The sequence below is a fragment of the Sturnira hondurensis genome, unplaced genomic scaffold (genome assembly GCF_014824575.4).
Source record: "Sturnira hondurensis isolate 20B ecotype Veracruz unplaced genomic scaffold, ASM1482457v3 Scaffold0003787, whole genome shotgun sequence".
NCBI lineage: Eukaryota > Metazoa > Chordata > Mammalia > Chiroptera > Phyllostomidae > Sturnira > Sturnira hondurensis.
The window spans coordinates 55,898-127,986 of NW_028076418.1; the positions used below are offsets into that span (position 1 = coordinate 55,898).

Sequence of the window (72,089 nt, forward strand, 5' to 3'; positions counted from 1 at the left end):
AAGACCTCCTGTGTTGAGAGTACTCTGGCTGTGGCAGGAAGGATCTGGCAACAACGAGATCTTAGAGATCTGATTCCCAATGGAGGCCTGAACTCTAGTGTCTTCTAAACCAAGAGGACCGAATTAAGAGAAGAGTGGATGGGGCCCCTGCCCTCATGTCATGAGAAAGAGGCTGTGTTTTTCCCTAGGGTCCCAAACAAACCACAGTCCACTCCACCAAACCTACCCTTTCCCAGTGTCAACACTTCTCACCACCATCCTCCAGAATCAAACAGGACATGTGGTTAGGGCCTGCTCAGCCACCTATGTCTTACTTCAGTGTAGATGAGCAGGCAATGAACAGTTGGGGTAGGCAGTGTATAGATCTTCAGGAGAAATGTCACTAGAAAGAATAGACTCACAGGATGGCCATGCTAAACCTGTTGCATTGCCAAGACTGCTCCTCCCAGGACAGCCATACAAGTTTCAGGGTTGGCATTGGACTGTCCCCTAGTTGGCCACAGGCATTCACAAAGGCCATGCCCCCTCCCAAAGTTGCCCTGAGATGGTGCGTGGAAGTTGGATTCTTGACTCTGACACTGATGCCCAGCTTTCACTCCCCAAAGTCATGGCTTCTACATTAGGGACCTGGCCAGCTCAAGTGTAAGGGTTTGTGAAGCCCCTATATTTGTCCTTGGTCTGACTGAGGCAGGCATTCGCGTAGGTCAATGTCTCTACTTCACAGCATTTGTGCCAAGCCCACCTTCTTTCTGTGGATCTGTGGTGTAGAGTGCCATAGGATGTAACACCAGTAGGTGAGGGTACTGCAGCCAAGAAAAATTGTCTTGAAAGGGGTTATTCATGTGTAGGAATTCCCTAAAAGGTACAGCCTACATTTCTGTGTCTGGAAAGGCAAGTGGAAATCAGGTATGTGTTTAAATCTGTTTCTTTCTGATACCCCAGATCCACCTGCAGAGCTAGGACACGCTGCACAATTACAGGAAGTACCTGCTGAAGGGCCAGTCCCCCCTTTTTTTTACCTGAAGTCTTCATCCTGGGTAGCCATACCATAACACGCTACCAGAAGTCTGGATGCAGGCGTCTTTGCAAGGAGCAAGTCCTCAGGGAGCTGTTAAAAGAGTTTAATTACTCTACCTCCTTGGACAAGTGGAAGATGCAAGAGGCCAGTGACCTCAGACAATGCTGTGCTGAGGTGTGAGCTATCCCAGATGGATTTCAGTACCTGTGATCTTGAGATTATATTTCAGTGCCCAAGAACAGACGCATTCTGGGGCCTCCCCTAGGGATTGTTAATTCTTTTCCCTATAGTGTCCTACAGGTGGAAGTTAAAAAGTCACTGGACCTGTCAGATAGGCGTGGGCTTGCCCACTCAGGTTTTTAGGTAACTTTTGGAGGAAAATTTAGACCCTGCTACCTTTATGTATTCTGTGAGTTGGCTCACTGGGTGGCTCCAGGGGCAGTGCTTGTGAAATGTTAGCCCAAGCTACCTGGATTCAAGTGTTGGCCATCTCAGCTGGGTTCCCCTAGGCATTGAGTGAGGGCAACAAGGCCCAGTTGCCCAGATGTCCTTGGAGGGTTGGCTTACCTGTGCTTCAGCAGAATTTTTCAGGGAAAGACTTGACCATATCCTGGGATTTCATTTGTGAGCTGGCTCACCTGAGTTTCCAGAGATATTTTGTGGGAATTTAATCTACTCTACTGGAGATTCCTGTAGAAGGTGTCAAGGGGGAAACTGTTGAGAGCTATCCATTCTGATTTTGTGAAATATAGGCTTGTGTGCCATGTTCTGAGCTGATTTAGAAGTTCTTGGGGACGTGAGGGCCTAAGAAGTTAGAACTTTTTCTTCTGGCAGTGGAGGAGCCCCTACCTTCCTCCTTTCACCTTGCTTGCCCCACATAGATGACAGGTTAGCCAATGATGGGTAAAATCCCTCAAAGCTCTGAAGGAACAACCTAAGACAGGCCCTGTGTCATTGGACCATCAGGGAAGGACTTAAGCGTCTTCAGAGCAGGAGTAGAAAGACCCTAACCCCTTAGCTTTGTCATAGCCTAAGTCCTCAGGCTTTCTGCAAAAGTTTCCTAGTCTCTTGGCTGCTTTTCTCTCCCTGCCTGACTCAACCAGGGAGCTATGCCAACAGGGTTGTACTGGATCAGGTGGCTCAGGGGGCAAATCTGGCCAGAGAAAGAATATAGTGTTTCCGTTGAGAACTGCTCTGACCTGTTGCTAGGAAAGAAATATTTGAGATAAAGACAAAAGTGGCTACAGTAAAGGCCTGTGTTTTTTCCAACTCTCAACTGTAAATGCTGTCATTAGCATATTGAGCACTGGTTGAGGCTATTTATGATCGCATGATATGTCTCTGAGCTGAACACCATAAAGATTCATAAAAGAAGGTACTGAGGATCTTTCTCCTTTGATGGATGGGTCACCTATCCTCCTCCCCAAAAATCACATGTTGGGCACTTTTTTTCCTCATCTGCCACTAGCAATGGACTTCCTGGTGCGAAGAACAAGTAGATGGGCCTCAGAAGCCCAAAAACGATGGTATAGTACTCCAACCACATCAACACAGGCATAACACTGGGAAACTTGAGAAAAAGAGAACTTCACTTGGAATCCAAAACGCAATTGGATGGAACACAGAAATTCCTGAACAAAGGGATGCAGTTCAATACTCCAGTAATAAAGGTGTGAAACTCAAAACCCTAAGAGTGAAAGGATGGAAATTGGAAACTTCAGGAAAAGGTGGTGGAACACAAAACCCACAAAAAAGGCTTAGATGGAACTGAGAAGAACAAGAGCAAAGGGGTGAATTTTGAATCTCCAACAACAAAAAAAAAGGATTACTCTTGAAATCCCAAGAACAAGACAATGTAATTCAGAAACCTCAGACCATGGACATGGAAATTGAAATCAGAAGATCAATGTGATGTTATTTCAACACAAGAACAAGAAATGGATATCGGAGTACCCAAACAAGGTAACGAACACACATGGACACACACACACACACACACACACACACACACACACATGTGGCTAGAACTTAGAACCTAAGGAAAATAAGATTCTATTTCAATGCCTGAAAACTATGACAATGTAGTCCAACCCCAAGAATAAATAAATAAAATTGGAAATTTTGAGAAAAAAGGGATTGAACTAGGAATCCAAAACAAAATTGGATGGAACTCAGAAGGCCGAGAACAAGGGGATAAAACACAAAACCCGATTAAAAGTGGGATGGAACTCAGAACCCTGAGAAAAAGCCAAGTCCCATTCAGAGTCCCAAGAAGAGTGTGAAGGAACTCAGAACACCAAGAACACAGAGATGAAATTGGAAACCTCAACATGGGGATTAATGTGTGAATCCCAAGAACAAAGCAAAGGAATTAAGAAACCTGAGAAACAGGAGATAAAAATCAGAATATCTAGAAGTAGGTGATGAACTGAAAAACCTCGAAAACAAGGTGATAGAGCTCACAGCTTGTGAATAAGGAGATGGGGCTCAGAAGCCCCCAGACAAGGGTATTGGACTCCAACCACAAAAACAAGGGCATTAAATTGGGAACCCTGAGAACAAGGGATTGAACGACGAATCTGAAACACAATTGGCTGGATCTAAGAAAATCCACAGCAAGGGGATGGAACTAAGAATGCCAAGAGAAATAGATTGGAATGAAGAATTCCCAGGAAGAGGCAAGGGATCTTGAATTCCAAGTACAAGAGAATGAAATTCAGAACACCAAGAACATGGGGTTGGAATTTGAAAGCTAACAACAGTCAGGGAATCCCAGGAACAAGGCATTGGACTCAGATATCCGAGAACAAGGGGATGGAAATCAGAATTCCTAGAACAAGGGGATTAGCTGAACAACAGAAAAGGAGGGGAATGGAGCTCAGAACGCCAAGAACAAGGGGAAAGAACTACAAAACTGAAGAACAAGGTGATGGAACTTGACACCCCAGCAACAAGGAAGTGGAAATAAGTATGTCGAGAACAAGGGAATGAAATCAAAGCAAAGAGAATACGTGAAGAAAATTGGAACCCTCAAAGGAGGGGATGGAACTACAGATCGCACAATGCTGGATGGAAATCAAATGCAGAGAATCAAGGGACGGAGCTTAAAACCCAGTAAAAAGGGTCTAGCACTCTGTAACTTGATTAAGAGGGAAGGAATTTACAATCTCTAATACAGGAAAAAGAAAGTCTGAAAACTAAAGAAAAGGATATGGAATTTAAAACCCAAACGAAGGGATGAAACTCAGGACCTGAGAACAACTTGCTGGAACTCAGAAGCCCCCCCAAAAGGATACATTACTTTAACACCAAGAACAAGGGCATTAAACCAGAAGTCCGAAACACTATTGAGTTTAACACAAAGAACCAAAAACAAGGGGATTAAATTCTGCACCTGAATCACAATTGGATGGATCCCCAAAACCTGAGAGCAAGGGCACGGCATTAAGAATCTCGAGAAAAATATAACTGAATACAGAACCCCACAAAAGAGGCAAGGGATTCTTAATTTTAAGTACAGGTGGATGGAACTCAGAACATCGAGAACATGGGGGTGGAATTCAAAACCCCCCAAACAAGAGGATAACCTCAGAATACAAATATCAAGGTGATGGAATTCAAGCCTGAGAACGAGGGGATGGAAACAAAATACCAAGAACAATGTGGTGTTATTTGAAAGCACAAGAACAAGTGGAGGATCTTGGAAGACCAAGATGAACTCAAAAACACCAAAACAAGGGGATGGAACTCAGGATGCCAGGAATAAGAGAATGGAACTCCAAAATGCAAAGCAAATGTGAGGAACAGGAAACCATAAGAAGGTGAAAAAACTTGTTATGGCAAGAATAAAGTGATGGAACATGAAACCGTGGCAACAAAGAGATGGAAATAAATCCTCAAGAGCAAGGAGATGGAACTTGAAACATGAAAAGCAAGTGAAGGAAAACAGAATCCACAGAACAAGAGGGTGGAACTACAAATACCCTCCAAATTGGATGGAACTTAGAATCCTGAGAAAAGGGTATCAAACTCCACACCTGAGAAGAAGCATGTAGAACTCAGATCCCAGATTAAAAGGAAAGGAGTTTAGAGTCCCTAGTACAGAGAAATTAAACTCTGAAATCCAATAACAAGGGAAAGGAATTCAAAACACCAGCCATGCCCATCAGTAAATGAATGGATCAAAAAACTACGGTGCATTTACACAATGAAATTCTATGCAGCAGATAGAAAGAAGGAACTCCTACCCTTTGCAACAACATGGGTGAAACTGGAAAGCAGTATGCTGAGTGAAATGAGCCAGACAGTGAAAGACAAATACCACATGATCTCACCTTAACAGGAACCTAAACAACAAAATAAACAAGCAAGCAAAATACAACCAAAGACACTGCAGTAGAGAATGGGCTAACAGGGACCAGAGGGGAGAGGGAAGGGAATTTCAGGGGAAAAGGGGGAGGATCCATGGGAACAAGTACAAAGAACACATAGACAACAACTTAGGGAGGGTGGAAATGAAAGTGAGGTGGAAAACATTGGGGGGGGGGTTGGGCTGGGATGAGAGTAAAAGATAAAAAACTGTACTCGAACAACAATTAAATACATTTTAAAAATGCATTTATTGAAAAAAAAAGCCCACCAGCCACAGGTGATGAAACTCAGAGTTCCAAAAACAAGAAGATGGAGCTCAGAAACCCAAGAATCAGGTAATGAAAAGTAGAATTTCAAGAGCCATGTGATCTTATTCAAACCCCAGGAACAAGGGCAGAAATGTGTATTTCCAAGAACAAGGGTGTGGACCTCAAAACCCTAAACCAAGCTGATGGAACAGGGTAATCTGAGAAGAAGGGGATGAATCTCAGAACACCAAGAAATAGGGAATTGAACTTGAAAACCCAAAACCTTTTGGAAATAACCTGAAAAAAAACAAAAAGGAATGGAACTCAGTACCGCAGGAGCAAGGGTAAGGAACACACAATCTAAAGATCAAGGGGAAAGAATTTACAGTCTCACAAATTAGGAGATAGTACTTGCAAACCAAACAACAAGGGGATGGAAATAAGAAACAAGAGAACAAGGGGATGAAACTCAAAAATACCAAAAACCAGGGTGTTGAGTTCAAAACCAGCCACATTCAAAATACATGAAGGATCCCAGAATCCAAAGAACAGGGATATAAGGACAATTCTCCAAAAATAGTGCAATAAACTCAGAACCCTGAAAAAGAATATGGGGAACTCAAAAGAGCAACATAAAGAGGATAGAACTTGGAACCTAAAGATCAAGGGTTAAGAACATGAAATGCCAAAAAAAGAGGGGGGCAGGAAATCAAAACAGACAAAATAGGATGGAAATTAACAATACCCCCCAAAGAAGAGGGTGTAATCAGAATAGTGATAACAAGGGTATAAAACTCCATCCTAAACCACAAAGGAATAAGAATGAGAAACCAGAAAATAAGAGCAAGGAACTCGAAATCTGAAGAACAAGAACAAAAGACACAGAATCTCAAGAACAAAGTGGATGGAACCTGAAACCACATCAAGAGATATCCTATGGGAAACTGAAACCACTCAGAAACCGATGACCAGAGGATTTACTTAGAAATGCCAAAAAAAAAAAAAAAAGAGGAAAAAGTGAAAGCAACTGAAACACCGAGACCACCCAGAAGGAACACAGAACCCTAGAACAAGGAAAAAGAACTCAGAATCTCAAGAACAAAGGTTTGAATGGATAAACTCCAAAACAAGCGGATGCATCATAGACTCCCAAGCAAGGTAAAGGGACTTGACAACACACGAGGAAGGGTAAGGAACTCTGAATCCCAAGAACAAGAGGATGGAATTCAGAACACTGAGAACAAAAGGATGGAACTTAATTCTCCAAGAACAAGTGGAATGTCCTCGAAATCACAACAAAGGGATTGAACTCAAATCTCCAACAACAAGAGATGGAACTTGATCCCTGAAAATGGGATGGACCTAATCACCCCAAGAACAAGACAATTGAACTCAAAAGCAAACCAAAAATGGGGTGAAGTTAGAAAACTTGAGGTGGAGGGGATGGAACAGAGAAACCTGAGAACAAGGGGAAAGAACTCGGTGTCCCAAGTAAGGGGGGTATAACTCAGAATCCTAAAGACAAGCAATGGGCCTGCGGACACTTAGGACAAGTTGATGAAATGTTAAACCCAAAGAACAAGGTGAAGGACCTGAAATCCTCTTAACTAGGAGATGGAATTCAAAACTCTCAGAACGAGAAGAGAGAAACCAGAACACCAACGACAAAAGAAGGAAATTGACACCACAACGACAATGGGATCGAATTGACAAACCCAAGAACACAGAGATGAAACTCAATGCCCCAGACTATGGGGGAGCAATTAAGAATCCCCAAAAGAAGGAGACAGAGCTGGAAACCCAGAAAACAAGCAGATGGAACAGCACTACAAAATGACCCAGCCGGCCAGGCTCCACAGCCTGAATTAAAAACCAGCCCTCCAGATTTCTTCCACCCACGTGCTGGCTTCTATAGGAATTTCCAGAAGAGTAGGCTAACCTTCCCAGGAGCAGTGTCTCTGGAACCACAGGTGAGCCAGCCCACAGTTCAAATCCCTGGAGCTTGAGCTGCTATAGTCTAAAAAAAAAAAAAAAAAAATGCTGCTGGAAATGTGGAAGAGCCAGCTAACAGAGGATATCCATGTATCTGGGGCTAAACCCCATCTCCAAAAGAGCACCTCGGGAATCCCTGGTGAGCAAGTTGACAGAGGATATCGCAGTAGCTGTGGATAACCTCTCCGTCAACAATACCGATGGGAATGCAGGTGAGCCAGCCCAGAGAGAACATTATGGCACCTGGAGCTAATTTTTCTTAAACACTGCCTCTGGAGAACTGGTTGAACCAGCCCATAGAGGATATGCAGGTATCTGGGGAAAGCCTTTTCCCAAACAATTCCTCAGGTCACTCGCCTCAGGTAGCTCACATTTGGAAGTCCACGTAGCTGGGATTCAACTATCACCAAATGAAATCTCTGGAATCTCAAGCACAGGACACTATTTACAGGACACAGAGAACATCCCAGTAGGTCTGCATATCCTTTTCCAATGCAATACCTCTGAATACTGCATAGGTCAGCTTACAGAGGACATCCTGTAAGTGTGCTCAGTGCTATTTTGCAGTATCAAGCTTGAGATGGGAACCCACCAGCCACACTTCTGGCATCCAAACACCATGAACAAGAGGATAGAAAACTATACCCAAGAACAAGGGAATGGAACACTACTTCCAAACAGCACTCCTTGCCAGCCTCAGAGGGCTGAATTTACAGTCAGCCCTTCAGTGGTCATCTAATAGGGGCTCTTTGCCAGAAACTCACTAGTAATTGCAGATGAGAAACAAAAGTGCCCACCATGTGATTTGTTTGGGGAGGAAATGTGACCGCCCATCAGAGAAGAAAGCTCCTCAGTACCTTCCTTAATGCGTTTTTATGGTGTTCAGCTCAGTGACACGTCAGGTGCACATAAATCTCCTCAACCAGTTCTCAAAAGGCTAATGACACTATTTACAGAACTGAAGAACCACAGGCATTGTCTGTGGTCAGGATAAGCTTTAACTCAAGAGTCTGTTTCCTAGCAAGGAGGCAGAGCCTCCTTTTCTCAAAGGAAACAATGCATATTCATTCTGTAGCCAGGTTTGCACTCTCAGCCATCTGCTCCAGTACATAGTTCCCAGGCTGAGTCAAGCAGGGAGAGCAAAGCACCCAAGAGACTAGGAGACTTGTACAGAAAGCCAGAGTACACAGGCTATGACAAAGCCAAGGAGTGAGGGTATTTCTGTCTCTTCTCTCGGGACCCCTAAATCCTTCTTTGATGGCCTATGGCAAAAATGCCTGTCTTAAGTTGTTCTCTCCTATTTTGAGAAATCTTACTCATCATTGGCTAAATGATTATCTTCTCAAGCCATGCAGGGTGAAGAAGGGGAGGTAGGGGCTCTGCTCCTGCCAGACGCCAATGTCCTGTCTCTTAAGTGGCTCATGTCCTGAAAGTCTTTTCACTTAGTTCTAGCTGTGACAGAAGCCTACATTACCTGAAATCAGTAGGGACAACTCCCAACAATCCTCCACTTGCCATCTTCTCCAGGAATCTCCAGGAGAGTAGACTAATATGCACACAAAATCATCATCGGAAATTCTGGTGAGCTGGCTCACAGATGATATCTCTGGAGTGGAGCTAGTTTTTCCACAAACAAGGCTGTTGCCGACTCAGTTTAGCCAGCCCACCAGGGACATCAGAGCATCTGGGGTAATTATTCTCAAACAATGCCCATGAAAACCCAGCTGGGCCGGCCAATATTTGCCATCCAGGTAACTTGGGCTAGTTTTGTTTTGTTTTGTTTTGTTTTTTTGCAAACACTGAGCCTGGATCGACCCAGCAATCCGATTCACAGAGGCTAAATTCTCCCCCAAATTCGGTAAACACCAGGGTGAGCTAGCCAACATGAAGCATCTCTGTAGCTGCAGCTAACCATTCCCCAAGCGATGCCTCTGGAAATCCTCATGTGATAGCCCACAGGGCACATGGAGTTAACGTTTCCCCAAATGTTGCCTCTGGACAGCCGCCTGAACCACCTTATAGAGGATTTCTTGTAACTGGGACCAAAGCTCTTAACCAGGAGCACGCTCAACAGTGGATTGCTCCAGACACACATTTGATATTATGGGAACCAAGAATAAGTGATGGAAGACAAAGCCCCCAAATCTGGGCAATGAAACTCAATAATGAAAAAAACAGTAAGGAACTCAGAATCCTAAGAACAAGAAGATGAAGCTCCCTACCTTGAAACAATGGGATGGAACTGAGAACCCAAGGAAAAAGGGAAGGAAATCTGAATCCCAAGAATTAGTGGATGAAATTCTGAACCACAAGAACAAGAGGATGTAACATGAAACATCATTAAACAAGGGGATGGACCTAAGAACCCTTAGAAAATGTCGATGGAGCTGGATACCCCAAGTAGAAGGCGAGGGCACCTATAATCCCAAGAAAATGCAGATAGAACTCACATGCTCAAGAAGAGGGGCTTGGAACTCAGAACCTTGACAATAAGGGGGTGGAGGTCAGTATCCTATGATAAAGAGGACTGACCTGGAAACTCCCCAAATGTGATGGAATTATAACTCTGAGAATATGCAGATGGAAGGGAGATCCCTGGAAGAAAGGAAAATAAAGAATTGAAGTCACAACCTGAAACAGAAGTGGCTGCATCTCAGAAAATAAAAAACAAGGTAATGGAATTTGGATTCAGAAGAAAAAGGCATGGAACTCAGACTCCAGAAAAACGCTAGGATTTGAAATCCCAAACAGGGGGAGTGGAATTCAGAACACTGATAACAAGAAGATAGAACTAGAAAAGCCAACAACAAGGAGATGAAACTCGAAATCCCAAGAACATGGTGCTGGAACTCAGGAACATGAAAAGAGATCCCAAGGACAATGTGTTGTTATCAGGAACCTCAATATCCAGGACAAAAATTGAATACCCCAAACCAAGGGGTTGGAACTAGCAATCCTTAAGGCAAGACCATCGATCTCCAATCCCTGAGAACAAGGGTGAAGGAACTGGAAAACCCCAGTAGCCAGGAAAGTCTCATGGTATACCAAGAACAAGTTGAAAGTACTTGGAATCTCAAAGAAGGAAATGAAACTCCGAAACCTGAAAACAACTGTAGGGAATCCCAACCAAAACAAAATGATTGTGAAAATGAGTAACTAGAGAACAAGGAAATTGAACTCGAAGCCAGAAACACCATTGGATAGAGCTTAGAAGTCCAAGAATAAGGGAAAACACCTCAAAACAATGCATTTGGAATGGTTTCGTAGTACAAGGTAATATAAGTCAAAACACTGAGAACAATGGAGTGAAATTTGAAACTCCAACAATGAAACGTTCAGAACCCTGAAAGCAAGGGTCCATACCTACTCAGAACCCCGAGACCCAGGGGAGGATTTGGGAATCCCAACTACAGGGGAATGGAACTCAGAAACCTCAGAAAGAGGAGAACAAAGAGGAAATCCCAAGAGCAATAATGGAGACCCAAAGAGCAAGGCCATAAAATTGAATATCCTGAGGACAATGTGATGGGATTCAGAAACCTGATAACAACGGGATGGAACTTGAAACGCCAAAAACAATGAGATGAAAATAAGAACCAAAATCACAAGGGGATAGAACTCCAAACCCCAGAAGCCAGATAGTGGAATTTGAAACCAGAAGAACAAGTGAAGGAACCCAGAATTTCGAGAAGAAAGCGACAGAACTACAAAAACTCACACAAAACGGAATGAAACTCAGTATATGAGAAGAAGTGAATGTAACTTGAAAGCCCAGGACCAAGCAGAAGAAAAATGGTACACCGAGGTCAAGGAGATGAAACTGTGAACAATGTACACAGTTGTAGGAAACTCCAACCCCTACTACAAGGGCATGGAAATGGGAAACCTGAAACCAGTCATGTTGAACTTGGAATCAGAAACACAATCTAATAAAACTGGGTAGTCTAAGACCAAGGGCCTTAGAGTCCAAGGGGATGGAACTCAAATGCACACCAAGGGGACGCACCCCAGAGTCCTGAGAATGAGGCGATGGAGCACAGAAACCTGAGACCCAGGGGAAGGAAATTAGAATTCCAAGAGCGATGTCATTTTACTCGACTCCCCAGAACAAAGACAGGCAAGAACAAGGGGATAAAACTCGAAAAATCAAAAACATAATGAAAGAACTGAGAAAATTGGAAACCAGTGGATGAATCTCAGACCTGAGAACAAGGGAATGCAAATTAGAATCCCAAAAATGAGGAAGTGGAACTCGAAGCTCCAAGAGCAAGGAGAAACAATTCAGAACATGCAACTACCATGATTACAGTACGTGATTTTAAATGAAAAGAACTAGAGAAGGTAATCAGAATCTGCAGTACAAGATGGTGGAACTCAGAAAGCTGAGAAGATGGAGATTGCCAGGGACTCCCAAGAACAATGTGATGTGATTCTGAACGCCAAAGACAAGGGGAAAAGCTTGAATACCAAAAAAAACCAGTGGATGGAACTAGGAAGCACGAGAGCAAGGCAATGGAACTCAGAATCCTGAGAACAAGGGGTGAAACTTCAAAACCCCAGGAAAAGGGGAAGGGACATGGAATCCCAAGAACAGGGGAAACATAGTAGGAATCTCGGGTAGAAGGGGATAGAACATGAAAGCCCAGCAACCAGGACATGGAAGTAACAAAACCGAGAACAAGTGATAAAATTCTAACCCTGAAGAAGTGAAGGAACTTGGCATCCCAAGAATGAGGGAATAGAATTACAAATGGCCCCACATTTAATCAAGTTCAGAACACCGAGAACAACAGGATGAAATTCAACTCAGCAACAAGGGTATAGACCTCAGAACTCTGGTTAAATAAGAAGGAATTTGGAATCCCTAGTAGAGGGGGGTGGAAGGCAGAAAACTAAGAACAATGGCTATGGGATATAAAGCACCAACAATGAGATGGAACTTTCAGAACACTGAGAACAAGGCTATGCAGCTGAGAACCCTGAGAACTAGATATAGAATTTGGAATCTCAAGTACAGAGGAATGGAACTCTGAACCCCCAAAAGAAGGACAATGAGTTGGAAACCCCACAAGAAGTGGTGAAACTCAGAGTTCCAAGAACAAGAAGATGGAGCCCAGAAACCAAAAATCAGAAAATGAAAATGGAAATTCCAGGACCAATTTCATTTTAGTTGAACTGCAAGAACATGGGCAAGTACTGGGAGTCCCAGAATCGAGGATATGGATCTTAAAAACCAAATTCAAGGGGAATGAACTGGGAAAACCAAGGGCAAGGGTTTGCATCTCAGAACCACGAGAACAAGTGGATGAAACTCAAAAACCCAAGAACAAGGAGAAAGCACACGGGAATCTAAAGAACAGGGAAATGGAACTACATAACCCCCCCAGTAGAAAATGGAATTCTGAGTCCCAAGATCCTGACGAAGGTAGACAGAGTCCCCAAAACTAGGGGATAAAACTTGAAACCTCCACTTGAAAGGGAGTGGACATGGAAAATGAAAATAAGAGGATGGATATCAGATCTCCAAAAACAAGGATATGGATCTCCAACCTCAGTAACAACCGGTTGGAAGTCAGAAACATGAGAACCACGGGATAGACCTCTGGACCTGAAACACAATTGGCTGGACCTCATGAGCCAGAGAACAAGGGGGTGGATCTCAGAATCTGAAGTGAAAGACTGGAAATCAGAAACTGAGGAGAAGGCAAGAATTCAGAATCCCAAACAGAGGGATGGAAGTCAGATCACTGATAACAATGAGATGCAATTGAAATCCCCTATATCAAGGGAGTGGACAACTCAGAATACCAAGAGCAAGGTAGCGGAACTCAGAATCCTGAGAACAACGAGATGGAAAGTGGAATCCCAAGAACAATGTGATCATATTCAGAACTCTAAAAACAAGGGACTCACTTGGAAAACCCCAAACAAGGGGAAGGAACTAGGGATCCTGAGAGCAAGGCACTGGAATTCAAATCTCTGAGAATGAGAGTGATGGAACTTGAAAACCCCAGAATCTTAGGAAGGATCATGGAGTCCAAAAGAAAAGAGGAAAGTACTCAGAATCTCAATAACAAGGGGATTGAACTCGGAACCCCAAGAACAAGGAGATGGAAAAATGAAGCATAAATGAAAGGCGGTTCAACTCTAAAGCCCAAAACCAGTGAATGGAATTCAAAACCACAGTTACAAGCAAACTAACACAAAATCTCAAGAAGAAGGAGATAGAAGTACAAAACCTGCAAAAAAACAAAATGGTGGAATTGAAACCCTGAGAACAAGACGATGTAATTTGAAATTCCAAGAGTAGGGGGAAGGAACTAGGAACACCACAAGGAACTAAATGGAACTCCAAAGCCTGAAAACAAATGTAGGGAACTCCAAAAAAAAAAAATCTTTCAGGAATGGCTAACTGGAGAACAAGGACATTGAACTTGAAATCAGAAAAACAATGAGACAGGACTTAAAAGTCCATGAACAAAGAGATGAGAGTCACAATGGCAAACAGGGGATGAAACTCAGAGTCCAAAGTACAAGGTGATTGAGCTCGGAAAACTAACAAACAGAAGAAGAATATTGAATTTCCACTGCAATATCAGTTAACCAAACCCAAGAAAAAGAGCTGGATCTCAAACCCCAGGAATAAGGAGCTGAAACTCTGAACCCAGAGTACTTTGTGATGGAAGTCAGAAACCTCGGAAGAAGGATATGGTAAAGGACTTACCAAGAACAAAGATATAGAATTCAGAAACTGGAGAACAAAAGAAATGACCTGGAAACACCAACAAAACTGTGATGAAAATTGGAAATCTGAGAAACCTGGAAGGAACTCCAAACCCTGGAAGAAAGAAAAAGAACTCAGAAAACCGGGAACAGGAGGACAAAGTGAGAACCCCAAAGTCAACAGTAGGGAGAGCGGAATCCCAAACAAGGTGACTGATCTTGGCAACACAAGCAATAGGGAAAGGAACTTGGAATCACAAGAACAAGAGGATGGAACTTGGAAGACACAGAATATGGGGCCTCAATACTTCAATGCACATGGAACACTTTGAAAGACAGACCACATAATAGAACACAAAACAATCTTTAAGAAATTCAAGAAACTTGAAATTTATCAAGCATTTTCTATGACCACAAGGAACCAAAACTAGAAACTAACCTCAAGAAAAAACTCAAAATCACAGAACTAATGGAGTATGAATAGCACACTACTAAACAATGAATGGGTCAATTATGACCCATTTCTTTAAGGAAGAAATCGAGAAGTTTCCCAAAACAAATGAAAATGAACAAGGGGATTCTTCCACAAGGATACAATAATTATGGGGATGATGAAAGAAAGTCAGTTCTGAGAGAAAAGCTCATAGTGGTACAGGTCTACCTACATAAGATAGAAATACTTCGCATCAACAACCTAACCATCCACTTACAAGAACTGGAGAAAAAGCAAGAAAGACAGCCCAGAGTAAGTAGAAGGAAGGAAATAACCAAGATTAGGGCAGGATTAAATGACACAAAGACAAACAGAATAATTCTAAGTATCAAAAAATCCAGGAGTTGGTTTTTTGAAAAGAAAAAAAAAATGATGACCTTTCAAGTGTATTCATCAAGGAAAAAGAGAGAGGACACAAATAATTACAATCGGATATGAAATTTGGAGAGATTACAACTGATACCAGAGAAATAAAGGTTTCCTAAAAATTAGTATGAAGAACTATATGCCAAGAAATTAGAAAACCCAGGTGACATGAAGAAATTTCTAAAAATATATAATCTCAAACTGAATAAAGAAGCAGAAAGCCTGAACAGACCAACAAGAGCTTATTAAATGGAAGCAGTAATGAAAAAACTCCAGATACACAAAAGCCCTGGACCAGACTCTTCACTGGACAATTTTACAAAATATTTAAGAAAGAGGTAACTCCTATGTTTCACAGACTTTTCAAAGAAGTCCAAGAAGATGGAAGACTCCCAAGCTCTGTTGATGAAGCCTACATCATCCTAATCCCAAAGCTAAATAACACAACAAAGAAAGAAAACTTCAGGCCAATATTGCTGATGAACATGGATGCCAAAATTCTCAACAAAATAATGGCAAACCTTATTTCATAATATCCAGTACCACACGTGTTATACAGTGGTACTCACCACAGGGATACAAGGATGGCACAGTGTTTATAAATCAATAAATGTAATACATCACATAAACAAATAAAAGCGTATTATCATATCAATAAAGGCAGTAAAACTTTTTATAATGGAGAGCTCCCAATTATGATAAAAATGCCAATCAACCTGTGATTAGAGAGAGCATAACTCAACATAACAAAGACTACACATAAGAAACTTACTGCACACATCATGCTCAGAAGACAAAATCGTAAAGCTTTCCCACTATGATCAGGAAGAAGACAAGGATGTCTGCTTTCACCACTTTTATTCAACATAGTATTGGAAGTCCTAGCCACAACAATCAAACAGGAAAAATAAATGAAAGGCATCCAGATTGTTAAGGAGGAAGCAATACTGTCATAATTAGCATATGGCGTGACAGTACAAACAAAAAATCATATAAAATACACCAAAAAAATGGATAAACCTAATATGTGAATTTGCAACACAGCAGGATAAAAAAAAAATCAATATCCAGAAATCAAAGGTATTTCTGTACATCAACAATAAAAAATTGGAAACAGAAATGAGGAATAATATCTCATTTGGCATAGCAACATGAAAAATAAAATACCTAGGAAGGAAATTAACCAAGGATGTAAAATACCTGTATTCAGAAATCTATACAGCACTGAAGAAAGTATTCAAGAAACACACAATCAAGTGGAAGTATGTACTATGTCCATGAACTGGAATATTGCAATTATCAAAATGCCCATACTATGCAAAACAATTTATAGATTCAAGGCAATGCCTATTAAAATACCAATGACATATTTTATAGGTATGCAGCAAATATTTCAAACACATATGTGAAGACATAAATGACCCTGAATAGCCACAGCAAATTTGAGAAAAAAGAACAAAGTAGGACGAATCACAATACCTGATATAAAACAGTATTATGAGGCCACTATAATCAAAACACCTGGTACTAGCATAAGAAGAGACACGTGCACTAATAGAACATAATAGAGAGCCCAGAAATAAACCCAAATGTCTAGGGTCAATTAATATTTGACAAAGAGAGCAGAAGCATGAAGTGGAGTAAAAATAGCCTCATCGACACATGGTGTTGGGAAATCTAGACAGCTACAGCAAAAAAAAAAAAAAAAAAAAAACAATGAAACTAGATCACCAACTTACCCCATACACCAAGATGGAATAAAGACTTAAATATAAGCTATGCCACTATAAAAGTTCAAGAGGAAAACAGGGAGGATAATCTCAGATATCCCACTCAGCAATGTTGGGAACCGCTCTTCTGGTTTCAGAAGTTATAACCGGCCCCCCATGGATAAGGCTGAGTGAGCCACCTTCAGACAGTGAGCCACTAAGGAGACAAAGCTTATCTCTGACAGCAGTGCTGCTTCCACTTCATCCATCTCCTGCCCGTAGTGCTTGATTGGTTAGTCAGTGGTGAGTAAGACCCCTCAGAGAGGGGCGGGGGCAACCTAAGCCAGACACAATCACTTGGGAGGCCCTCAAGGAAGGATGTGGGGAGGGGCTGCAGTAGAAAGGGGTGATGGACCCTTGCCCCCCAGCTTTGACAAAGCCTGAGTTCTCAATCTGTCTACTAGATATCTCAGAGAATTCCTTGGCTATCTGCCTCTTCTGCTTGACTTAAGCCTGAAAAAGTGACAGAGGGTGTTGCAGCCCAGTGTTGGAAAGAGAGGGATCTTCTGGTGATTCAGTCTGAGAAAGGATATGTAAAATCCTGAGAAGCCTGCTTTGCTAAGAATGCTCTTAACTACATGATAAGGCTTGGGCAGAAAATCAGTCTGTTTTCCCAAAGTTTTGTAGCCTTTTAGCTGATAAACCCTGACGTAGAAGAAACTCTAATAGTTCTTTGTATGATATGTACTGTTTACTGCCTGGCAATAATTAATAAGTTGTACTTGAACTCCTGTGCACACAAAAAAAAGCCAATACAAAGACAAACAATCAAAATAAATCCCACAAAAAAAAATAAAATTTGTCTAGGCAAGGCTCAGTGTGCTCTTCTCTTGAGAGAGTTGCCAGGCCATCCTGCGGAGCTCCCTCCTTGAGGAAGTAGCTATACTGTCCCCTTTCTTTCACATGACTTGGTAGCTTGTGTGAATTTGTCTTGATTTTCCATTTATAATGCCGCAGGCACTGCAGGCCGGTGCATGTGTCACAGCAGTATTTAAACCATGTCTTCTGTAGGAAGAAGCATAAAGGAAGTAATAAATAAATGGGACCTCATAAGAACTCACACGACTCCACTGTAGGAATGCAAGCAACCCCAGTAAAATAAAATGGGCAAAACAGTTAAGCAGTCAGTTTTCCATGCAATATCTACAGAGGGCCTGGAGACATACAAAAAAAGACACTCAGCTCCATTTGTGCTTTGGGAGATGGAAATTAAAACCACAATGAAATACACACGCACATCTCTCAGAATGGCCATCAAAAACAAATCAACAAACAAGTGTTGGAGAGGATGTGGAGAAAAGGGAACCCTAGTGCACTATTGTTGCGAATGCACACTGCTGCAGACACTCTTTTAAATGCTATGGAATACCCTCAGTTACTAAAAATGGAACTGCCTTCTAACCTGGGAATTCCACTGCTGAGATTACATCCCAAGAGCACTGAAACACCAACCCAAAAGGACCTGTGCAACCCAATGTTCATAGCAGCTTAATTTATAATAGCCGAGGGTTAGAAGCAACCTTGGTGTCCATCGGTAAAAAAAAAAAAAAAAAAGGATTAAAAAATGGTAGATTGACACAATGGGATTCTACACAGCAGGGAGAAAGAATGAGCTCCTACCCTTTGAAACAGCACGGATGTACCTAGAAAGCTTTATGCTAAGTGAAATGAGCCAGATGGTGAGGGGCATTGTGAAGTTCCTTGGTGGCTGTTGACAAGATGCAATTTTTTTCTCAGTGTTCTAAATGTCAAAGTAAAGAAATTCAGTGAAGCACAGGTAAGTGGTGGGAGTAACTATGAATCTCTTGAGGAGGCCTCACTCATTGATATTCCTTACAACCCATTAATAGCTGAAAGCGGGGGTGCCAAATGGAAGGTGGATGCTACTGTAAGTTCTGCCACTGTCCCTGAGAATCCTAATGCTATGTACAGTAGTATGGAGTGGTAAGGTGGGGGAATTGAGGCCCGTTGTATGACTCACTTCAAAGCTCACTAGCCATTGCCATAGTAATATTGCAAAATAGGACTCCCTTTCATAGAATGCCTCCTGGGATGCCTTCAGTACACAGAAGAGGCAAGATCAGGAATTGGTTATAATGTTTTAGAGAATGTTAGTAACTCCTGGGCTACTGTATATACTTCTCACCCTTATTTTTTCCTAGACATCCCAGGGATGCCTCATCTGACCTATGATAAGGATTCTATGATGTAGTTTCTATGCTTCCCATGGATGTGTCTATGCCAGCTGTGTTACCCGTAATGGTGTTACTCAACTGAATGTCACCACGTTTCTTTTTTAGTTAGCAGACAAACAGAAATGCGATTACGAGTTAATATTACCTGTGAATGGGAGGATCCAGGAGGCCTAACAGCCCTCATCCCTGCTCTCTCCCAAGTAAAGGGAAAGCACTTCCTAGAAAAGCTCATAACTTGTACTGCTTTTGCTATCATTATAGCTGCCTCTTCTGCAGCGGCTGCCACTGCTCCAGCTCAGTCTGTTCAGACTGATCATGCTGTTGATGTGCTCCTCACCAGTACAACTTAAGAAATGGCCCAACAAACATGTATCGACCAGGAACTCTTTTCCACACTCTCAGCTGTTGAGTTGCAGCAATAAGGCTGTGGGAACTTCAGGAAGCTCTTGTCACTCATCAACACTCACCTGTGATCTGGCCTTCTCTAGGCTGTGTGTTATGATCCCCCAAGTGGTGCTCCAGTCAGCTCTGATGGGAACAGGTCCAACATCTCTTGTTAGGAGACTTTGCTGCTATTCTCAAGAGACAAATCAATCAATTCCAACTTGAGGTACATCAACATCTCAAGGACATTAAACGGTTTGCTGAATAGGAGGTCTTTTAGACTCTGCACGATAACATACAATGGCTCAAACCCAAAACTTGGTTTGAAGGACTTAATTTGTGTGTTGTGGTCATGGGGTCTATGGGATGTCTCCTGGCCATTGTAAGTCTTTTGCACTTAAAATGCATATACAAATTTCTCTCCTGGAAGCATTATATGAGAAGGAAGTAGCTGGCTCCATCGCACTTAGCACTATGTCTGCCATAACAACAACAACAACAAAACAAGGAGGAGACACTGGTGATCACTTTGTGCAGTAACAGAGACTATAGCCTAACACAAGCAAAGCCTTGAAAGAGCCCTATAAGACTTGACTGGAAGCCAGGAATGCAGGGGGCAAGTGTGATCTACTTCTAGTACCGAGGGTTCCCATTAGAAATCAGGTCTGAAGGATACAAACCATCTTTTGAGGATTGTTTTGCTTTGAATAGCCCTGTTGAGATAAGCCACATGCTTAGCTTCAAACCCTAAGTGTGTGAACTCCTAAGCTCAAGAACCATGCCTCTTCACCATCTAGCATCAACATGTCTAACAGACTTTGACCTCAGACAGGTGTCTGTGTTTATTCAATTGTTATCTATAATAATATTTGCTTTCTATCACTGTAGCCTGTTCACATTGATTGATGTGCTATGCAGGTGTGGTGTATAACCCTTCACATTCCTGTCTCCATAAAAGCCATTTCAGAGAAGAGTTTGGGGCATTCTCCACATGGATGAAGCAATTGCCACACCCATCTCGACCAGACAGATTCTGATCACGAGGAGCCGTTTCATCTGCAACCCAGGGGACATCACGGGGTGGGATTCCCTGACAAGGAAATAGTACTTGGATTGCAAGTACAAGCCGATGTAACTCCGGATCCCAAGAATATGGGGATGTTACTCATAACCCGAAGAACAAGGGGATGGAACTCAGAACCTCAAGAATAAGATGTTGGAACTGGAAACTTCAACAGCAAGTGGATGGAACTCAGAACCCTGAGGACAAGGGTATGAAACTTGAACCCAGGAAAACAATCAGATAGAACTCAGAACCCTAATAACGAGGGGATGGACTTCAATACCTCAAGAACCATGGGAAATAAACTTGGAACACCAAGAACAAGTGGTGGAGCTCACAAACCTGAGAGCAAGGGTGTGGAGTGGAACTCAGAACCACAAAGACAAGGTAGTGGAACACTGTTTTCAAATGCATGCCTCGCCAGGTTATTTTGAGTGAGTTCAGAGTAAGACATACAGGTCACTTCCTTTAACCTGTAAGCTTCTGTAGGGTTCCATAGAAGAGTAGACTAACCTTCCCCAAGCAATATCCCTGGTGACCAGGATGAGCCAACCCGCAGACAATGTCCCAGTAGCTTTGGCAAACCCTTCTCCAGACAATACCTCTGTTCACCTGTATGAACCAATCCACCAGAGAATTTTTTTTAACTGAGGACCACGGGTTATACCAAGTGCAAGGTCAAGAACAGGAATCACCAGCCAAACTTTCACTACTCTGAAACCCTCATACAATGGGATGGAACTCGATGCACCAAGAACAAAGGAAAGAATCTTGGAATCTCAGGGATAAGGGGATGGACCTCAGAACCCTGAGCACAACAGTAAGGAAGTCGAGTACCAAAAAACAAGGAGATAGATTTGAAAGCCCTATAACAAGGGGATGGTGAGAAGAACCCCAAGAATAAGAAGATTGAATTCCCTTTCCAAGTGGCCCACCTGAATGTGTTTGTTGGGCAAACTCAGAGCAAACCCTACACAGGTCTTAATTCTACCTGGTGTTTGTATGAAACCCTGGAGGATTAGGTCGATCTTTCCCCAAATAATATCATTAAAAATTTGAGTGATTTAAGCCACAAGCTACACACCTGTAGCTAGGCATAACCAATCCTCAAGCAACGAGACTGTAATGTTGGTTGAGCCATCCCGCAGAGGATATCCTTGTAGTTGAGCTAAAGTTTTCCTACACAATCCTCCTAGAAATCTGATTGAGTCAGCCCGCAGAAGACATTGAAGTACCTGGGGCTAACCTTTCTGCAAATATAAGTGTCTATGGATACACACATGTGCCAGCCACAAAAAAAAAAAAATATCTAGGTAGCTAGGGTTAATTGTGCCTCAAACAGTGCCTCCAGAAACTTGAGTGAGTTATCTCACAGAGGAAATCTTAGTAGCTACAGCTAACCTTTCCCCAGACATCGTCCCTGTAAACCAATGTGAGCCACCCCAGAGAGATACATCCAGGTAGCTGGTGCTGATCATTTCCCAAACAATACCTCTGGAAACCAAGATGAGTCACCCAAAGGGGACATCTTGGTAGCGGCAGCTAACATTTTTCCAAATATTGGGTCTGGAAAACAAGGTGAGCCAGAAACAAATGACATTCTGGTAGCTGGTGCTTATCCTTTCACAAAAAAAAAAAAAAAAAAAAAAAAATGCCTCTGTTGACACGTGTGATCCAGCCCACAGCGGATATCTGGGTAGCTGGGGGTCAACTTTTCCCAAACAATGCTTCTGGAAACCTGGGTGAGCAAGCCCACAGAGGATCTCTGGTAGCTGCAGCTAACATTTCTGCAAACAATGTCTCTGGACACCATCTTAATCTGCCCAGAGGGGACATCCAAGTAGCAGGGCTAAACTTTCTCCTAAAAATGTCTCTGGACACAAATGTGAGCCAGCTTAGAGAGGACATAAAGGTAGCTGGGGGCAAACATTCCCCAATAAATAACTGTAAACACAGGTGAGTGGGCTACAGAGGATATTGGGAAGCCAGGGGTTAACCTTTCTTCAAACAATGCATCTGGACGCCCGCGTGAGCCACTCTAAAATGGACTTGCAGGAAATAGGGCTCGAGGTATCTACCATGAGCACACACAAGAGTGCAAGCTGCCACCCTCTCTTTCCATACACAGAACCCCACAAAGAAGGGGATGGAATTGATATCTCAAGAACAAAGGGAACAAATTCAGAGTCTCAAGAACACAGGGAAGGAATTCAGAGTCCCGAGAACCAGGAGATGGAACTGAGTTCTTGGAATACCAAGAACAAGAAATCTAATTCAGAAACACAGAGAATAAGGGGATGGAAATCAAAACCCCAACAAAAAGAGGATAGAACTCTCAACCCAGAGAACAAGAGATGGAAATCGAAAACCCAAGCTCAAGGGTATGGAAATCACAACACTGAAAAGAAGGAAAGGAATTTGAACTCCAAGAACTGGGAGATGGATCTGAGAACCCAAAGAACAGGGAATGTCATTGAAGAACCCCAGAACAAGGAGATGAAACTGGAAAACCAAGAACAAGGTGGTGGTACTCAGAAACCTGAGCACAAGGGGATGGGAATAGAAACCTGAAAATCAATGTAATCTTATTCCAAGCTCCAAGAAAGAGGGGCTTAACTCAGATTCCCAAGAACAAAACGATGAACTTGAAAACACAAATACAAGGACGTAGAAGTGGGAACACCGAGAGCAGAGGGATGACATTCAGAAAACTGAGGACAAAGAGATGGTGCTTGGAAAACCAAGAAGAAGGTGAAGGAACCCAGAACGTGGAGAACGAGTGTGTTGAACTCAAAACTCCAATATCATGGGGATGGAACTCAGGATACAAAGAACAAGGGATGGCAACTAACAAAACCAAGAACAAAAACAACAACATAAAATCCCAAGAATCAGGGGATGGAACTACAATCGCCCCCCCCCCCCAAAAAAAAAATCAGAACCCCAAGAGCAAGGGGATGGAAATCCATACCCAAACATCAAGTTGATCAAACTCACAATGCCAAAAACTAGGAGATAGAACTCAAAATCCTAAAAAACAATGTGGAGGAATTCGGAACTTGAGAATAAGGGAGTGCCAATCAAGTCCTGAAAACTAGGGTATGGACTTTCAACACCAACAACAAGCGGATGGGAATGGTAACCCTAAGAAGAAGGTGACTGAACTCGGAATCTGAAACACAACTGGATGGAACTTAGAGGACGGAAAACAAAAGAATGGAACTCCAAACCTGAGTGCTTGTTCCTGTTCTTCTTTCCCAAGAACAAGAAAAGGAATTGAAATGCCAAGTACAGGGGAATGAAACCCTCAATCTGAAGAAGAAGAAGTGGGAGTAGTTCAAAAGGCCAAGAACAAGGGAATGAACCTCATAGTACCGAGAACTAGTCGATGGTGCACAGAAACCTGAGAATCAGGGAATGGAAATTGGAATCCCAAGACCAGTGTCATTTTACTTGAACCCCAAGAACAAGGGAAGGAAATGGGATTCCCAAGAACAAGGACAAGGATCTGGAAAACACCCTAACCAAGGGGAAGGAACTGGGACAACCGAGCACAAGGGCATGGATTTCAGGACCCTGAGAACAAGTAAATGGAATTCAGAATCCCAAGAACTAGGAGATGGAACTTGAAGAACCAGTAAAAATGGGGTGGACCTTGGAAGCCGAGAATAAGGGAATGTGACTTGAACACCTCAAAAGAAGCGGAAAGAGCGAGGATTCCCACAAAAGTCAGAGAAAGCACTTGGAGTCTTAAGTTGAAGGATATGGAACTTGAGACCCTCAACTACAAGAATATGGAAATAATACTCTGGGAACAAGTGGATGGAATTCGAAACCGCAAGAACTAGTGAAGGAACTCGGATCCCAAGAATGAGGAGATGAACTACAAGACCCCCCAAATACAATGAAACTCAGAATACCAAAAAAAGGAGGGGTGAACTCACAACACCTCAACAAGTGTATACAACTCAGAGCCTCGATTAAAAGAGAAGGAATGTGGAATCCCTATAATAGGGGGATAGGACTGTGAACCAAAGAAAAAGAAGAAGGAATTCGAAGCCCCAACAGGAAGGGGGTGGAACTCAGAGTCCTAAAAACAAGGCAGTGAAACTCTGGAACCTGAGAACCAGAAAGAGAAAGTGGAAATTACAAAATAGTGTCATTTTTCTGGAACCCCAAGAACAAGGGCAGGGACTCAGATTCTCACGGAAAAGTTGATAGATCATGAGTAGAGAAAAAACATGGAGAAGAAAGTGGAATACACAAAACCAAGGTGATAAATCTCAGAACCCCAAGAATAGGCTAATGAAACGCAGAATCGCAACAACAAAGGATGAAACTAGAAGACCTATGAACAAGGAGAAAGACTTTGGAATCCAACAAAAAGGGGTATGGGATGCAAAAATACAGTAACTGGAGGATGGAATTCAAAACGAAAATAACAAGAGAAGGTACACGGAATGCCAAGTGCAAGGGGAAAGTATGCAGGATCTCAAGAAGAAGGAGATGAAATCTGAAACCCCAACAAAAATGAGATAGAAATAAGACCCCCGAGAACAAGTGCATAGAATTCGAAACCACAAGATGAAAAATGGAATCCCAAGAACAAAGGGAAGAAAGTATGAATCCCCTCAATTATATGAAACTCAGAATTACAAGAAAAAGGGAATAGGACACTCAACTGGACAAGCTCAAGGGCATAGAAATCAGAAGCCCTATTAAAAGAAAAAAGAATGCGTAGTCCCTAGTAGTTAGAGATCGGTGTTAGAATACTAAAAGCAAGGGTTTGGGATTTGGAACAAAAACAAGGGAATGGAATTCTTGGAACCTGTAAAACAAGGGTATGGTACTCAGAACCTTGAAGACCAGGTCGGGAACTAGGAATAACAACAACAAGGGAATGAATCTCAGAGTCCCAAGAACAAGGCAAAGGAGTTCAGAAACATCAGAACCAATGAATGGAAATCAGAATTCTAAAAGCAATGTCACTCTTTCAAACCCCAAGAATAAAGGCAGGAAGTGACATTCCCAGGAACAAGGGAATGGGAGTAACAACGATGAGAACAAGGGAATGAAACTCAAAATACCAAAAATCAAGGGAGTGGATTAGAAGCCAGAAGAATAAACGACGGAAACAGGAATTGCAGGAGAAGGGAGTTAAATTAAAATCTTCAAAGTGAAAGAACTCAGAACCCTGAGAACATGAAAAGGATAATGGAATCCCAGGCACAGAAGGATGGAACCTAAAACCCAAGAACATGGGTAAGGAATTTGAAACCCCAAAACAAGGGGAGGAAACCCAGAGTCCCAAGAACAAGGCGAAGGAGCTCAGAAGCCTGAGAACTAGGGGATGGAATTCAGGATTCTAAGAGAAATGTCATTTTATTCAAATCCCATGAAAGAGGACAGCAACTCAAATTCCCAAATAGAAGAGTATAGGTCTTGAAAAACTAAAACAAAGAGAAGGAACTGGGTAAAAACTACAGCAAGGTGATGAATCTCAGAACCTGAAGAACAAGAGAAAAGAACTTGGAATTCCTAGAACAAGGGGATGGAACCCCAAAACCCCCAAAGGAGAAACTCCGAGTCTAATGAAAAAGGGCGTGTAACTTAAAACCTCAAAAACAGGAGAATGGAATACAAAACCAAAAGAACAAGACTAAGAGCTGAGAATCTCAAGAACAATAACATGGGTCTGCAAAACCTGGCCAAAAGATATTTTAACTATGGAACACACTGTCTAGGGGTAAAGTATTCAGGATGCCAGAAACTATTGAATGACACTCAAACCCCTAATGAAAAAGGGGTGGAACCTGGAAACTAAAAACAGGAGGATGGAAATCAGACCCGTGAAACTAAGAGTATGGATCTCCAACCTCAGCAACTAGGGTGTGAAAGTGGGAACCCTGAGGATACAGATATTAAATTCAGACCCCGGAACACAATGGGCTGGATCTCAGATGCCAGAAAACAGAAGGATGCAACTCCAAATCCGAAGGAAAAAGGGATGGAACTCAGAACTTGAGAAGTATGCAAGAATTTGGAATTCAAAACATGGGGAAGGAACTCAGATCATTGATAACACGGAGATGAAATGTGAAACACTGACAACATTGGGAGGGAACTCCGAATCCCAAGAACAAGGTGGTGGGACTGCGAAAGTTGAGAACAAAGCTTGGAAAAAGGAATCCCAAGAACAATGTGATGCTATTTGGAAACCCCAAAACAAAGGGAACACTTGGACACTTAAAACAAGGGAACACAAATAAGAATCCCAAGAACAAGATGATGTAACCCAGGACCCCCCAAAACAAGAGGATTGGGATTGAAAACCCAGGAAAGGGTAAGGGACATGAAATGCCAAGAATGAGGGGAAAGTCCTTGGGATCTCAAAAAGAAGGGGATGGACTTCAAGCCCCAATCACAATGACGGGGAAATAAGAAACCCGAGGACAAATGGATGGGATTCAAATGGATGGAATTCAAAATGGATGGAATTCAAAACCATGAGAACTAGTGAAGGAAGCCGGAATTCCAAGAACAAGGGAATGAAACTACCAATCGCCCCGAACTGAATGGTACTCAGAACCCCAAGAACAAGGGGATGGAACTCGAATCCCAAGAAGAGACGTATAGAACACAGAATTCCCATTAAAGGACAGGGTTTTGCCATTCCTACTACAGGGAGATGAAAATCAGAACACTGGAAACATGGGGATGGAATTCTAAACCCCAACAAGACAGGAATGGGTCTTAGAATCTTAATATCAAGGGTAAAGAACACGGCATGCTGATAAATAGGCGAAGGAACTCAGAACCCCAAGAAAAAGCAGATGGAGTATGAAAACACATGGAAAAGAGTGTGGAATTTGGAACCTGAGAAAAAGAGGATGGAAATCAGAACCTTCATAGCAAGGGTGTGTAACTCCAACCTCAGCAACATGGTGGTGAACATGGGAACCTTAAAAACAAGGTGATGGAACCTGAACCCTAAACAAAAAATAAGATGATGAGATTCAGGACACTGAGAACAGTGGGAAGGAGCTTTAACCCTGAGAACAAGAAAGTGGAACTCCAATCCTGAAAAACAAGGGGATGAAAATAGTAATGGTCAGAAAAAGGCCATTGAACTTGGTATCAGTAGAATGATTGAATGACACTCAGAACCCCCGAGAACAAGGAGAAGACATTTGGAACCCCGAGAGTAAGGAGACAGACCTCAGAAAACTGAGAACCAGCAGATGAAAATTGGAATTCAGAGAGCAAGGAGATGGAACTTGAAACCCCAACCACCAGGGGATGGAGTTCAGGACCACCAGAACAACCAATGGAATATGGAATCCCAAGATTAAGTGGATGGAATTACAAACTGCCCTAATTAGTGAATTTAACTCTGAACCTCAAAAACAAGAAGATAAAATTTGAAATGCCACCAACAAGAGGATAAAAATCTGAAACCCAATATGAAGTGTAAGGAAGTCAGAATCCCAAGAACAATTAATGGAAAATGAAACCTCAACAAGAAGTTGGTGGATCTTGGAACCTGAGAACAAAAGGATGGAAGTCAAAAGCTGGGGGAGGGGGGCGGAATTTGTGGGTCTTTAACCCCAAGGACAAGGGCTTTAAATTTGGGAACCCCGAGGAACAAGCAGATTAACCTGGAACCTGAAACGCAATTGGCTAGAAATCAGAGGCCCCAGAACCAGGAGATGGTATTCAGAACCCATAAACAAGGGTATGGAACTCTAGATCTCAAGAATTTTGTGATATTATCAGAAACCTCAAAAATAAGGAAAATAAAAACCAGAATTTCAATGAAAAGCATATGGGTTTGGAAAATCCAAAGGCAAGTGTACAGATCTAGCAACCTGGAAAACAAGAAGATTGACTTCAGAACACGAGGACAAAGGAATGAAATTGGAAATTTAAACAATGGGATGATGCTCAATTTTTTTAATACAAAGTCATGGAACTCAGAACCCTGAAAACAATGGATGCAATTCCAAAATTCCAGTGCACGGCTTTGAAATGCTGAACTCCAGGATAAAAGGAAGGCATTTAAATCCTCGATAACAAGGAGATAAAACTCATTGTCTCAAAAAGTTGATGGAGCTCAGAAATCTGAGAACGAGGGAATGGAAATCACAATCCCAAGAGCAATGTCATTTGACTTGTATCACAAGAACAAGGGCTGCAAGTCAGATTCCCAAGAACGATGGGATGGAAATTGAAAATCCCTAAAGAGGAAGGAACTGGGAAAACCGAGAGCAAGGGGATGGGACTTGGCATCTCCAAAACAAGGAGATAAAAATAAAAAAACCCAAGAAGAAGGAAAAGGAACTCAGAGTCTAAAGAGCAAGAGGATGCAACTACATAACCCCCAAAAGGGGATACAATTCTGAACCCCAAATAAAGTGTAAGAAAATCAGAGTACAAACAACTTGCAGATGAAACTTGAAATGCCAACAAATAGGTGCTAAACTCAGAGCCCAAGAACAATAGGGTGGAAATCAGAGCTCCAATTACAGTGGCATGAATCTCCAACCTCAACAACAAGCATAGGGAAATGGGAACCCTGAGAAAAATGAGATTGAATTCGGAATCTGAAATATAATTGGCAGGATCTCAGAAGACAGAGACCACGGGGATGGAACTTGGAATCCCAAGAAAAAAGATTGGAACTCAGATCTGGAGAAGAACACAAGGGTTTGGAATCCTAAACAGGGGTATGGAGCATTTGATAACAAGGAGATTGAATTCAAAACCCCAATAAGAAGGGGATAAAATGGGGAATCCCAAGAAAAACAAGCTGGAACTTGGAAACCAGAAAAGGGGGGTGAAAAGTGGCTTCTCAAGAGCAATGTGATGTTATTTCGAACTTCAAGGGCAATGAGTTAAACTTGAATACCCAAAAGAAGGGGATGAAATTAGGAATCTGGAGAGCACTGTGATGAAAACTCTAAGAACAAGGGAATGGAAATTGAAATCTCCAGAAGAATGGGAAGGAATATGGAGTCCCAAGATCAAGGGGAAGCACTTAGAATTTCAGGAAGAGCTGATGAAACTTGGAACTGCTACAAGGAGATGAATACAAGAACAATGAGAACATGGGGGTGGATCTCCAAACCCCTAAAACCAGAGGATGGATTTAGAAACCAGACTTACATTTGAAGGAATCCAAAATTGCAAGAACAAGGTGATGGAACTGAAATCCACGCACCCCCCCCCAAAAAAATGGGATGGAATGCATTGTCTTCCAGGAATAATGGTTTGTAACATGAAAACCCAAGAGCAAGGGGAAGGAACTGGGAATGCAAAAAAATGAGGGGATTTAAATGAAAACCCTCAAAACCAGGGGGAGCAAATCGAATCCAGAATTACAAGTGAAAAAAACTTACATTTCCAAGAAGAAGGGGGTGGAAATACACCCTCCAAAAATGGGATGGGGATCAGAATCCCAAGAACAAGGGCATGTAATGTAAAAACCCAAGACCAAGGGGAAGAAACTTGGGATACTGGAAACAGGTTTCTCCAAAATATCAAAAACATGTGTAGAGAACTTCAACCCCTCAAAAGAGGTCATGGATTTGGGAAACCTGAGAAAAAGGAGATTGAACTCAAAATCCAAAACCCAATTGGATGGAACTCAGAATTCCAAGAACAAGGGATTGGGGCTTGAAACAACACAATGAGGGGATGGAATTAAGTGCCCCAAAAACAAGGATCTGGAACTCTGTACCCCAACTTGTAACTCCAACAATAAGGAATCAGAAATAAGAACCACAACAAGGGCATGGAACTCAAAACACCAAAAACCAAGTGATTGAATTCAAAACCAGGAGAATATATGAAGGAACCCTGTGGCAGATCCTGGCTGGCAGGATCTGTGTAAGTTTTGGCTGCTCATGAATAAATACACACGGACTACAAGGATTCTGTAGAGAAAAAGGGATGCCATGGCCTCTCTCTAAGTCAGAGAGAGAGGGCCCTGACCCCCACATATACAGGCTTTTATTTTTTCCCTGCATACATTACATGGAGGGTAGCCCTCATTTACTATGCACAGATTTGCATTAGTTTATTACCTTTTAAAGACATCAGGGGAGAAGAAAATGGCGGTGGAGTAGGACGGAGCGACTCCAGTTCTCCCACTACCCCTGGGAGAAAATCCTGGCAGATGTACTGAGGAACAGTGCAATCAATTCCCCAAACAATAATTCCCCAGCATTTATGAAAATAAGAGACCAGAGATAGTGACAGACCAGACAGCTACAGGCCGGTGGGGTCTCAGGGACGTGAGTAAGGATGGAGGTGGCCGGGCCGGTGGCATCCCTTGGCTGGCAGCAGACCTTAGCCAGCTGTAAAGACCTCAGAGCTGCTGCTGCCGCATCGGTGGGGGCCCAGAGGTTCTGTCTGCGCCCAGGGACAGGGGCGTCTGCCACAGAGGACTCATTGGGAGCCAGGCACCCCAGAGTAAAGTCAAAAGCAGCAGCGGTGGGAGCAGCAGCAACAGGACCAGCAGCCCTCCGCTGGTGCCTGGCAGCCTTAGAGCTGCTGCCTCCGCAGTTTTCAGGGCCCAGAGGCTTCCATCTATGGCCAGCGTCAGGGCGCCTGCCACAGAGGACTCATCAGGAGTCTGGCACCTGTGAGTAAAGACAAAAGGGGCAGCGGCAGGGCCGGCTGCCCTGCGCCAGCCCCTAATGCCTCAGATCCTCTGCTGCCACTTTGTTAGGGGGTGTAGAGGCTTCCATCTGCGGCCAGTGTCACGGAGGAGTCATCAGGAGCCTGGCACACAGTGGAGCCTTGGGCTGGCTGTGGGGTCCTTGGAAGAGAGCTGGCTCTGTCCCTCCCCATCTAGGCCGGGCTGGGTGGCAGAGACCTGTCTGCCTAGGTTTGCAGGGAGGGTGGCAAGGACAGGGGGCCGTGTTCAGTTTCAATCTCTGTAGTCGCCAGCCCACCAGCCCGCCAGCCCAGGATATTTGAGAGGAGCATTGTCCTAACCAGTCGGGTTGGGGATTGGGCTGGGCTGAGAGACAGGCTTTCTAGAGAAGTTTTCATTGGAAAGTGGACTGAGGTGTTCTCCTGTGAAGGCAGCTTGACTTGCTTCTCACCCAGGAACAGAACTGCGAAGGACCAGTACCAGATCCCGTGGGACCCAGGCAGCATGCCGGGTGGGTCGGTGCTCACACCCCAGCCTGGTAGCCAGGCTGGTGGGTGGGTGTCCGCCTGGGCCTACAACCCAGCCCACAGAGAATTCCTGCCAAAACCAGAAAAACCGGATTGGACAGTTTGAAACCAACAAGAGAGGTTTTTTTTAACTTTTTTTTTTTTACTTTCTCTTAACTTTTTTCTCAGTAATCGTATGTATATTAATTTTATTGTTGCTGTATCTCTCAGTACTCTCTTCCTCTCCTTTCTTTTTTCCTGTTTTAGTCCTTCTTCCTTTCGCCCCAAACTTATTGCTTTTTCCTCACTTCTCTTGCCCTTTTTTTGTGTTTGTTTCTTTGTTTGTTTGTTGTTTTCTATACCACTGTAAATATTTCACAACACATCTCTCAGGCCTTAGCCCACTTTACAGTTCCTGCATTCTATTACTGTAGTGATTAACTCTACTTGCTCACATGCTACGTCTATTTACTATTCTTTACTCTCACCTTACCCCAAAATCTGACCACCCATAACCTCACTGCTTTCCAGATACTACTCACAAGGCTTCCCTCCCAACCAGAGACTTATCTTTGGTCTATCCTTTCTTAAAAGTGGCAAATTGGCTTGAAGATTACAGTTAACACTATATACTGTTTACACTGTATATAGCCTAAACATCTTCTATCTCTTCTCTACCGGCTGTGACTGTAAACATCATAACGAACTCTCCTGCGGCCATAAACCATTTTGCCTCCCTGCCCCAATGATCACATACACGCAAGGAAAGGAGTAGGTGGAAGCAGAGAACATCAAGATATCTGCAGGAGACTGCACCACTGAATCTCACAGGTATTCTACCACAGAAATTTACACCATCAACTCAGAGAGTCAGAACGATCAATTGAAGAAGCTGAGGCTAACAAGAAGAGTCTCACAAACAATGGGGAGACAAAGAAACAATGCCCAAATGAAATAAAGGGTGGAAGTCTCAGAAATAATGTCAGATGAAAGAGAGGCAAATCAGCTATCAGATATTGAATTCAAAGCACTAGTTTTCAGGAAATTCAAAGAGCTCACAATGAGCTACCAGAAACTAGAGGGGAGCTACAATGAGCTCTCTGCAAACTATATCAACATGAAAAAGGAAATATAAATTATCAGCAAAAGCCAAGAGGAAAAAAGAATACAATTTCGGAACTGAAGAACACAGTAGAAGGAATGAAAAACAGGATTAATGAGGCAGAAGATCGGATCAGCGAGTTGGAGGACACAGTAGAAAGAATCTCCCAGAAAGAGCAAGAAAGGGAAAAGAGGCTCAGAAAGAATGAAGAGGGATTAAGAGAAATGCAAGACAATATGAAACGTAATAATATTCGAACGATAGGAATACCAGAAGGAGAAGAAGAAGAATAAGGGATAGAAAACCTATTTGAAAGAGCAATAATGGAATTTTTTCCTTATTTGATGAGAGAAAAACTTATGCGAATACAGAAATCACAGAGAGTCCCATTCAAGAGGAACTCAAAGAGGCCCACTTCAAGTCACATCACCATTAAAATGGCAAAATTCCAATACTTAAGATTCCAATCCTTAAAAAAAAATTAAAGGCAGCAAAGGAGAAAAATGAAGTAACATACAACGGAGCTGCAATAAGGTTAGACAATGACTTCTCAATGGAAACACTCCAAGCTAGAAGAGAATGGCAAGAAATATTTCAAGTAATGAGAACCAGAGGCCTACAACCAAGGCTGCTTTACCCAGAAAGACTCTCAATCAAGATAGAAGGCCAAATAAAGAGCCTCGGAGACAAAAGAAGTCTAAAAGAATCAAGATACCTGATTCTCCTCCATCAGAATCGCCTCCACCAAACCAGCTCTACAAGAAATACTAAAAGCATTGCTTTATGGAAAAGAAGGGAAAGAGAGAGATGGAAAGGAACGCAGGTACACAAATGGCAATGAATAAGTACCTTTCAATAATAACCTTAAAGGAAAATGGAGTAAATGCTCCAATCAAAAGACAGAATAGCTGAATGGATAAGAAAGCATGACCCACACATATGCTGCCCACAAGAGACCCACCTCAGGACAAAAGACCATCACAGGATAAAAATGAAAGACTCGAAACAAATTTTCCAAGCATATGGTCAAGGAAAAATAAGCCGGGGTAGCAATTCTCACATCAGACAAAATAGATTTCAAAAACAGGGCCATAAAGACAGACCCAGAAGGTCACTTCCTAATACACAAGGGAAGAATCCACCAAGAACACATTAACATCATAAACATATATGCACCCAACATAGGAGCACCCAAATATATAAGAAAAATCCTAGAGGACTTCAAGAAAGATATTGACAGCAACACAATTATAGTAGAGGACTTTGAACACCCCACTGTCAAAAATGGACAGATCTTCCAAACAAACTATCAACAAAGATATAGCTGCACTAAACAACACCCTAGATGAAATGGACTTTACTGATATATATATAAAGCCCTTCATCCAAAAGAAGCTAAATACACATTCTTTTCAAGTGCACATGGAACATTTTCAAAGATAGACCACATGATAGGATACAAAATGAGACTCAAAAAGTTCAAGAAAATTGAAATCATACCAAGCATTTTCTCTGGCCACAAGGGATTGAAATTAGCAACCAACCCCAAAGGGAAAAAAAAAAAAACCCAAACATCCAAAATGATGGAGAGTTAATGGTATGCTACAAAACAATGAATGGGTCAAGATTGAAAATAGAGAAGAAATAAAAAAGTTTCTGGAAACAAAAGAAAATGAACTCACAACAACACAAAACTTATGGGACACGGTGAAGGCAGTCCTGAGAGGGAAGTTCATAGCAATACAGGCTTACCTAAAGAAGATAGAAACATTTCAAAGAAACAACCTAACTGGATGCCTGCAAGAGCTCGAAGAACAACAGCAAAGACAGCCCAGAGCAAGTAGAAGGAGGGAAATAACCAAGATCAGAGCAGAATTAAATGACATAGAGACTAAAAGCACAATTCTAAGAATCAATGCAACCAAGAGTTGGTTTTTTGAAAAGATAAACAAAATAGATAAACCTCTAAGTAGGCTCATTAAGAAAAGAAGAGAGAGGACACAAATAAACACAATCAGGAATGAAAGCAGAGAAATTACAACTGATACCACAGAAATAGAAAGGATTGTAAGAAATTACCATGCAAAACTGTATGCCAGGAAATTTGAAAACCTAGGTGAAATGGACAAATTTCTAGGAAAATATAATCTTCCAAAACTCAATGAAGAAGTAGAAAGCCTGAACAGACCAATAACAGCAGATGAAATTGAGGAAGTAATCAAAAAACTCCCATCACACAAAGGCCCTGGATCAGATGGTTTCACAGGAGAATCTACAAAGCATTTAAGGAAGAGCTAACCCCTATTCTTCACAGACTATTCCAAAATATCCAAAAGGAGGGAAAGCTCGCAAACTCTTTTTATGAAGCCAACATCATCCTAATTCCAAAACCAGATAGAGACACAACAAAGAAAGAAAACTTCAGGCCAATATCACTGATGAATATAGACACTAAAGTCCTCAACAAAATATTGGCAAATCGCATCCAACAATACATCAAAAAGATCGTACACCACGGCCAAGTGAGATTCATCCCAGGGATGCAAGGATGGTTCAATATCCACAAATCAGTAAATGTAATACACCACATGCACAAAAACAAAGACAAAGAACACATGCTCATATCAAAACACGCAGAAAAAGCTTTTGATAAGGTACAACACCCATGTATGTTAAAGGCAGTCAGCAAAATGGGAATAGAGGGAACATTCCTCAATATAATAAAGGCCATATATGAAAGACCTACAGCCAACATCATACTCAGTGGGCAAAAACTAAAAGCTTTTCCACTAAGATCAAGAACAAGTCAAGGTTGTCAACTTTCACCACTTCTATTTAATATAGTATTGGGAGATTTAGCCGCAGCGATTGGGCTAGAAAAGGAAGTAAAAGGCATTCAAATTGAAAAGGAGGTAACAACACTGTCATTGTTTGCAATGACATGATAGTGTACATGGAAAATACTATAGACTCTACCAAAAACCTACTTGAACTAACAAATGAATGTGGCAAAACAGCGGGTTACAAAGTCAATATCCACAAATCAAAGGCATTTTTGTATACTAACAATGAATCAGCAGAAGTAGAAATCAAGGAAAAAAATTCCAATCGATGTAGCAAAAACAAACAAACAAACAAAAAAAACCCTAAGAATAAACCTAACAAAGGAGGTAAAACACCTGTATGCAGAAAACTCTACAAAACTGAAGAAAAAAAAACCAAGGAAGACATAAACAAATGGAAACATATGCCATGTTCATGGATTGGAAGAATTAACATCATCAAAATGTCTATACTACCCAAAACAATTTACAGATTCAATGCAATACCTACTAAAGTACCAATGGCATATTTCACTGACATAGAACAAACACTTCAAAAATTAATATGGAACCATAAATGACCCCGAATAGCAGCTGCAATGTTGAGAAAGAAGAACAAAGTAGGAGGAATCACAATACCTGGTATCAAACTGTATTACAAGGCCACTATAATCCAAACAGCCTGGCACTGGCATAAAAATAGGCACAAAGATAAATGGAACAGAATAGAGAACCCAGAAATAAATCCTCTGTAGTCAACTCTCTATAGTCAATTAATATTCAACAAAGAGGGCAGTAACATAAAATGGGGTAAAGATAGCCTCTTCAACAAATGGTGTTGGGAGAACTGGACAGCTATGTGCAAAAAAATGAAAATCGACCACCAACTTACATCATATACCAAAATAAATTCAAGGTGGATAAAAGACTTAAATATAAGACATGGCACCATTAAAGTCCTAGAGGAGAACATAGGCAGGAAAATATCAGGTATTTCACGCAGCAACATTTTTACTGATACGTTCCCTAGAGCAAGGGATATAAAGGAAAGAATAAACAAATGTGATCTCATCAAAATAAAAAGCTTCTGCATGGCTAAAGAAAACAGCTTTAAAATAAAAAGACAACCAACTGTATGGGAAAATACATTTTCCAATGATACCTCAGACAAAGGTTTTATCTCCAAAGTATACAAAGAACTCACACGACTTCACTCTAAGAAGACAACTAACCCAATTAAAAAATGGGGAAGGGATCTGAAAAGACACTTTTCCAAGGAGGACATATAGAGGATTCAGAGACATCTGAAGAGATGCTCAATATCGCTTGCTATCAGAGAGATGCAAATTAAAACCACAATGAGATACCTCTTTATGCCGGTGAGAATGGCTATCATAAACAAAGCAATAAACAACAAATGTTGGAGAGGGTGTGGGGAAAAGGGGACTCTGGTCCACTGTTAGTGGGACTGCACACTGGTACAACCAGTGTGCAATACCATATGATCTCATCTTTAACAGGAAGCTTAACAACAAAACAAACAAGCAAGCCAAATATAACCAAAGACACTAAAATAGAGAATAGGCTGACAGTGACCAGGGGGAAGAGGGCAGGGAATTTCAGGGGAAATAGTGGAGGGATTTAGAGGAACATATATGAAGGATACACGGACAACAACTGAGAAGGGTGGAAATGGGAGGGAGGGGGGAGTATGGGGGTAGGTGGGTTGGGACAGGATATTAGACAGAAAACTTTACTTGAAAAATAATTACATAAATTTTAAAAAGACATCAAAGGAGAGGATGCTGTTGATTACATCAGTTAAGAAAGATATTTGCAAATGGAAAAGAAAAAGTGGTTGGATTGTTAACACTCTGCACTTGGGAGGTTTAGCTTTGATTTTAGGAAGTTGCCATTAATCCCTTGCTGCCTCAGTTCAGGGGGAAGAAGTTCTAGCAAAAGCAAGCCTAAAAGCGGTCTGGGTACAATGCAGGCCTGGTTATCCCTGGGAAAAGCAATCTGCACTTGTGGCATTGTGTGCCAATGCACACCTCACTGGTTTTCCATGTGAGTCCTGAGCTACATTTCCATGACAGGCAAAACAGTTCCCTACATCCCCCCCCCCCCACTTCCCCTGTTTTCAGTTAGGACCACTATAGATCTCACAAAGCTTGATTNCCCCCCCCCCCCCCACTTCCCCTGTTTTCAGTTAGGACCACTATAGATCTCACAAAGCTTGATTCTTGCTGGTCTCTTACACAGCCCTGAGAAAATAATTTGTAAATGCAGCGAAGAACACAGAGTGTTACTATAATCAATAAGCAACCAGCAGTTCCAAAGACCCACATTCTCAGATTAATCCCAGCAAATCAAGTTTTTTTTGGTTCTAGCCACTGGTACTGGCATGGAGGTTTTTGAAAACCCCCTGCTTAGGCAAGAGCTGAATGTCCTGCAGCTGCTGATGTAAGTCTGGGGACAATTTATCAATTTGTCCTTTTAAACTGGTAGGAAAAGCCCCAATTAAATGATGTTGAATATCAGTCCAGGCATGTTGGCTGGAATTCCACTGGAGTTGGAATGGCACACAGCTTGGGGAACCCAGGATCACAGGTCAGCTGCTGGCGAGTCACTAGTGCGTCCTGGCATTTGCCAATCCAGTGAGTGCTGATTCAACCTCAGAGAGGCAAGTCAGAATCTCTTGATCAATCTGGGCCTGTTGAATCATTTCTAAGGTAGTATGGGTGAAGAGAACATCCACGGTATGAGCAGTTTGAATTGAATTAATGAGGGCAGCAGTTGCTGTGGCCGCAGTAGCTCCAACAACTATAGCTGAGGCAAGGAATGCAATGAAGATGACAATGAATCATCAGACTTGTATAGAGGCCAGCAAATTGTTAAGCGCTATTATACCATTGGGATCCTCCCAATCTCTGGTTACATCAACTGGCATCCATAATTTGAGTTTGTCTTCTAACTATATAAACCGTAGTGAAATTTAACTGAGTAGTATTGAGATGGGTAAAACAGCTGGCATATATAGATCCTGCAGGAACATGCAGAGAATAAATATTTTCAGATAAATTATGAGAGACTTGGGTTGTCCCTGGGGTTGCTAAAATCAAATAGGGGTGAGAGGTTCAGACCGTGACTTAATTCTGGAGGGTCAATCTGGTAAGAACATCCCAGAACACCTTTAGGGTCACAACCAATTCTTATATACAAATTCTTCCTAGTAATAAAAGGCAAGCCCATTTTCCAAGAGTATAATGCCATGGGCTAGTGTGGTTGGGAGAAACAATTCTTATAATAGGTGCCCAGGTGCCAGGCCCCTCCCAACCCATATTAGTATATAGTTTTTGAGGCTGAGCCACAACTGTCGTTGTGTCAGCCTTAGGTAATATTCTCAGGTTAGCTCTCAAATTCTCCACTATAAAAGACTTCTGGGGAGAAAAGCATGGTGGCATTTGGTCCTTAGCATAAATACCAGAAGACTGAATCATTATGACTAGCTGCTAAGGTACAAGGAGGCACCAGAGGGAGATTGGAAGCATGATAAACCCCCTCATGGGTATGCAGGCCAACAGATGCTGCCATGGAAACCTGATAGTAATCACTGTGCTGGTCTTTGTTTGCAGCCCAAACTTGCTCCTTTAAAGAGAAGCATAAAGTGTTAAGGAGTACTGAAGCCTCCTGCCCCCTCACTGTATTTTAAGTCTTTGCAATCATGTAAGGGTGTAGGAGCAGCTGGGCAATACGCATTGGGGCAGGAATGATATGATAGCCAGAAGTTTTAAGCACAATTTTAATTTCCCCTTGATAGTCTGAGTCAATGACCCCTGGCTGAACAAAAATACCTTTGGTAGTAATACTGAATCTCCCTAAGATTAGACCAACTGTTCCTGGGGGTAAAGGTACCCAGGCACCAGTAGAAGCTATAATTACGAGATCCTGTTCCTATAAATTGAGCTCATTGGTTGTGACCAAATCCAATCCTGTGCTTCCTCGGGTGGATGTATAAAGGTTGGACACTTTGCATTTATTTCCTCGAATTCACTGGTACTGATTGCTGTTCTGAAAGCTCTGATTGAGGTTGGGAGTTTGGAAGAGGGCACCCCCTTGGAAGTTTCCCTGAACAGGTTGGCCATTTTTGTCAAATTCGTAGTGGAAATGCATTGCCTAATGTCTGCCTTTGCCACAGTGTGGACAATCCTTGGGGGGAAGCCTGTCCTTACTTTTTTCCCCTTTTCTATGCAGATGAGCAGTCCTTGCACAGGTGACCGGGTTTTTCACAATTGTAATATCTGGGATTTCCCTTAATTGCAGCAGCTTAGAGGGAAGCCTCATGCAGCTCTGTGCCCGCATCTTCGCAAGTCTTAATAAACTCACTGATGTCTCCGGCAGTAGCTTGCAGGGGTCTTATAATGGCCCTGCAGTCTTTGTTGGCATTTTCATAAGCTAGTTTCCACCATAGAGATTTCGCTGCTCTGCCATTATCTATTTGCCTATCAATAGCTTCTTGGCGGTGATCAATAAAGTCAGTATAGCCTCCATAGCCCCTGAAGGATACTGGCAAAGGGAGAAGTTTCCCTGGGCTGAGGATCAGGCACAGCCCTCCTGGGTCTAAGAGCAATTTGAGCACTTTGATTGAAAGCATGAGGATCAATCCTGGCTTGAGCCACAGTGGTAGCAAATTCACCAGATCCAAGCAGAATACGGATGGTGACAGGATTATTCATTTGTGCATTCTCTGCCACTTGGTTGCCTGCTCGCTGAGATGACTCCAAATGCCAGACCATGAACTTAGCTGAGGTTAAGGCTGTCCTGGCCAGGGCAATCCAGTCTGAAGGGGCCATTTTGTAGCTGTCAGTGGTGGCTTGAAATAGCCCATTAGTATAAGGAGACTGAAGTCCATTTTCTCTAATGCTCATTTTTGGATCCTTGTAGAGGGAAAAAAGAAGGGGCTCATGGACATTTCTTTGATCCTTGACTATAATGGGGGAAGCCAAAATGGCATCTAAATCCCCAGCCTCAGCTCCCTGCCAAGGGCATTGTCGCATGGCCCTAACAGGATATGTGTCTAAATTTTCTGGCTCTCCGAGGGAGGGCAACAACGAAAACCCTATGAGAGAACTAGTCACTGGCATCCTCTCTAACCAGCAGGGTGCAGATTGGAAAACACCAGGAGAGATCGGTCTGCCTGTAGTGGCAGAGAGAGGAGTGGGCATTGGGAAGCAAACCAGAGAACTCTGATAACCCATGGAGTCAGGCTGTGTTTGCCAGTTTGGGGAACAGAGGGGCCCCAGCATTCCCAGTAGCCTGAGCTGGCGCTCCCACAGTCTCGAGGAGCTTCGGGATACTGTCAGTGCTCCTGGAAGAACACCAGTCACCAGCTCCCTCCCTACCCAGCCGGGCGCAGGCTGAGAAGCACCGGGAGTCAGGCTATAGTTGCTGGCTTGGGGGTCTGGGAGTCCCGTGCATTCCCGGTGGCCTGCATTCCTGGAGGTGCGCATTCCTGATACCAGGGGACTCCAGCCGGGGACTCCAGCCAGCGCTCAAACAGCCTCGGGGCTCTCCTCGCACGACTGACAGGGCCCCCGGGGAAGCGCCAATCGCCAGATCCATCCCTACCCAGCTGGGCGCAGACTGAGAAGCACCAGGAGTCAGGCTGTGGTTGCCAGCTTGGAAGAATTGTGAGTTGCCCAGTGTGTGCAGCCACAGCACTGGGAAAGCTCCAAGCCCAAGCCTGTGAGACCAGGAAAGCCTGGCTGGGAGTGCATGCCCTCATGCCAGGCCAGAGCTGGGAAGCCTGGGGAAAAACCTGCCCTCAGTGGGGCACAGGAGAGCAGCGCCATTCTGGATCTTGGGAGGGCACTGGCAAGACCAGCTAAGTTCACCGAGAGGAGAGAAAGGCCACACTAATAGCCCCTCAGGCTGCTGCAGCCAGGAAGACCAGAAGAAAAGGTTTGACCAGCTGGAAATTAACAAGAGGAGTAGGGGGGAGTGGAGAACACCCAGATACCTGCAGGAGATGGCACCACTGAATCTCACAGGCATCTTACCACAGAAGTTCACACCATAAACCCAGGAACCCAGAACAGATCACTTTAAGAAGCTGAAGCCAACAGGAAGGGCAACACAAACAATGGGAAGACAAAGAAACAATCCCCAAATGAAAGAAAAGGAGGAAGTCTCAGAAAGAACGTTAGATGAAATAGAGGCAAGCCAACTATCAGATATTGAATTCAAAGCACTGGTTATCAGGAAATTCAAAGAGCTTATAACGAGCTACCAGAAATTACAGGAGAGCTACAGTGAGCTCTCTGCAAACTACACCAACATGAAAAAGGAAATGGAAACCCTTAGTAAAGGCCAAGAGGAAATGAAGAATAAAATTTCTGAAGTGAAGAACACAGTAGAAGGCATGAAGAATAGAATTGATATGGCGAAGATCGCATAAGTGAGATAGAAGACAGGATAGAAAGAATCTCCCAGACAGACCAAATAATGGAAAAGAGAATCAGAAAAAATGAGGAGAATTTAAAAGAAATGCAAGACAACATGAAACGTAATAATATCTGAATAATAGGAATACCAGAAGGAGAGGAAGAAGAACAAGGGATAGAAAACCTCCTTGAAAGAGTAATGATGGAAAATTTTCCTAAGTTGAGGAGAGGGAAAGTCACATGGATTCAGGAATCGCAGAGAGTCCCAGGCAGGTGGAACCCAAAGAGGCCTACTGCAAGACACATCATCATTAAAATGGCAAACCTCCAAGACAAACAGAGAATCCTAAAGGCAGCAAGGGAGAAAAAGGAAATAACATACAAGGGGGTCCCAATAAGGTTGGCTACTGACTTCTCAATGGATACATTCCAAGCAAGAAGAGAATGGCAAGAAATACTCCAAGTAATGAGAATCAGAGGCCTACAACCAAGGCTACTTTACCCAGCAATGCTCTCAATCAAGATAGAAGGCCAAATAAAGAGTTTCCAAGAAAAAAGAGGTCTAAAAAAATATGCCTCCCCCAAACCAGCTCTACAAGAATTACTAAAAGGGCTGATTTAGGAAAGGAAGGAAAAGAGAGAGATAGAGAGGAACACAGGTACACAAATGGCAATGAATAAGTACCTTTCAATAACAACCTTAAACGTAAGTGGATTAAATGCACCAATTAAAACACATAGAATAGCTGAATGAATAAGGAAGCACGACCCACACATACGCTGCCTACAAGACACCCACCTCAGGTCAAAGGACCACCACAGACTAAAAGTGAAAGGATGGAACCAAATTCTCCAAGCAAATGGACAAGAAGAAAAAAGCTGGGGTAGCAATTCTCATATCAGACAAAATAGACTTCAAAAGAAGGGCCATAAAGAGAGACCCAAAAGGTCACTTCATAATACTCAAGGGGAGAATCCACCAAGAAGACATTAACATCGTAAATATATATGCACCCAACATAGGAGCACCCAAATATATAAAGAAAATTCTGGAGGACCTCAAGAAAGATATTGACAGCAACACGATTATAGTACGGGATTTTAACACCCCACTGTCTAAAATGGACAAATCTTCCAAATAAAATATCAACAAAGATATTGCAGCATTAAATGACACCCTAAACGAAATGGGCCTAATTGATATATAGAGAGCCCTCCATCCCCAAAGAAACTAAATACACTTTCTTTTCAAATGCACATGGAACATTTCAAAGATAGATCACATGATAGGACACAAAACGAGTCTCAATAAATTCAAGAAAATAGAAATCATACCAAGCATTTTCTCTGATCACAAGGGACTGAAATTGGAAACTAACCCAACAGGAAAAAAACTCAAAACACCCAAAATCATGGAGAATGAATGGTAGGGTATTAAACAACGAATGGGTCAAGATTGAATTTAGGGAAGAAATCAGAAAGCTTCTGGAAACAAATGAAAATGAACTCACAACAACCCGAAACCTATGGGACAGAGTGAAGGCAGTCCTGAGAGGGAAGTTCATAGCAATGCAGGCCTACCTAAAGAAGATAGAAACATTTCAAACAAACAACCTAACCCAATGCCTCCTAGAACTCGAGGAACAACAACAAAGACAGCCTGGAGCAAGTAGAAGGAAGGAAATAACCAAGTTCAGAGCAGAATTAAATGACATAGAGACTAAAAGCACAATTCTAAGGATCAATGAATCCAGGAGTTGCTTTTTGAAAAGATAAAAAAAAAGGGACAAACTTTTAAGTAGGCTCATCAAGAAAAGAAGAGACAAGACCCAAATAAACACAATCAGAAATGAAAGAGGAGAGGTTGCAACTGTAGTGCAGCTAGGCATTAAGTCTAGGCCTGGTGATGTGGGGCTTAGCACGAGTGACTCCATTTTGGGCCTGTTGTCTCTTTGTAACAGTCCTAATTCAGCTCAAGTTTCAACGGCTGAGCAAATATTCTGACTGTAATGACAGACAATACACGTGACAGTTTTCACAAACTATCACATTTGTGATAGTTTGAGTCTTTACTGTAGCAATGCCTACCCACGGAGCGCCAAGGAAAGAAAACAAACCCGGGGAGATGTTTCGTAAGAGCTCCGATGCAGATCTTCAAGAAGAATTTGGAATGTTTCCTCCTTTCGGGATGGGGATTTTGTAGAAACAGCTTGAGAATGAGAGAGGCCATTTGTTGAAAGACTCATTTTAGAACATTTGAAACTCAAGCTGGTAGCGAGAGGCAGGTTCCCCATCAGAAACTTTGTACCCACTTGCTTTCCAGAATAAAACAAGTTTGATATTTGTCAAAATGACTTTGATGATCTGATTCTATAGTTGGCAGAGCAAGATAGCAACCGAGGCTATAGCAGGCCAGATAAATTTAACATAAATTTTTTTAAAAAAGATACTGTATTAAATAGGAGTAAAATCAAACTGCAACCGTGTATGGGCCTTGCTCTGAAAACCTAAATCCATGACAGCAAAGAATTTGNAAAAAAATTCCATTCGATATAGCACAAACGAAAATAAAATATCTGGGAATAAACCTAACCAAGCAGGTAAAAGACCTGCATGCAGAAAATTACACAACACTGAAGAAAGAAATCAAAGAAGACACAAATAAATGGAAACATATACCATGTTCATGGATTGGAAGAATTAACATAATCAAAATGTCCATACTACCCCAAGCAATTTACAGATTCAATGCAATACCTATTTAAATACCAATGGCATATTTCACAGACATAGAACAAACTCTTCAAAAATTTATATGGAACCATAAAAGACCCCGAATAGCAGCTTCAATGTTGAGAAAGAAGAACAAAGTAGGAGGAATCACAATACCTAATATCAAACTGTATTACAAGGCCACTGTAATCAAAACAGCCTGGTACTGGCACAAAAACAGGCACATAGACCAATGGAATAGAACTGAGAGCCCAGAAATAAACCCAAATCTCTATAGTCAATTAATATTCAACAAAGGGGACGATAACATAAAATGGAGTAAAGACAGCCTTTTCAACAAATGGTGTTGGGAGAACTGGACAGCTACATGCAAAAAAATGAAACTTGAGCACCAACTTACACCATACACCAAAGTAAATTCAAGGGGGATAAAAGACTTAAGTATAAGCTGTGAAACCATTAAAGCCCTAGAGGAGAGCACTGGCAAGAAAATCTCAGATATTCCATGCAGCAATATTTTTACTGATACTTCCCCTAGAGCAAGGGATATAAAGAAAATAAAAAACAAATAGGATCTCATCAAAATCAAAAGCTTCTGCATGGCTAAGGAAAACAGTATCAAGATACAAAGAGAAGCAACTGTTTGGGAAAACATATTTGCCAATGATACCTCAGACAAAGGTTTAATCTCCAAAATATACAAAGAACACACTCGACTCCACTCAAAGAAGACAAGCAACCCGATTAAAAAATGGGCAGAGGACTTGAACAGAGATTTCTCCAAGGAGGACATACAGAGGATCCAGAGACACATGAAAAGATGCTCGATATCGCTAGCTATCAGAGAGATGCAAATTAAAACCACAATGAGATACCACTTAACACCAGCCAGAATGGCTATCATAAACAAAGAAACAAACAACAAGTGTTGGAGAGGCTGTGGGGAAAAGGGGACCTTTGTTCACTGTTGGTGGGATTGCAGACTTGTACAACCACTATGGAAAACAGTATGGAATTTTCTAAGAAAACTAAAAATGGATGTGCCTTTTGACCCAGCAATTCCACTCTTAGGAGTATATCCAAAGAATCCTGAAACACCAATCCCAAAGAACCTACGCACCCCAATGTTCATAGCAGCACAATTCATGATAGCCAAGAGTTGGAAGCAACCTAGATGCCCATCGGTCAATGACTGGATAAAAAACTATGGTACATTTACACAATGGAATTCTATGCTGCACAAAGGAAGAAGGAACTACTACCCTTTGCAACATCATGGATGGAACTGGAAAGCATTATGCTGAGTGAAATAAGCCAGGTGGTGAAAGACAAATACCATATGATATCACTGTTAACAGGGATCTAAACAAAACAAACAAGCAAGCAAAGTATGACCAAAGACACTGAAATAGGGAACAGGGTGACAGGGTCCAGAGGGGAGAGGGGAGAGAATCATAGTGGAAAAGGGGATGGACTCACATGAACAAGTATAAAGGCCACATGGACGATAACTAAGGGTGGGGGGTGGAAATGGGAGGGAGGTGGGGAGCATAGGGAGGGGGTCGGGCAGGGTTGGGAATATAAGACAGAAAGCTGTACTTGAAGAAGAATTAAATAAAAAAATATTTAAAAAAAAACAAAAAACAAAAACAAAAAAAATAAATTTTCTGGCTCTCTTGGTGGTGAGTCATCCCGTGAAGGGGAACACTCCCAGAGTTGGTGTAAGGGGTGATGGCTACAATGCTGGTCCTCCAGTGGGTCTGTAGGCAGAAATTTTGTAGCTGGTTCTTCCACTACATCATATATGACTTCCTCCTCTGAATGAGACTCCTTATCTTCCTCTGTAACTAATTCTGGCCTCTTAACTCAAATGGGCAGGAGAGCAGTCCTGACTAGCCCCAAGGTTACTAAGTTTTGAGCTCTGATAGAAACACCACTGTCTTGTAAAGATTTTTTAGCTTATTGCCTGCATCTTCCCAGATCTCGATATCTAAGTTTCCCTCGTCAGAATAATCAAGGTAGTATTCCTTTACAATTCATAAGAGCTGAATGAGATGCTGTTCCTTTACATTATAACCCACTGCCAAGAGAAGTCATTGTAGCACCCACGGGTAAACTTTGTGCTCTTTAGGTAAACCAGAGCCCATTCTTTCTATTAAAATGCTTCTTTTAACTTTTCTTTTTGAACTTTTACTGAAGAGAGTATATTGACCTAGCATGATACACACTGCAGACGATGTTTGCTTAAAACACACTTCATAGAAACCATGCTTATTCCGAAGTGATGTGCAAGGGTTTTAACAATTCATTAGTGTTCTTTCAGAGATAAACAAACTTGGTGATAGAAAGTGAACTGTAGGTAAATATTCACTTTGATATTGACAAAATGGTTCTGCCCAAATCAGGTAGTACACCGTCCATGCACATCTCCACTTCCCTACGCGTTCACACCGGGTAGAATACTTTGAAAATACTTGTACTGCAGAAGCTCTTTCGACTTCAAGAAGCCACAGTCTTACACATCTGTTCACTGATTTGTTTCTTTATTTTTAAATTTATTTAATTATTTTCCAAGTACAGTTTTACTTACTCTTACTCCCACCCCCATGCTCCCCCCTTTCTCTTACTCTCACCCCCTTGCTCCATCTCTTACTCCCACCCCCATGCTCCCACCTTTCTCCCATTTCTACCCTTTATAATTGTTGTCCATGTATCCTTTATATTTGTTCCTCTAAATCCCTCCCCTATTTCTCCTGACATTCCATCCCCTCTCCCCTCTGGTCGCTGTCCCCGTGTTCTCTGTTTCTGTGTCTTTGGTTATATTTTGCTTGCTTGTACATTTTGTTGTTTAGCTTCCCGTTAAAGGTGAGATCATATGGTATTTGTCCTTCAACACCTGGCTTATTTCACTCAGCACAATGCTTTCCAGTTCCATCCATGTTGTTGCAAAAGGTCGGAGCTCCTTCTTTCCTTCTGCTGCATAGAATTCCATTGTGTATATGCGCCATAGATTTTTAATCCATTCATTTACTGATGGGCACCTAGGTTACTTCCAACTCGTGGCTGCTGTAAATTGTGCTGCTATGAACATTGGGGTGCATAGGTTCTTTGGGATTGGTGTTTTAGGTTTCATAAGATACAATAACAGAAGTGGAATTGCTGGGTCAAAAGGCAAGTCCAATTTTAGTTTTCTGAGAAAATTTCATACTGTTTTCCACAATGGTTGTACCAGTCTGCAGTCCCACCAACAGTGGACTAGAGTCCCCCTTTTCCCACACCCTCTCCAACATTTGCTGTTTATTGCTTTCTTATGATAGCCATTCTCACCGGTGTAAAGTGATATCTCATTGTGGTTTTAATTTGCATCTCTCTGATAGCAAGCAATATTGAGCATATTTCCAGGTGTCTCTGGATCCTCTGTATGTCCTCCTTGGAGAAGTGTCTTTTCAGGTCCCTTCCCCATTTTTTAATTGGGTTAGTTGTGAAGTCTAAGTGAAGTCTTCATTCTAAGACTTCACTCTTCTTAGAGTGAAGTCGTGTGAGTTCTTTGTGTATTTTGGAGATTAAACCTTTGTCTGAGGTATCATTGGCAAATATGATTTCCCATACAATTGGCTGTCTTTTTATTTTAATGTTTTCTTTAGCCGTGCAGAAGCTTTTTTTTATTTTGATGATATCCCACTTGTTTATCCTTTCCTTCATGTGTCTATTCAAAAAAATCCAAAATGATGGTAAACTCCCAAACTCTTTTTATGAAGTCAGTATCATCCTAATTCCAAAATCACATACAGACACAACAAAGAAAGAAAACTTCAGGCCATTATCGCTGATAACATAGACACTAAAATCCTCAACAAAATATTGGCAAATCACATCCAACAATACATCAAAAAGATCATACACCACGACCAAGTGGGTTTCATCTCAGGAATGCAAGGATGGTTCAATATCCGCACATCAGTAAATGTAATACATCACATAAACAAAAGCAAAGACAAAGACCACATGATCATATCAAAAGATGCAGAAAAAGCTTTTGATAAGGTACAACACCAGTGTATGATAAAGGCACTCAGCAAAGTGGGAATAGAGGTAGCATTCCTTAATATAATAAAGGCCATATATGAAAGACCTAAAGCCAACATCATACTCAGTGGACAAAAATTAAAATATTTTCCACTAAGATCAGGAAAAAGTCAAGGTTGTCCACTTTCACCACTTCTATTTAATATAGTATTGGAAGTTTTCACCTCAGTGATCACGCAAGAAAGGGAAATAAAAGGAAGTCAAAACAGACAGGAGGAAACAAAATTGTCATTGTTTGCAGATGACAGGTTAGTGCACATGGAAAATCCTATAGCCTCTACCAAAAAAACTGCTCAAACTAATAAGTGAATTTGGCAAAACAGTGCGTAACAAACTCAATATGCAGAAATCAAAGGCATTTTTGTATACTAACAATGAATTAGCAGACGCACTAATGAAGAAAAAAATTCCATTCGATATAGCACAAACGAAAATAAAATATCTGGGAATAAATCTAGCCAAAGAGGTAAAAAGACCTGTATGCAGAAAGCTACACAACGTTAAAGAAAAAAATCAAGGAAGACACAAGCAAATGGAAACATATGCTGTGTTCATGGATTGGAAGAATTAACATCATCAAAATGTCCATACTACCCAAAGCAATTTACAGATTCAATGCAATACCTATTTAAATACCAATGGCATATTTCACAGACATAGAACAAACACTTCAAAAATTTATATGGAACCATAAACGACCCCAAATAGCAGCTGCAATGTTGAGAAAGAAGAACAAAGTAGGAGGGAATCACAATACCTAATATCAAAATGTATTACAAGGCCACTATAATCCAAACAGCCTGGCACTGGCATAAAAACAGGCACATAGACCAATGGAACAGAACAGAGAGCCCAGAAATAAAGCCAACTCTCTATAGTCAATTAGTATCCGACAAAGAGGGCATTTTACTCCATAAAATGGGGTAAAGATAGCCTGTTCAACAAATGGTGTTGGGAGTAGTGGACAACGGTGCAAAAAAATGAAACTTGAGCACCAACTTATGTCATACACCAAAATAAATTCAAGGTGGATAAAACACTTAAATATAAGCCGTGACACCATTAAAGTCCAAGAGGAGAACATTGGCAGAAAAATCTCAGATATTCCACGCAGCAATATTTTTCTTTTAACTTTTGATTGTTTTCTTTTCAGATTCCACCATCTGTGCTGAACCCTAAATAGTTAGCTAAGGAACAATATAGTGTAGCGGGCCATATGTGCTGTTAGTGAAACAGTCAGGGAGAGGGTCACTGGGCACTCTGAGCACACTCACCTTGCTAATGAGTTTCAGCCTCCCCGCCCCCCCACCCCCCCTCACACAAGTGTTTAGGACTGCAACGGTGGGGCTCAAAGCACTAGGTGACCAACCTTTATATCATGCTTTTCCGGATGAGCCAGAACTTAAATTAAGAGTTTTGGGAGGTTTCTATAAAAACCCTTACACATCTTGGGAATTGATCCCAGTCACACTCACAAGGTTTCAACATGGGAATACACGATTTCTTGGGTGGAGGGGAGCAAGTGCTTTTTGTCGGCTGAGCTTGGCGATGTTAAAAGCTCTAACAAAAAGCCTGGGCCTAACATTAAATTCTTCTGGAAAGAGATCTTTTGAGTCTGGTCAGACCAGAAGAGTCATCCAGTGAACGCTTTTCATTATGCAGGCAGGCAGAGGGAAAAGGCAAAATCAAAAGGACCACAAGAGGAGGTTTGAAAGAAAGAATTTGCTGAAATGCTTTTAAAATATTCCTGTAACGATTCGCTGCTTCTTGAAAAAAGGGATTAAAGGAAAATCTTTGCTCTTTTCCCCAAGCCTAGACCTAGTTGGGGTTGTGCCATGGGGACCGGCATGTGAGTGTTTTTACAGTGTGCTTCATGTTGCATGGACTTTTGCTTGCAGCTGGCGGGAAACCTAGTGTTCTAGTCTGGTCCACATACCAGCTAAGCTTCTCATGGTGACTTCAAGCAGTGAGCACCCTTGTGACTTTTAACTGTTTGGCCTGTGCCTGCAACATTGCAGCAGATGCTTGGGAGAGAGGGGATGGATCCTGCTTAGTGAAGAAGGTACAGATGTAAAATGGTCACAAGAGAGGATGACCATGGAAGAAATCCATTTTCTCTGAAATCCAGCACAATCCACAACCTTCCTGAAAATCACTTCTTGTTGTCTGCCCTTACCTGAAGTCATAAGTGCACTCTGACCACATTGGTGTGTTGATCACAACTGAGGGTCATAACCCTGGTCCGTGTTCCTGGGCACAGGTGTGGTGGATCCTGGCTGGCAGATCCATGGATGTTGTGGCTGCTGTGAACAAATACACATGGACAACAGAAATATCCTGTTGTCCTGTCGAAATAAAGGGATGGCATGGCCTCTCTCAAAGTCAGAGAGAGAGGGCCCTGATCCCCACATGGACAGGCTTTTATTGTTTTCCTGGGTACATTACATGGAGGATAGTCCTCATTTACTATGCACATGATCACATTAGGTGGTTACCTTTTACAGACAACAACAGAGAGGGTAATGCTAATTACATCAAAGAAGAAGGATATTTGCTAATGTAGAGAGAAAAGTGGTTGGATTGTTAACACTCTGTACTTGGGAGGTTTCACTCAGAGTTTAGAAAGCTGCAGTAAGCCCTTGCTGCCTCCATTATGAGTGAGGGAGTTTTAGCAAAAGCAAGACTCATAGTGGCCTAGGTAGAAGTGCAGGCATGATTACCCATGGGAAATCCTTTTCTTGAGTATGGTCTTGTATGCTGACTCACACCCCATTGGTTTTCCACATGAGGGTTGAACTACACTTCCACAACACGCAAAAATGGTTCCCTACAGAACCCAGAATCCCAAGACAAAGGATCCCTCATCTACAAACCTCCAGAATAAGGGAAGGCACCTCAAACCTGAATGAAAAGAACATAAAACTCAGAATCTAGATATGAAGGGTAAGGGACAGAGAATGCCAAGAACTAGGCATAGGTACTCAAAATCCCCAAAACAAGGGGATAGAACTTGAAACTACAACAATAATGGGTGGAATTTGGACATCAGAATGTAGGAGTAGACTTCAGAAGCCCCCAAACTAGGGTATGGGACTCCAACCTCAACACAAGGAAATAGAAAGGGGAACCATGAGCACAAGGGAATTGGACTCAGAACCTGAAACACAATTGGCTGAATATAAAAACACAGAGAACATGGGTGTGGAACCCAAAATGCAAGCCAAAAAGTTTTAGATCTCAGACCTGAGAAGAACAGATTAATTTGGAATCTGAATAGTGGGAGGGAAACCAGAACACCAATAACAATGAGATGGAATTAAGAACTCTAACAACAAGAGGATGAAACTTGGAATCCCAATGACAAGCTCATGGAACTCAGAAACATGGGTACAAGGGGACAAAAGAAGAAGAGTCCAAAGAGCACCATGATATTACTTTGAATACCAAGAACAAGGGAGTAAACTTAAATACCCCAAAACAAGAAAAGGGAAATAGAAATCCCAAGAGCAAAACAATTTAATTCAGATCCCAAACACAAGGGGAAGAAATCCCAAGACCCAACAACATGGGGATGCAAGTCGGGAACCACTGAAACAAGCTGATAGTATGTTAACAGCCCTCAAACAAGGTGATGAAATTCAGAAACCCAAGAAGATGGGGGAAGATATTCAGAACGCCGAGATCAAGGGGATGGAACTCAGAAACCTGAGAACCAGCAAATGGAAAGTGTAATCCATAGAACAAACTGATATTATACCAACCCCAGGAAAAGAGGGTTGGAACTACAAAGCCTCACATAAAGAGGATGGGGCTTAGAATGCCAACAACAGAGGGAAAACTTCAAAATCTCATGAACAAGGGGATGGAACTAGAACCTCAACAAACAGGGAATGTAATTCAAAACAACCAGAACAAGCATAGGAACATGGAATCCCAAGAGAAAGGGGTTGGAACTACAACCACCCCTCCCCCTAAATAAGTGTATGTAACTCTGAAAATAAAGAACAAGAAGAGGAAACGTGAAATGTCAACCACAAGAGAATGGAAATGGCAAACTCAAAATTAATTAATTAATCTAGGGATCCTGAGAACAAGGGGATAGAACTCGAAACACCCCTAAAAAGAGGGCTGGAATTCAGAAACTGAGAACAAGGAGCTAGAACTCAGAAGCCTGAAAACAAGGGCATGGGACTAAAACGCAAGAAGCAAGGGGTTAAATTGCGGACACTGAAACCCAGGGGAATGAATTAGGAATCTGAAACAACAGAATAGAACTCAGATGTCCCAGAACATGGGGATGAAACTTGAAACCCTAATAAAAATTAGGTTGAACACAGAAACCCAAGAACAAGAGGATGGGCCGCATATTCCCAAGTAGGAGGGGATGGAACACAGAAACACGAGGAAAAGGTAAGGGATTCAGAATTCATGTTTCAGGGGAATGACACTCAGAACACTGAGAAAAGAGGATGGAATTTGAAACCTCAGCAACAATGGGATGAGTATGGGAATCTCAGGAACAATGCGATGAAATTTAGAAACCTGAGAACAATGGGAGGGGAATCCGAGTTCTAAGAACAGGGGGATGAACTCAAAAAGACAAAACCATGGTGGTGGAACTCAGAACCCCAAGATTCAATCTTGGGATTAAATCAGAGTCCCAAGAACAAAGAGAAAGAACTGAGAATGTCAAGAAAAAAGGTGATGGAACTCAAAATGATGGCATGGAACTAATGATGGCATGGAACTCACAAACCTGAGAGCAAGGGGATGAAACCCTCTATCACAAGGGAAAGGAGATGGAACTCAGAACCCCTAGAAAATGGCAAGGAATTCATAATCCCTAGTACAGGGGGATGAAACTCAGAACACCAAGAACATAGGGATGGAATTCCAAATCTAAACAACAAGGGGATAAGTCTAAGATTCCCAGGAACAATGCCATGCAACTGAGAAAACTGAGAACAAGAGGATAAACTGAAAAAGACACACATGGTGATAGAAGACAGGACACCAAGAATAAGGGGATTGGAATCAGAATCCCAAAACAAAGAGAAAGAACTGGGAAATCTCAAAAACAGGCAATGGATTCTGAAAACACCCAATAACAAAGACCTGGAGATAAAATCCCTGAGAACATAGGCATGAAATTTGAAACCACAAGAACATGTAGATAAACACAAAATCTGAAACACCAGAGGACGGAACTACAAATCTCCACAAACTCAATGGAACACGTAAAACTGAGAAGAAGGGGATGGATTTCAAAACCCAAGAATAAAAGTATAGAATTCAGAACCCCAATTAAAAAGAAGCGATTTGAAAATTCTAGTATAAAGGAATGGACTTCAGAATAGTTAGAACAAGGGGCTGTAAGCCAAAACTTGAATAACAAGAAGATCAATGCCGGAATTAAAAAAAAAAAAAACAAAACAAAACAAAACACTAAGGGTAATAAAACACGGAATGCCAAAAACCAGGTGAAGGCGCTTGGAATTCCACGAACAATGCAGTGGAATTCAGAACCCAAAAGCAAGGGGATAAAAATCACAACCCTAAAGATGTGGGTATGGACTCAGAACCATGAGAACAAGGGCAGGGATTCGGAATCTCAGGTACAGAGGCTGGAAATCTGAAACTCAAGAACCAAGGGATGAAACTCAAAGTCCCAAGAACAAGTCGACGGGGATGAGAACCAGGGAAACAGTGAATGGGAATTGGAACTCCAAGAGCAATGTGATTCTACTTGAACCCCAAGAACAAAGGTAAGGGATTCCTATACTCAAGAACACTGGGATGAATCATGAAAACACAAAACAAGGGAAAGGACCTGGAAAAAGTGATAGCAGGGGCATGTAACTCAGAATACTAAGAAAAGGAAAAACAACTGGGAATCTCAAGAACAAGGGGATGGAAACTGAAGCCCCAAGAACTAGGAGTAGGAAATAAAAACCCTGAGAAGAATGAGATGGAATTGGGAACCACAAGAGCGAGTGAAGAAATCCGGAGTCCCAAGAACAAAGGGATGGAACTACAAATAGCCCCAAACTGAATGTAACTCATAACCCTGAGGACAAGGGCATGGGTGTCAAAACACAACAAAAAGGGTATAGAAGCCAGAAATGCCATTAAGAGGGGAGAAATTTGTCGTTCATATTACAGGAACATGGAAGTCAGAAAAGTGAGAATAATGGGAAGTAATTCAAAACCCCAATAAGGGGAAGATACTCAGAGTCCCAAGAACAAGGCTATCGAGCTTAGAAAAATGACAATGAGGCAAAGCAAAACAGAATTCCAAGAGCAATGCGACTTTACTCGAATCCCAAGAACAAGGGCAGGAAGTTTTTTTGTTGCTGGGGTTTGGAATTTCTTTCCCTTGTTCTCGGCATTCAGACTTCCATACACATAGTAGGCATGACAATTTCGTTTTCTTTTAATGGTGGTTCTTGGTCCCATACATTTCTTTTTGGGTGTTGACTCCCTTCCCCATGTTCTTGGTGTTCTAAGTTCCATGGAATTCGGGGTATTTGTAGTTCTATTCCCTTGTTTGGGGGATTCCAGATTCCTTCACTTGTTCTCGCAGTTTCCATTTCTGTTCCCACATTTCTGGGGTTCTTATTTCCATCTTCTTCTTTTGGGGGTTTCAAGCCCCATACCCTTGGTCTTGAGATTCCCAGTACTTTCCCATTGTACTTTGTGTTCTTGCTCTCATTTTTCCCACTCCCTTCTTCTCAGTTTTGGGTTTTTCTGATTCATCCCATTGTTCTTAGGTATATGACTTCCTGCCCTTGTTCTTGGGGTTCAAATAAAATCACGTTGATCTTGGAATTCCAAATGGCATTCACTGTTTCCCTGGTTCCCATGTCCATTGGCTTGCTCTTGTGACTCTTTGTTTCATTCCCTTGTTGGGGTTTTTAAATCCACCCCTATGTTCTTCCTTGACTGGGGCTTCATATCCATCACCTTGTTCTTTTGGTTGCCAATTCTTTCTCTTTGTTCTTGGGATTCTGAGTTCAATCTTCTTGTTTGGGGGCTCTGAGTTCCATCCTCTTGTTTTTGTACTTTTGAGTTTATCCTCTTGTTCTGGGGATTTTGATTCCCAAAATCCCATTGTTGGGGGTTCGAATTACAGCCCCTTATTCACAGTGTTCTGACTTCCATCCTCCTGTAGTATGGACGACAAATTTATTCCCTTTTAATGGGGGTTCTTTGTTCCATATCCTTCTTGTTGGATTTTGAGATGTATTTCCAAGGTCTCACCCCCTTGTTCTCAGGTTTCTCCATTCCATTGCCTTGTTCTGGGGATTCCCACATACATCCCCTTGTTGTTGGGATTGATCCCCTCCTTCTCAGTGTTCAGAGATTCACCACCCTGTAATTGGGATTCTGAATTCCTTGCCTTCTTGTTGGGATTCTGAGCTCAGTGCCCTTGCTGTCGAGTTTCTGAGTTCCATCCAATTGTTATTGGGGTTTCGAGTTCCATTCCTGTGTTCTGGAACTTCTGATTTCCATCCAATTGCTTTCCAGATTCATAGTTCAATCTCCTTGTTGTCAGACTTAGCAAATTAGTTTCCTAGTTTGGGGGGTTAGTGTCCCCTTAGAGCTTCTGTCTTCTATCTTATTGCTCTCAAGGTGTGAGGTCCACCACTTGTTGTTGGGGGTTCAGATTGTACTTCCTCATTCTAGGTGTTCTTTTTTCCATATCCTTCTTGTTAACTTTTCACTTTCCTTCACCTGTTTTTTTAGATTCCCAGTTGTTTCCCCATGTTCTTGGGATTCTATGTTCAATCACCTGGTTCTTGGGCCCCTTAGCTCCATTATCTTTTTTTTTGGGGGGGATTTAAGTTTACCCCCCTGTTCATGGGATTCCACCACCCTGTCTTCTTCTTGAGCTTTCAGACAACATCACATTGAGTTAGGACTCCTTGTTCCATCCCCTTGCTCTCTGGTTTCTGAGCTCTACGCTCTTGTTATTGGAGATTCTAGGTGCATCCCTTTGTACTGGGGTTTCTGAGTTGCATCCATTCGAGTTTCATATTCCTAGTTTCATTCCATTATTCTCAGGGTTTCCAATGTAATTCTGTTGTCCTTTGGGTTTGTGTCCCAAACCATTGTTGCAGGCTCCTGAGTCCCGTCCACTTTTTCTCATGTTCCGGTTTCTATCCTCAGGGTACAGAGTTTTTGAGTTCCATCACTTTGTTGTTAGGGTTTTGAATTTCATGCACTTCTTATCAGTGTTCTGAGTTGCATCCCCCTGGTGGGATTCAGAATCTCGGCATTCTTCACGTGTGCTAAGTTCCAACCCTCTTTAATGGGATTTCCAGTTACACCCCCTTCTTCTCTGGCTTTCTTATATGAAGCCAAGTGTGTTTCAGGTTCCAAATGCAGTCTCCATGTTCTCAGGGTTGACTTACTCATTTCATTGTTTTGAGGTTTGAGTCACCTACCCTTGTTACTGGGGTTCTGATTTCCAACCTCTTGCTCTATCGTTTTGAGTTGCACCCCCACTTTGATATGGTTTCAAGTTCCATCCCCTACTTCTTGGTGTTCTAAATACTTTAACCGTGATTTTGGGTTTCACAGTTCCATCCCCTTGTGGGAGGAATTTTGTAGTCTCATTCCCTTTTTTCTTGGGAATCCGCATTCCTTCTATTGTTCTTTTGGTTTTGATTTTCTTCTTCCATCCACTGGGGTTTCAGTTGCATCCACGTGATCTTCAGATTCCAAGTTCCATGACCTAATTCTCGGTGTTCTGATTTTCATCTCCTTGCTCTTGGTTTTCTCATTCCTACCACTTGATTTGAGGTTTTCAAGGTCCACCGCATTTTTTGTTGTGTATCCAAGTTCCTGTTCTCGTTCTTGGGGTTTGAGTAAAATCACACTGCTTGGAATTCCATTTTGCTTCACCTCGTTGTCTTTTTTCCTGAGCACGATGGCCCTGTTCTTGGGACTCTGAGTTTCATCCCGTTGTTGGGGTTTTGAATTACAGCCCCTTATTCACAGTGTTCTGACTTCCATCCTCCTGTAGTATGGACGACAAATTTATTCCCTTTTAATGAGGGTCCTGTGTTCCATCTCCTTCTTGTTGGATTTTGAGATCTATTTCCTTGGTCCTTGGTCACAGCATTCTGAGTTTCATTCCATTTTGGGGTATTTGTAGTTCCAACCACTTGTTCTTGTGATTTAACATCTCATCCCCCCCCCGTTTTTTTTAGCTTTTATTTTCATCTCTCTGTTCTTGAGGTTTCAAGTTCCATCCCCTTGTTTTTGAGATTCCCAGATCTTTTCCCTTGTTCTTACTATTGTGAGTTCCGTACCTTGTTCTTGCTTTTCCCAGGTCCTTTCCCTTAAATTTGGGGTTTCAAGATCCATCCCATTGATCATGGGCAAATCAGTTCCTGCCCCTGTTCTTGTGGTATAAATATAATTACATTGCTTTTCTAATTTTAATTTCCATTCTCCGGTTCCCAAGTTGTAATCTCCATCGCCTTGTTCTTGAGACTCTGAGTTTCATCCCCTTGTTGTTGGCATTTTGATATCCTTCCATTTTTTTTTGGGGGGGGGTCAGATTTCCAGCCCCTGTACTTGAGATTCCAAATTTCTTCTCTTCTTCTCATGGTTCTGGGTCCATATGCATGTATTTAGGGGTCTGATTTCCATTTCCTTGACTTTGGGTTTTGAGTTCCATCGCCGTTTTTCGACCCCACCCCCTTTTTGTACTTTCAAATACCTTCACCTACCTTTAGGCATTCATTTTTTTAATTACTTCTGATTTTCATATTCCGAGATCTGTATTCTCGTTTTTCAGGTTTCAAGTTACATGCTCTTGTTCTGGCTGTTCTGAATTCCATTCCTCTATCCTAGGAATTAAAAATTTCTTCTTTCAAATTGGGGTTTTGAATTCAATTCTCTTCTTCTTGGGTTTCAAAATTCATCACCTTCTTCTCAGATTTACGTGTTCCATCAGATTTGTGAGGATTTGTATACTCACTGGCTCATGTTTCAGATTCCATCTTTCTTCACTTGTTTTTGTGATTTCAAATTTCATGCCTATGTTCTAGGGGTTATTAATTCTTGCTGTTGGGTATTCACGTTTACCTTTTTGTTCTTGGGATTCCGAAAAATACATTGTTCTTCTGACTTTATTTTTCATCCCCTCGTTCGCAGATTTCTGAGTTCCTTTGTGTTGTCTTTGGGATTCTGTCATTTTATCAGCGTGTTGTTGGGTTTCTAAATTTCATCTAACTTCTTATCAGTGTCCTGACTTTCCACCCCCATTGGAATTCAGAATTCTTCCACTCTCCTCAGGTTCTGTGTTCTAAACCTTTTTCTTGCCATTGTGAGTTTCATCCTCTTGTTCTCTTGCTTTTTAGATTCAGTCCATTGTGTTTCAGGTTCTGAGTTCAATCCGTGGTTCCCATTTCCATTATCTTGTATTGAGGTTGGTGTCCCATACTTTTGTTTTGATGCTTCTGAGATCTATCCCCTTGTTCTCATGTTCTGAGTTTCATACCTTGTCTTTGGAGTTTCAAGTTATATCCCCTTGCCCTTGGGATTCCGAGTAATTTCCCTTGATCTTGCAGTTGTAAAAACCAACCACTTGTTCTTAGGGTCTTATTTCCATATACTTGTTGTTGGGGTTTCATGTTCCATCTCCTTCTTGAGATTCTGAGTACTTTCCCATTATTCGTGGAAACCCTCGTTTCTTCCTCTTCTTCTGGGGTTTCAAGTTCCATCCCATTGTTCTAGGGTTCCAAGGTGCTCCCCAGTTGTATTGGGTTTTCCCGTTCCATCCCTCAGTTCTTAGAATTCCGAGTTCCATTCACTTATTCTCAAGGTTCTGAAATCCATCTTCTTGTGCTTGGTTTTCCCAGATCCTTCTTCTTGGTTTGAGACCTTTCAGATCCCTCCCCTTGTTCTTGGGAATGCCAGTTTCTGCCCTTGTTCTTGGGGTTCAAGTAGAATGGCATTGGTCTTGGAATTACCATTAGAATCCCCTGGTTCTCAGGCATCTGAGTGCCATGGTCTTGTTCTTGGGACTCTGAGTTTCATTACTTTTTGCATTTTGAATTCCTTCTTCTTGTTTTGGAGGTTCCGAGTTCCATCTCTCTGTACTTGGCATCCCAAATCTCTTCCCTTGCTCTAGGGGTTCTTAGTTTCATACCGTTGCTTTCAGGCTTTCGAGAATATCCCACTGTTTGGGTTTCAAATTACACCCCCCCTTGTTTTCAGTCTTATGACTTCCATCCTTTCCAATTTTGTTGTACTAGGGACAACAAAATCCTTCTTTCTAGATTGAAGTTCTGAGTTCTACATCTTTGTTGTTGGGTTTTGAGATCCAGCCCCTTGTTCTTAGGGTTCTCAGTTCCATCCCATTTTGTGGGGCTTGTTGTTCCATCTCCTTGTTCCTGGGATTCTGAGTTGCTTCACTTTTTCCTGTGGTTTTGAATCTCATCCCCTTTTTCGTGGGCTTCTTATCTCCATCTCCTTGTTGTTGCAGTTTCAAGTTCCATCCCCTTGCTCCTGATATTCCAAGTTCTTTTTTCTTGTTCTTGGTATAACACCTTTCTTTCCTTTGTTCTTCTGTGTTCAAGTTCCATTCTCTGTTGCTTGGGATTCCGAGTCCCATCCCCTTGGTTTGGTCTTGAATTTTACACTCCGTTGCTCTCAGGGTTCCCAGGTCTATTCTCTTGTTTTGAGGGTTTCCCTATTTCTTATGAGTCTAAGATCCACCCCTTTTCCTTGTCCTTCAAATAACATCACGTTTTTCTTGGGATCCTCCTTGCATCCCACTGTTCTCAGATTTCTGTGTTCAATCTCCTTCCTCTTGGGATTCAGAATCCAGCCTCCTTGTTGTTGGGGTTACGGATTCCATTCATGTGTTGTCATATTTCTGAGTTTCATTCCCCTGTACTCGATATTGTGAGTTTCTTCCATTCTTCTCCCGGTTCTGAGCTTCGTTCATTAGTTTTTTGAGTCCCAGGTCCATTCTCTTGTTCCTGGCGTTCTGAGTCCCATCATCCCCTGGTTCCGGGGTTTCCAAATTTGATCCCCTTGTTGTTAAGGTTTTGAGTTCCATCTGTCTGTTCTCGGGCTTCTAAGTTCCTGCAATTGTGTGTTGCATTCTAAGTAAAGCCCACTTCCTCTCAGCCTTCCCATTTCAATCTTCTCATTGTTCAACTTGGAGGTCCATACACTCATTTGGGGGGTTCCGTGTTGAAACCCCTTCTTGGGGTTTTTGGTTACAGCCATTTTGATTGGGGGTTTTAGTTCCATCCCTTTGTACTTGGAATTCCAATTTCCTTCACCTAATTTTTGGTGTTCCATCTGTCTGTTCTCAGGTTCTAAGTTCCATGCAATTGTGTATTGCATTCCAAGTAAAGTCCACTTCCTCTCAGCCTTCCCATTTCAGTCTTCTCATTGTTCAGCTTGGAGGTCCATACACTCATTTGGGGGGTTCCGAGTTGAAACCCCCGAATTCAATCTGGGGATTCCGAGTTTCATCCCCTTGCTGTTGTGGCTCTTCAGATCCATCCCCTTGTTCTCGAGGTTCTGAATACCATCTCGTTTTTGGAGGGGAGTTTTTGATGCACCCCTGTGTTCTTGGGATTCCAAGTTCCTTCGCTTGTTATTTCTGGTTTAAAATTCCATCCTCTTCTTTACATTTAGAGTTCCATCCCATGCTTCTCAGGGTTCTTATTTCCATCCCCTTTTCCCCATAGTATCAAGTTCTATACCCTTGTTCTTCATATTCTCAGTTATTTCCACTCGCTCTTGAGTTTTGAATATCCACCTTCTTGTTCTCAAGATTCCGAGTTCCTCCTCTTATTCTTGGGCTGTTGAATAATATCACACTGTCCTTGGGATTCTGTTTACCATTCCCATGTTCTCTGGCATTTGACTTTCATCACTTTGTACTTGGGATTCCGAGATTCATCCCCTTGGTGTGGTTTCAAATTCCATCCCCTTGTCCTTTGGATTCTGAATTCCATCCCTCTTTACAGGGATTCTGAGTTCCTTCCCTTCTTAACGGGATTATGAGTTCCATCCCATTATTCTTGCGATTCCATGTTCCATCCCAGTGTTCATGGGGTTCTGAGTTACATCCCCTAGTTCTAGGGGTTCCAAGTTACATCCTTGTGTTGTTGAGGATTCACATTCCATCTTTTCGTGAAAACTTGGAGGATTGTGAAATTTCGGAGGGCTTTTTGGTCCCCCAAATTCCATACAATTGTGTTTAAGATTCTGAGTTCAATCCCCGTTTTCTCAGAGTTATAATTTCTATCCCCTTGTTGTTGGTGTTGAAGGTCCACACCCTTGCTCTTAAAGTTTGATTTGCATCCCCTTATTCTCAAGTTCCTAATTCCTCCACTGCTGTTGAGATTTTGAGTTTCATCTTCTAGTTTTTGGAATTCTGTGTTCTATCTACTTGCTGTTTGGGTATGGATTTCCATCCCTTTGCTCTTGGGGTTCTGAGTTTCATATTTTTTGGGGGGGGAATTTTTAGTTGCCTCCCATTTTTCTTGTTTTCCATGTTCTTTCTCCTTGTTTTTGGGTTTGTGAGTGCCCGTCCCTTGTTCTTTGTATTCTGAGTTTCATCTTCTTGTTTGTGGAGTTGTGAGTTCTATTAACTTGTTCTCCAGGTTTTGGATTCCTTCCCCGTCTTAGGTTCTGAAGTTCCATTCCTTTATTCTCAGTTATCTGACTTCCTTTTCTCTGCTCTCGGGTCTCCCAGTTCCATGCCCTTTTTTTTTTTTTTTTTTTTTTTTGATTTTCAAGATCGTCCATTTGTCCTTGGGATTCTGGGTTCCTCCCCTTTTTCTTGGAGTCTGGAGTAACTTCAGATTTATATTGATATTTCTATTCCCATCCCCTTGTCCTCAGGTGTCTGAGCTCCACCACCATTTTCTTGGGTTTCCAAGTTTCACCTCCTTGTTTGGGTTCTTAAAGTTACATTCCCTTTTTCTTTGTGCTCTCAGCTCTATCCCCCTGTTCTTGGGGTTCAGATTCCTTCCCTTCTTTTCAGGGTTGTGATTTCCATACCCTTGTATTTGGGATTCTGAGTTCCAACCCCTGCTTGCTGGGTTCTGGGTTCCATTTACTTGTTGTTGGTGTTTTGATTTCCATCCCTCTATTCTCTTGTTTCTGAATTAAGTTTCTTTGTTCTTGGTATTCTGAGTTACTTCACCTTATTCTTGAGATTCTGAGTTCTTTCTTCTTCTTTGGCAAATGAATTCCATCCCATTATTCTTGTGTTTCCATCTTCTATCCTCTTGATCTCACAATTCTCAGTACCACCCCTTGTTCTTTGGATTCTGAGTTCCTTCCTTTTTTTCTTGGGTTATTGAGCTCCCTCCTCTTGTTCTTGGAGTTCTTGGTACTTAAAGAGAGACTGGCAACTTGCATTCTTGTGTCTGGTCCTGGTAGATACCTCTGGCCCTATTTTATGCAAGTTCTATGTGGCCTGGCTCAAGCGTGTGTCCTGATGTATTGGAGAAAGCTTAATCCCTGCTTCCACAATATCCTTTGTAGCCTGCCTCACCTGTGTTTCTAGTTATTGTTTGGAGAATGTTTACTTCCAGATAACTGTATGTCTTCCGTGAGCTGGTTCTCATGTTAGTCCAGAGACATTTGGCGGGGGGAAGCTTAGCCCTGCTTTCTGGATGTTTTCTTGGTCCTGGATAAGATGGTGTCCAGAAACACTATTTGAGGAAACTATAGCTGCAGCTACCAGGAATCCTCTGTGGGCTGGCTCACCCAGGTTCTAGAATCATTGTTTGGGGAAAGTTGATTCCCAGCTACCTGCATATCCTCTGTGGCCTGGCTCACATCTGTTTACATTTATTATTAGGGAATTGTTTGTTCCCAACTATCTGTATGTCCTCTTTGGGCTGGCTCATATGTGTTTATAGAGACATTTTTTTTCCAGAAAGTTTAGCCATGCCACCTGTATGTCCCCTGCATCCTGTTTTAGAAGGTGTCCAGAGACATTTCTCTGGGGGAAAAGTTAGCTGCATCTATGGGAATGTCTTCTTTGGATCAGTTCATGTGAGTTTCCAGGGTTGTATTTTGTGGAAAGGCTAGCGCCAGCTACCAGGATCTTCTCTGTGGCTGTCTCACCCGGTTTTCCAGACACATTGAGAAAAAATTATTTTCAGCTACCTGCATTTACTCTTTGGGTTGGCTCACCTGGATTTCCAGATGCATTCTTTGAGGAAAGTTTATGACCAACTACATGGACATCCTCTGTAGGTTGGCTCACACGTGTGGCCAGAGGCATTTGTGTGTGTGTGTGTGTGTGTGTGTGTGTGTGTGTGTGTGTGTGTGTGTGTAAAACTTAGCCCAAGCTACCTGGATGTCCTCTGTGGGCTTACTCAGGAGGTTGTAATTAGGAATGTTTGGGTAAAAGTTAGCCACAGATATCAAGATGTCCTAGGTGGGCTGACTCAACCAGGATCAGAGTGGCATTGTTTGAGGGACGGTTATCCCCTGCTACAACAATGTGGCTTTGGCCTTGACTCATCCAGGTTTTCAGAGCTATTGTCCTTCAGAGAAGGATGACCTACACTCCCTGGATTTCATACAAGCCACCAGGTGAAATGAAGGCACATGCATAGCTTGGTCAGAGTTTGTACACCAAACACATCAAAGGTGACTCATTTGCAAAGTATGTTTCGCCCAGTTGTTTTGGGGTTTTTCAGTTCCATCCCCTTGTTCTTTGGCTCTGAGATCTATTCCCTTAATTGTAGGCTTCTGAGCACCAGCCCCTTGCTGTAGGAGTTTCAAGTTCATCTCCTTGTTCTTGGACATTCGACTTCTATCCTGTTGTGCTCAGGGTTCTGAGCTCCATCCCTTTTTTCTCAGGACTCTGAGTTCCATCTACTTATTCTTGTGATTCTGAGTTCATGCCCTGTGATCTTGGGGTATCGAGTTCCATCCAACTATATGCAGGTTTCAAAGTACTGAAAGTGTGGCTGGCAGTTTCCATTCTTGAACATGCTCCTGGGATACCTCGTGGTCTTCAGTTACAGGAATTCCTATGTGGGTTGGCCCATGCAGGTGAACATAGGCAGTGTTTGGTGGAAGGTTAGCCTACTCTTCCGCAGATTCCTACAGGAGCTGGCAGGTGGAATAGTTCACCTGTTGGGCTTGCTCTGTAATCATCCACTGAACATGGCAAAGCAGGCACTTAAAAACAGTGTTCCATTACCTTGTTTTTGTGGTTTCGAGGTCCATACCCTCGTGTGTTCCACCTCTTATTCCTGGGAGTCCAAGTTCCTTCCCATGAATCTTGAGGTATTGAGGTCCCTCCCTTCACTCTTAGGGTTCTGAGTTCTATCCACTTGTTGTTGAGGTTTTCAATTCCAACATCTTATTCTTTAGGTTCTCACTTCCATCCCTGTGCTTTTGGGATTCCGTGCGTGATCGCCAGGTTCCTGGGATTTCTAGTGTTTTAATCTCCTTGTTCTTGGGAATCTGAGTACTATTTCCTTGTCGTGGGAACCCCATCCTGTTCTGTTTCTGGGCCGAGGATGAAACGAGTCTTCCCAGACAAAATCTGTTCAGTCAGGAAAGGGGTTGGAAAGTCCCTCCAGGAGAGAATGCCCCAGACACTTCTCCAAAATGGCTACTATTGAGATCAGTATGTGCAGGGGTATACACCACACATGCATAGTCCATTAATCAATGCAAAAAGGCTACAGTAGTAGAAAATAAATATTATTTACAATAGCAATTGAAGGAACAGAGAGTTCTGGCTCAAGTCAGGGTCTGTTAGGCATGCTGATGCCAGATGGTGATAAGGCATAGTTCTTGGGCTTAGGAGTTCACTCTCTTAGGGTTTGAACCTAAAAATATGGGTTACATCAGCAGGGCTATTCAAAGCAAAACAAGCCTTAAAGGGTACAATGTATTCTTCAGGCCCGATTTCCCACAGGAACCCAGGGAGCTAGAATTGGTCCATGCCTGCGTCTGGCATCCCCAGCTTTTCAGTCAAGTCTCACAGGGCTCTTTCAAGGCCTTGCTTGTGTAGGGCTACAGTATCTGATTCCACACAAAGTGGTCCTCAATATCCCCTCCCCTTTTGTTCATTATGGCAGATATGGTGGTAAGTGCAATGAAGTCTCCTGCTTTCTTCTCACAAATACAATCTCTGGAAAACGATTTATGTGTGAATTTTAAAGCACAAAAAACTTACAATGATCAGGAGGCATCTCGTCACCCCCATGACTCAGACACATAAATTTAGCCCTTCAAACCAAGTTTATGGGTTGAGCCCTTGTAAGTTGTCATGCAGGGTCTGAAAGACCTATTGTTCAGCAAAGAGTTTAAAGTCCTGGAGATGTTGATGTACCTCAAGCTGGAACTGATCAATTCCTCCCTTGAGATTAGTGGAAATGTCCCCAAACAAGCAATGTTGGCCCCCCCTCCCATGAGTGCTGATTGGAATTCCACCAAGTGTGTCGGGGTGGGGGGGTGGGTGGGTAAAAAAAAAGCTCAGAGAAGTCTGAATCACAAGAAAGTTGTTGACAAGTGATAAGAGCATCCTGCAGCACTCACAGTCTTATTATTGCAGACTTTAAAGCTGAAAGTCTGGCAAGGATCTCCTGGTTGATATGGGTTTGTTGGGTCTTTCCTTCAGTTGAATTTGTGAGGTGGACATCAACAGTATGAGTGGTTTGGAAAACCCAGCCAGAGCAGTGGCAGCTGCTGCAGCAGAGGCAGATATAACAAGAGCAGAAACAGTACAAGCAGCGAGATTTCCTAGGAAGTGCTGCACCCTTATTTGGGAGGGAACAAGGTTGAAGGCAGCTATGCCTCCTGGATCCTTCCAATCACAGGTAATACTGACTGGTAGCCAGATTTCTCTTTGTCTACTAACTAAAAAAATAAAAAATGGTGTGGAGACTGAGTCAAGTAACATCACCATGAGTAACGCAGCTAGCATAGATAGCTAGATGCATGAGAGGCATAGAGACTATATGTCATAGAATCCTTATCATAGGTCGGATGAGGCATCTCTGGGACGTCTAGGGAAAAATTCTCTGGGAGAAGGATAAGTGGGAGAAGTACATACAGTAATCCAGGAATGACTAACATTCTCTAAAACATAAAAACACTTTCTGGACCTTTCCTCTTCTGTATATTGAAGACCTCCCAGGGGGCACTCTGTAAAAGGGTGTCCCATTTTCCAAGTGTTAGTATGCCAAGGGCTAGTGAGATTTGAAGAAGTGAGTCACAATAGTGGCCCCAAATTCCCTCACCATACCACTCCATAGTAGTGTACATAGTATTAGGGTTGGCAGGGACAGTGGCAGAACTTACAGTAGTATGCACCTTCCATTTGGCACCCTCTATTTTCAGCTTTCAATAGGGTGTTAGGAATATCAATGAATGAAGCCTCCATAAGAGACTCATAGTTAGTTACTCCCACCACTTACTCACACTTCATTGAATTTCTTTACTTTAATATTCAGAGCACTGGGCAGAAATCACATCCTGTCAACACCCATCACAGGCCTTCACAATGCTCTGGTTTAACTAAACAGTAGGACTACCCTGATCTGAACCAGTTCTATGTCAGCTGCTAGAAATTGGTGGAGATGGGTCCCCATGTGGAACCTTAGCCTCGGAGGCTGACCCAGTGGGTCAGGATATGCGTCAGGTGATGAGCACAGTAGGAGGTGGCTCCCACGCACAAGAAGAAATGACTCCATGAGGTTAATGCGGTGCCTTATTTTAAAGTAGCAAATACATTAATAAGCTGGTGTTACTAAGGTTTTAATTAGAAATGTTCAGTCTCATGAAGTCATGCAATGGCCACTAGTTATTCTCCCTGGCTTCACCATCATTTTCCCCCTCTTTCTCCTGGTTAGCCCCAGAGGCCTGATCCTCACCCTCCTCAGAGACCTCCTTCTCTAAGGCCTCCTTTAAATCCTTAGCCCCTGGCTGCCTGGTGTGCAATGGGTAGAGAGCAGTGCAAATGGGGCTCCAGGTGAGGAGGCATTGTGAGACTTCATCTGCTCCGCACTCTTGGTGCCACTCCACTTTCTGCCCTACCTTTTCCCGGACCCGAGGTCTGAAGTTCACTTGTGTGGAAACCAAGGGGAATAATCTGTCACCTTGAGCAAAAGAGCGATTAAGTGATGCTTCTTGACCTGGACGACAGCTACTTTGAGCAGCTGCTGGAGCGACGGAAAATAAACTTGTTCCTTTGATAGCCACATCCCCATCTCTGTTAGTTTGTAGAAAGAAGGTAGAAAGATCTGTGTCCTCTTAGGAATTAAACCTGACCAGCGTGTTTGCTTCGGGTGTGGGTCAGTGATTACTTTACAGTGTGCCTTTGTAGGTGTGTGGGCTATTTCTTCTGGCTGTTGAGAAACATAGTGGTCTGTCCTGGTCCATGTCCTAGGTTGTTCTTTCCTGAGTGTCTTCTATCTGTGAGGGCCCAAGTGGGTTTTAAATGCTCAACTCATGCTGCTGAAGTGTGGCAGTTTCTTGAGGAGAGAGAGAGTGAAATAGAAAGATAGTAGAGATAAAGTAGAAAGATAGAAACCCCTTTCTCTAAGCTAAGCAAACCATTAGGCTCCTTCAGGCCTGAAGCTGCTGCCCCTTACCTGAGGGATGGCCCAGCCAGAATTCCCCTTCATGATGTGCTGTCTGTGCCCTTTTAAGTGATGATGGGGAGAGCAGACAGAGCTTCCCAGTCTCTGGCTTTGGCACCCTCTCAGACATTGCTGCATGGTAGTCTGGCTAAAGGCTGGAAGTGAATGTAATAGACGAGGAGTGGAAGGAGTTGCCTCTTCTGGTGAGTTATCTTATAGTGGGATAAAATGAGGACTGGAAAGGAAGTTGTACTCCTCCATTAGAGGAGGCAGGTTTCTATTATTAGCTTTGGTAACTATGTCCGCTGCCATCCTATAGATCTTTTCTTTCATAAATAAACTTTCCTGATTACGAGGGTGTCTAGTATGAATAGGGGTGAGAGACATTCTAACTAGGCTCCAGGATAATGTATTCTGATGCCCTATTTAAGGGTGTTCTGTTTTCCTGATACCATTTTAATTTCTGCCCCACTTTTTCTCATACTTCTAAATCTACCAATTTAAACCTGAACTCTAAATTTAAGATTTAATCTGGGAACCACGGACAGTAATTTTTTTTTCTACCCAAATTTCTGCCTTTCTTATTATTTTTGCATTATATATAACTTTAGATAGTTGTATTGTTGTTCAACTACAGTTGTCTGCCTTTACCCCCACCCCAGCCATCCACACTTCCTTCTCCTGATTCCACACTCCTCAGTTTTATCCATGTGTCCATCATAATTGTTCCTGAAAACTCTTTCCCACTTCTCCCCATTATCCTCTCTCACCTCTCCTTTAATAAATACCAGTTTGTTCTTGATTTCCATGTCTCTGGGTCTATTTTGCTTGCTTGTTGTTTGTTTGTTTGTTTGTTTGTTTTTCCAGTAGGTTCCACTCAAAGATGAGATCATATGCTATTTGGCCCTCACCATCTGGCTTATTTTACTTAGCATAAGGCTTTCCAGGTACATCCACGTTGTCACAGAGGGTAGGAGCTCCTTCTTTCTTTCTGCTGCATAGTATCCCATTGTGTAAATGTACCATAGTTTTTCCATCCATTCTTTTGCTCATGGCCACTTAGGTTGCTTGTAGCCCTTGGCTATCATAAATTGTGCTTCTGTGACCATTGGGACACTTAGGTTCTTTTGGATTTTTGTTTCAGTGTTCTTGGGATATAATCCCAGCAGTGGAATTGCTAGGTAAAAAGACAGTTTCATTTTTAATTGCCTGAGCATATTCCTTACTGTTCTCCACAGTGACTGCAGTAGTATGCATACCCACCCACACTGCTCTAAGGTTCCCTTTTCTCCACATCCTCTGCAGCACTTGCTTGTTGATTTGTTTATGATGGCCATCCTGACAGGCATGAATGTTTATCTCACTGTGTTTTCTATTTGAATCTCCTTGGTGGCTACTCACGCTAAACATATTTTCATGTGTCTCCGGGCCCTCTGTAGATTCTCCTCGGGAAAGTGTCTGTTTAAGTCTTTGGCCCATTTTTTATTGGGTTGTTTTCATCACTGGAGTGGAGTTGTGTGAGTTCTTTATATGTTTTGGAGATCAAACCCTTGTCTGAAGTATCATTGCCAAATATGTTTTCCCCTATACTTGGCTCTCTTTTTATTTCAATGCATTATCCTTAGCCATTCAGAAGCTTTGTAATTTGAGGAGATCCCAGTTAGTGTTTTTTCCTTTATATCCCTTGCTCTCTAAGTATTGGTGAAAATATTGCTCAGTGAAATATCTGAGATTATCCTGCCTGCTTTCTCCAGAACTTTTATGGTGTCACGGCTTGTATTTAAGTCCTCTATCTATCTTCAATTAAATTTTCTGTACTGTGTAAGTTGTTGGTCTAGTTTCTTTTTCTTTTTTTTTTTTGTTCTTTTTTTTTTTTTTTTTTTTTTTNTTTTTTTTGTTATTTTTTTTTTTTTTTTTTTTTTTTTTTTTTTTGCTGTAGCTTTCCAGATTTCCTAACACCATATGTGGATAAGGGTATTTTTATTCTACTTTATGCTTCTGCCCCCTTTGTCAAGTATTAATTGACCATAGAGATTTGGGTGTGTTTCTGGGCTCTCTATTCTGTTCCCTTAGTCTACGTGGCTGTTCTTATGCCAGGTCCAGGCTGCGTCTATTATAGTTTGATACAGTTTGATATCAGAAATTGTGATTCCCTCCTACTTTGTTCTTCTTTCTCAAATTTGCTGTGGCTATTCAGGGTGGTTTATGGTTTCATACATTTATAAATATTTGTTCTATATCTGTGAAATATGTCATTGGTACTTTAATAGGAATTGCATTGAATCTGTACATTGTTTTGCATAGTATGGACACTTTGATGATGTTAATTCTTCCAACCCATGAGCGTGGTACACACTTCCATTTGTTTGTGTGTTCCTTAAATTCCCCCTTCAGTGTTGCATAATTTTCTGAGTGCAGATATTTTACATCTTTTGTTAAGTTTATTTCTAGGTATCTTATCTCTCTCATTACTTTATGAAGTGTGATTTTATTACTCATTTCTCTTTCTGATATTTCATTGTTGATGTACAAAAATGCCTTTGATTCCTGGACATTGGTTTTGTATCCTGTTGTTTTGACAAATTTTCATATTAGATTGTATAGTTTTTTGGTGGATTCTGTATGATTTCCTACTTATACTGTCATGTTATCAGAAAAAAAATGACAGTTTTGCTTTCTCCTTAACAATTCGGGTGCCTTTCATTTATTTTTCTTTTCTGATTGCTTTGGCTAGGTATTCCAATATGGTGTTGAATAAACGTGGTGAAAGTGAACAGCCTTCTCTTATTCCTGATCTTAGTGGGAAATCTTTAAGTGTTTGTCCGCTGAGTATGATGTTTGCTATGAGTTGCTCATGTAGAGCCTTTATTATGTTGAGGAACGCTCCCTCTGTTGTCAGTTTGCTTAGTGTTTGTTTTTTTTAATCATAGTTGGAAGCTCTACATTACCAAGTGCTTTTCCTGTCTCTATTGATATGATCATGTGATTTTGTCTTTTGTTTTGTTTATGTGCTGTGTTACATTCACTGATTTATGAGCATTGTACCATCCTTGTATCCCTGGGATGAATAGCACTTGATCATGATGTGTGAACATTTTAACATACAGCTGGATGTGGTTTGCCAATATTTTGTTGAGGATTTTAGCGACTATGTTCATCAGTGACATCAGTCTGAAGTTTTCCTTCCCTGTTGTGTGTTGATCTGGTTTTGGGATTAGGATGATGCTGGCTACATCACCAGAGCTTGGGAGTCTTCCATCTTCTTAATATTTTGTTTTGTTTTGTTTTGTTTTGTTTTGTTTTGTTTTGTTTTGTTTTTTGTAGTAGTAGTCTGTGAAGGATAGGGGTTACCTCTTCCTTATATGTTTTGTAAAATCATCCTGTGAACAGTCTGGTCCAGAGCTCTTGTGTGTCTGGAGTTATTTCATTAGTGCTTCAATTTCCTCAGCTGTTATTCGTCTGTTTAGGCTTTGTGCTTCTTCATTCAGTTTTAGAAGACTATGTATATTTT

The 72,089-nt window shown here is 42.0% G+C and overlaps 1 long non-coding RNA gene across 1 annotated transcript; it reads right to left on the reverse strand.

Moving 5' to 3' along the window:
* Window positions 1-17,589: 17,589 nt before the first annotated feature.
* LOC118984687 (uncharacterized) lies at window positions 17,590-35,677 on the reverse strand. Its single transcript, XR_005065969.1, has 3 exons — window positions 35,666-35,677; window positions 30,355-30,366; window positions 17,590-17,701 (listed from the first exon to the last, which is right to left on the reverse strand). It is a non-coding gene; the product is annotated as an uncharacterized LOC118984687 (long non-coding RNA).
* Between the last annotated feature and the right edge of the window lie 36,412 nt (window positions 35,678-72,089).